The following is a 63358-nucleotide window of genomic DNA, read 5'->3' on the forward strand; positions in this document are numbered from 1 at the left end:
AGGTGTGCTAGCACACATAGCTCAAGTGACCACCTCCTCACTGAGTGCAAAGACACCTCTTCCAACTTTCTCCAGCAAAGCTCCTCCCCTCCCAAGTTAGACCAGGGCCTGGGCAATCACACCAGCTCCCTACAACTGCTTCTCCCCAGATTCCTTGGCTGACCCACTGCCCGTGCTCAGGGCACGAGACCCCAGTACAGAAACACAGCACCTGGCTGGCCTGAAGAAAACAGCAGGGTAGTGTGGCCTCCATGCAATCTGACACCAGGGTCTGTGCTGAGGGGAATTTAGGACCAGTTTCTTGCAAATGGAGCTAAGAGGAAGGACAGACAGCCAGTCAATTCCAGAAAGGAAAATTTTTATCTAAAAAGAAATAAAATGTTTTATCATACACACAAACACACACACTGAAGGCCACAATGGGAGAGTGTAAAACAATTCCAATCAGATTCATCTGTCTTCTAGGGTCCTTTGGACTTGGGTTTCTGGAGGAGTATCACCCAGGACCCCACAGTCGCGACTGCAGTTGCCACCACCTCCACTGATGAGATCCCAGAAGCTCCTCCTTAGAGACACAGGAAGCAGGTCTGCAGGAAAAAGCCTCAGGCCCAGCCTGGGGCTGGAGCGGGAGTCTGTGGCCTCAAGCCTTTGTGCTCGGCTGGGCCACGGGCACTGCCCATTGTTCCCCCTCCTCACCTTTCCGACCCCACTGTGGAGACTGAGGGAGGCAACAGGCTCTCCAGGGGGGATTCAGAGTCCTGAGGATGCAGTTCACAGTCTGGGTTTGCGGAGAAGAGAGGAACGAAGCAGGAATACAGCCAGTGGTCTTGTCCTCAGCTGGCAGGTGTGCGTTGGGGTGGCCCCACAGGCGTTCATGATGGGTTGACTGGCAGGCTTCCCTGCCTCTACACCCCAGTCTGCTCTTTGATCCAGTCCCGAAATACAGGTAGCCTCGTATACACGCCTGGCTTGTTTCTCTGGGCGCAGCCTTCACCCCAGCTCACCACACCTGCCTGGAAGATTCGTCCATCCTCCTCCACGCTGGACAAGGGGCCCCCGGAATCACCCTGAGTAGAGAAAGCCCTGTGCGTGAGGGCCTTGCCCCATCTCTCCCCAGGACTGGCCTCTCCCCAGGACCCGCCCACTGGCAGCCCACACACCTGGCAGGCATCCACGCCCCCAGAGAGGAAGCCCACACACATCATCCGAGGGGTGATCTGCTGCGGCATCAGGCCCTCACAGGTCGTCTGGTTGATGATGCGGATCTCACCCTTCTGCAGGATCAGCGCCCCGGAGCCTGTAGAGCGGGTAGGACAGGGCTGACTCAAACAGGGAGCTCTCCTACGAGCTGCATGGGGAAAAGGTCACTGGAGATGCTCCCCACAAGAGGCAGTTGACCAGCAAAGCTCTGTAAACAGCCCAGGTGTGGACAACTAACAAATGCGTAAGTAATTGATGGCACTTCTCAATGGAATACTACTCAACCAGAAAATAGGCAATATGCTGGAAATCTGTCAGATGATATGAAGTCAAATGTGCACCAAGGTAAGGGGTGTGAAGAAAGCAGGAGGACAGAAAGTGCCACCAGATGCCACAGTGGTTTTGCCAGGGCAGGGGAGCTACAAGTCAGGTTTTTATTCTTTACCTCTCTATATGCTACAAATTTTCAGCAACATGCTATATAAATATTACAGTGGATTTAAAATTTTTTTTACGTTTGCCAACAGACTGCCTCCTACAAGTGGGTGCAGAAGGAACAGGCCACTCATTTCCATGACAGGTAATATCACAGCACAGTTAATGGCCTTTCCAAGTGACAAAGGGCAGCCACACCCACATTCTCATATACATTAAGTACCACTTCTTTTTGCCCATGAAGAACCAAGGTCAGAGTTTAAGAAACTCACCCAAGTCACTCAGGTAGTTAAGTGGCAAAGCCAGGCCTTCAGTCCAGAGCCCAACCTGCAAATCCCATGCCCCTTTTACATTCTACCTTATACAGCCTCATCCTGCCAGGCAAAAAGAAATCAGGGAAATCCATTGGCTCAGAAGCCAGGCAGACAAGTTAGACACCAAAAAGGATGCAAATACAGAGGCAGGATAGCTGATAGCCACCTCCGAAGAAGGCCTGAGGCTCTCTGCAGGTCCCTGGGCCCAGCCTGAAGCTTACCTCCCTCCTGGGTGTGCCCCCAGCCTGTGACCCAGATGGCCTTGCCAACAGGGAAGACATGAGAAGTGTCAGGCAGGCAAATCGGCCGCACCACAGAACTGTACTCAGCAGGCTTCTTCAGCTCCAACAGTGCAATGTCATAGTCGAAGGTGAAGTCATTGAAGGAAGGGTGGGTGATGATACGCTTGAGCTGGTGCTCCTGCACCCCAGAGTCACTGCGCTTGCTCTGATCATGAAGGCCCAGGAAGGCAGTCCACAAAGTGGGGTCTGAATACCTGGGAGGTGTCAGAGGAGAAGTGGCCATGAGACTGCAATTGCAAGGCTGCGCCAGGACACATGTGAGTGTGTGTGCACACCAGTACTACACCAAGTTCCTGCTCACCATACATAAAGCCACCAGGACCTGCTAAGAAGCAGGTGACAGAGGAAAGTGGCCCTTACTTGGGCTTGATCCTAAACTGAAAACTCTATTAAGCACCCTGACACAGCACTGAACCTCTCTGGACATCTTTATTCCCTCTTTTAATACACTTTTAATCTGATTATCAAGAAATACGTGTCTTGGCTGAGTGCACTTGTAATCCCAGAGGCTGACGCAAGAGGATGGTAAGTCTGGGGCCAGCCCTATTTCAAAATAAAATTTAAAATGCTGGGGATGTAGCTCAGTGTAGAACACTTGCCTAGCATGGTCGAGATTCTGGGTTCAATCTCTAGTAATGCAAGAAAAAAAAAAAGTATCTTTTAATCTGATCTTTCAAGGAGGAATAACTCAAAAATCATCCAATTTTTTAACACAATGGTATATATATTCTGAGACCAAAGCGAATTGAAAAATATATTGAGTTTTAATGTGAGGTTAGTGATTGGCCGTGGAACAAGTTAGCAATTCTGAAGCCATATCAGACCATATCTGGAGGACAAGAGCAAAGAAGCGAGGACACAAATGTGGCTGAGAGCCAACTTCCAGTGTGGGGAAAAAAGAGATTTACAAAAATGAAAAGTCTCACTAAAACTTCATGATTTAAAAAATTTAGCCTCAAAGTAATGCCATTCCCAGGGGCACCCGAGACTTAGATTCCGTTTCTCCATTAAAAGGAACCAGGGCTCTTTGGAGAAGTGGCAATTTCAGATCTGGAGCAAAAAAAGTTATAGGCTGAAGTACTAAAGAAGTGTCCTAGCAGCTGCGCTTAAGTCAGAAATGGTTCCCCAAAACACAGGTACACATGCAAAGAGCAAAATAAAGTAAATGGGGTCAAGTGCAACAATTAGTGAACGTAGAGAGGGTCCGAGGTGCTCATTGCTCTAGTCCTTTTTTCCTTTCTTCCTTTCACCACTATACTTGCAACATTTTGTAGGACTGAACATTTTCCAAAATAAAAAATTGAAAAAAAAAATAGATCTTTAAAATAGAAAAATCTAAATTGCAGAGAAAAGCATGAAAACCTACTTCATTTTCTCTCTCAGGAAAGTCAAGAGGTAGCTGAGCTGTGTAGCCATAGCACCCCTCCTCATCCCTGCCCTGAGCTGGGCCTCCTCCCTGCTGAAGCCCTGCTGTTCCACAGGTCCCCTGACTCCCCTTGCATTGGTCACCTCCTTGTCATTTGTGCTGCCACACAGCCCGCTCACCAGAACCTCACACCCTGACTGAAGCATTACCCTCCAAACTGGGTCTCTACTCTCTAAAAAAGAACTTCCTAAAAACTGCTCTTGTGAGATCCTTTTCATTTTGTTAAGCAACATAAAGTGATTCCCAAGACGAATCAGGTCAGACCTCAACTTCCCACCACCACTCATTGGCCTTTCCCTTTCTTCTTTTTTCTTTTTCTTTTTTGGTATGGGGGATTGAATCCAGGGGTACTCTATTACTGAGCTACATCCCCAGCCATTTTTATTTTTATTTTGAGACAGGGTCTTGCTGAGTTGTTCGGGCTGGCCTTGAACTTGTGATCCTCCTGACTCAGCTTCCCAAGTAGCTGGGATTAGAGGTGTGCACTGCTGTGCCCAGCTAGTCTTCCCTTTTCTAATGTTTCTTCCCATTCATCCTTCATCCTGGCGATACAGGCATCCATCCATTTACTCATTCATTCATTCAGTAACTATTGGGCACCCATGATGTTCTAGGAATTACACTAAACTCAGTCCCTTTTTTTAAGTTGACAGTTTACTGGGGGAGAGAGACATGAAAATCATCGATCACAGCCCAACATGAAAAATGTCCCACAGAGGAAGGGATAGAAAGCTCTGGAAGAGTACAGGTTGGGTAGCAGTGAGAGGAAGGAAATAAATCAAGTCCTAAAGTCAAAAAGGATTGGATCAAAGTCTGCAGGTAGGGCAGAAAGCAGCATATTTAAAAAGAAAACGGTGAGTTTTTAGGAAGCAAAACTTGAATAACATAAAGGTATAAGACCAGAGGTGAGACTAAGGCTGGTCAGATTGGCAGAAGACAGATGACATGGCTGTCATTGGAAGGGGGTCATTGGAAAGGGGATTCTACTTTATCCTGCAAGCCAGGGCAAGCATTTAAGCAAGAGGTTGATGCAATAAGATTTTGGAAAGACTGTGCTGGCAATGTATTGTGCAGACCAGAGTGCTGGGAGGGAGCAAGGAGGTCTGTAGTCTAGGGCAAGCCAAAGGATGCTTCAGGAATGCTCAGTAGGCAAGATCTCAGAAGTAGAAAGGATGAGATAGGATGGAGGAGAGGGACAGTCAGCCTAGTCCCTTCCACCTCCATTCTGTGTTATCCCAGCACAGAAAGGCCCTTGTCAGGCTCCTTGCCTCACCTCCTCTCCCCGAAACTGGGCCCCATGCACCCAACAACCCCAAACCCTCTTTCGAGAAACCCTCTCTATTAATCCTGCACAGTGGTCTTTTTCCTACAGCCAACATTATTCACCCAGAAAAGCATTCAATTTCATCAGCAAGTTCAGTGCTATAGTTGAGATTTAGAGTGTCGCCTTAAAGGTCCATATGCTAAAGACTTGGTCCCTATGGTGGCACTTTTGGGAGGTGGTATAACCTTTTAGAGGTGGGGCCTACTGGGAGGTCTTTAGGTCACTGGGGCATGCTCTTGAAGGGGAGATTATGAGACCCCAGTCCCTTCCTCTTCTTCTCTTTTGCTTCCCAGCCACAAGGTAAACAATTTTTTGGTACTGGGGATTGAACCCAGGGGTGCTTAATCACTGAATCACATCCCCAGCCCTTTCTATTTTTAATTTGAAACAGGGTCTTGCTAAGTTTCTGAGACTGGCTTCAAACTTGTGATGCTCCTGCCTCAGCCTCCTGAGTGTCTGGGATTGCCAGGCATACACCACCATGCCCAGCAGGGAGAACAGTTTTGCTCTGTCCCTTGATCTCTGCCATGGCCATTCAACCAGAGGCTTTTAAAAGCAATGGGTCCACCTAATCATAGATTGGAACCTCTAAAACTGTGAGCAAAAAAAAAGTGACCCTTTTCTAAGCTGATTGTTTCAGGTATTTGTCACAGTGATGGAAAGCCAACTGACAGACTGCCAGTGTTTAAGGTCTGCACACCTACCAGGAACAGAGAGACCAGGAGGGCAGATGCAGTCATTGAAACTTCCCATAGTAATCACTAAGACAGCATTTACAAGAACCAAGCACCCTTCTCCAGGCTGACCAAACAGCCCTGCAATTTAAGATAAGGACTTGAGTAAAGAATCATTTGCTTAAGACACACAGTTAATAAGTGTGGGCCACCATTTAAATGTAGGCAGCTTGTGTACTTCATGGCATTAAAACACCTTTCAGGACAGGTGCAGTGGCGCATGCCTGTAATCCCAGTAGCTGGGGAGGCTGACCTACAAGTTCAAAGTCAGCCTCAGTAACTTAGCAAGGCACTAAACAACTCAGTGAGACCCTGTCTCTAAATAAAATACAAAATGGGGCTGAGGATGTGGTTCAGTGGTTGAGTGCCCCTGAGTTCAATCCCTGGTACCAAAAAGAAAAAGAAAAAGAAAAAAAAAAAAAAAAAAACCCACCTCTCCACAGTGCCTTAGGAGCACTAGATGACTCAGAAATGCACGCAGAGTAACTCGACCCCAGGTCCCCGCACACTTCACACGTCTGCCTCTGTGCACAACACTCCCTTTGTCTGGAAGGTCTGCACCACCTGGTCCTGCTGACAAAACCCCTCACATTCCAGCACTTGGTTTAGACACCTCTGCTCAATCGTCACCCTTCCCATCGCCTGGGGGGCCTGAGGTAGCCTGTACACAGTTCCGGCACAGCACTTACCACCTGTGTGCATGTGTGCATGAAGGTGTGAGCAACTGTAGTGTGTTATCCCTGACCTAGCAAGACTGTGAAGTACAGAAACTAAGGCTCGTTTCCCACATACTATTAACAACAATGGCTGTTATAAAAGGCACCATGAATTAGCAGAAGTAAGACAGATATTCAACAGAAGATGAGGAAAAAGAAATAAAAAATGAAATTTTGAAGCAAAGAAAGAGAAAGCAGTAAACACAGGCCCAATGCACGCACACGCGCGCGCGCACACACACACACACACACACACACACACACCCCTATCTCCTAGCTGGGCCCCCTGAAGGACCTAGAAATAGTGACTCTGCAAATAACAATGAGCACCCAGTTCTTGATTTCTAATACCATCCCCTGATGAAGTGCTCCTTGCAGAAGTGACTGGTTCTAAGGCTGGGGCAGAGAAGGTGTCAGATGAGTCTAGTGTTGCTAGAAAGCAAAGGAGTGACTCCGAAACACTGAAAGAATGGAACAAGTCAAAGGGACACAGAAGCGGCCCTCAAGGAGTTCCCAACCGGCAATTCTGGAACAATATGAGCAACAAAGTAAGTATCACGTTATTGGGTTACAACCCCCAAATACAAAATAGATACATGAGTCAACATGAATGCAAATAAATGAAAAAGGACAAACTTCCTTACAGTGCACCTATACTAGAATGGAAAATAACATTTGTTCTTTGCTTTCACTCTCATTTGTTGAGTATTTTTTATTTGCCAGGTAAACTATGCTGAATGTTTAATACTTTTCCTCATTTAATCTGTATACTAACTTTTACAAGTAGGTATTCTTCTGTTTCACCTATGAGGAAATTGTGTTTCTGAGAATTTGAGTCACATGTGAGACAACTCATTAGTAATTAGGGAAGTCAAAGTTTAAATTCAATCTTAGCTCCACAGCCAGCACTCTTAACCAATATTTCTTTTAAGTCAGCTAACCAATAAATAACTCAATATATTAGCACAAAAGGGATTTGAAAGTGGTTCAAATTAATCATGTTTAATTAAAGAGATCATGATTAGTGAACACAACATTCATCTTAACCGGAGCCAGGACAAGGGAATGTATTCTTCACTGAGTGACCAGTTCTGTCTTCTTCCTCTCTTACACCAGTATCCAAGTCACTTGAGAGAAATAGAAATCTATCATATAGTCTGGTACATTTATATCCCATTTCTTTAAATGTTATGGAGGACTTACATTTCTATCTTTTCATTTAAAGTCATCCAAGACTGCTTTATGTACTGTTCCTTAGGAACATTGTATCACATGCTTAATTTCTGCACAGTGAGTTCTATTCTTCTGGCACACAATTCCACTGCTGCCTCTTGTACACTCTTCAGACATGTATCCAAAGATAGAAAAGACAGCTTCAGACATGTATCCAAAGATAGAAAAGACAGCAGTGGAATGAAAAAGCCCTGTTTTCATAAACTTATTGTGTTTGGATATACCAGTCATCCGGAGTGTTATTTGCAGCAACAGCCATTTCTTTTCCAGGGGGACTACAAAAAAGATGAAGCTGTCAACTTACAGATATATATCTATCAAGTAAATCCAGAGTCTGCTGTGCATGTAGGGAAGTAATTTTTGAGACCCCAATCTACTAGACTTCTCAAAATTCTCATCACTCCTTTTTATTAGACAACAAAAGCAAGAATGGTCTTCACCTACTCTATACAAAACATGCTTTGATGCTACAGCTAATGTGACAGTTTTTGTCAGAGTAAGATAGAGTCACTTTGTGAACATCCAGATATGAAAAATTGTGTTCTATATGTGTAATATGAATTATAATGCATTCTGCTATCATATATAACAAAATTTTCAAAAAAAAGAAAAATTCTAAATAGACTCACATCCAAAGATCAGAGAAAATAATGACGTGGTAGTGGAGAAAGCTAGCAAGCACTACCTTAACCAAAGGATAATGAGCAACATCACCAGAGGCAGGTCATGCTCACACATGTGATGGTTTAGATCTGGACTGTCCTCCCAAAAGCTCGTGTTGAGAGCACGAACCTCATGCAGCAAGGTTCAGAGGTGGGGCTTGGGCAATGACTGGATCTTGAGGGCTCTCACTGGATGGACTTATCCACTGGTAGCTGAATGGGCTACTGGGAGTGGGACCTAGCTAGAGGTCACTGGCGGTGTGCCTGGGAAGAGTTTATCCTGTCCCCAGGCCCTCCCCCCCTGCCCCCCTCCCCGTGTGTGTGTGTGTGTGTGTGTGTGTGTATCTCTCTCTCTCTCTCTCTCTCTCTCTCTCTCTCTCTCTCTCTCTCCTTCCTGAAAGCCAGGAGCTGAGTAGCCTTCCTCTGCCACGCCCTTCAGCCATGAAATTTTTGCCTTGGAGCTAGTCAACCATGGACTGAATCCTCTGAGTTGTTGAGCCAAAATAAATCTTTCTTTTTCTAAGGTGTTCTCGTTGAGTATTTTAGTCACGGTGACAAAAAGCTGACTACCACATATCATTTATCTGCTGAAATGATGTGACATTCTTTCCAAATGTTCCTAACTCCAGTCCGGTCATGAGAAAAACATCAGACTAACTCACAGGAGGACTTTCCACACAGCACATGGCCTTGGCACTGGCAAGGACAGGACTGAGACACTCCCATTCTAGAGACAGGGCAAGGGGGACCGGGACACTCCCGTCCTAGAGACAGGGTAAGGAGACGCTCGCCTGCCTGGGCTGGCTCCTGAGCAGAAAGGACATTAGCATGAAACTTGGTTAGTGAAATCTGGAGTTTAATTACTTGGAACGGACCAGTGTTAGTTTCTGAGTATAAACACACATGCTAACGTGGAGGAGCCCTGGGTAAAGGGTACATGAGAAATCCATAACACTTTTACAATTTGAAATAAAAAGTTTATTTTTAAAAATTCTTAAATAAGTTCTTAAAACCCCACTAAGAAAAAAAATCCTTCCTGCCCAGGGTGGAGCTCAGTATGACAAAACAAGAAAGAAGAACTGGCTCAGGTTGGATGGGCCTGGATGAGGCTCGATGGCGACAATCTACAGAGGCCCAGGGGAAAATGAGCCAGCCCTGCTCCCTCCAGCCATTTGCTGCCTCCATCACCCACACCACACACACCTGTGCCTTTGGCTGCCTTCCTGCTGTGGGCCCCATCTCTCCTCTCCATAAAAGGTCAAGGCAGCCTGGGTTGCCTGTCCCCGAGCTGCCTACTGCAGAAGAGCTTGCAGTTGGCAGCAAGGTACAATCCCCTAGAAGGCCCACAGAGCAAGCTATCCCCTTAGACTCCTTCCTGTGGCCAATGGCCAGACAACCTGCACAGGCCAGGAGCAAGACCCCAATAACCCCAGCCCCATACCTAGTCAACTCCTGCAAATTCTCTAGCCTCCTAGACTCTGGTGCCTGCCCACCTAGCCTTGGAACACGAATGTGGCTCTTCTTCCAGGCCTTGAAAAACCAGCCTCTACCTCAGAGCAAAGCCTGTCCAAGGAAGGGATATCACCTTTGTCCTTGGAAAGACCCACAGAGCACTCCTAGGCATATTCCCACCCTGCTGAGTTGTTTATCTACAAATAACAGGAGAGATCTGCTGGCCAGGTGTCCCGGACTCAGTCAGGCTAGGTGAGGACCCATAGCAACCCCCTAGCAGCCACCAATCAGCATGAGACAGGGAAATACCTGGGATGCCAGATGACCCTCCCAGTAGTTTATGGTGGTTGATAACGTGTTGGGAAACCATGTAGTTCAGCACGAACACCACTCTTGGCTTAAACCAATCAGTTCAAATGAATCCCCCTCTTGTAGTAACCAATCACCCCTACCCAACTTGTTCCCGCCAGTGAATGTGCTGATCATGTTTTAGAGTTGTTATTTGATTTTCCGGTGGTGTGTGATGATTTGCTAAGAGATGCTATTATGTATGTGGGGGCCCCTGCCTTCTCCAAAGAATGTATAAAACTGCTGCAAACCCTGGGCTTGGGGCCTCTCAGCGTCACCAGTTGCTGTGTGTGCGCGGAGGACCAAGCTAGCTCGCAATAAACACCTCTTTGCTGCTTACATCGATCTTGGGTCTCTGGTGGTCTTTTGGGGATCCTGAATTCGAGCATAACAGCCTGCACCTACTATGTGACAGGCATAGCACTATGTACCAAGGACAATATAATATTTAATTCTCACAACTCTAAGAATGAGAACTAACAGCATCATATTATCCTTGAAGAACCCCAGGCCTAAGAAGTTTGAATAACTTGCCTAAGGTCACTTGCAAACCAGAGCAGGATTGAAAAACCAAGACTCTTCTTTAACCAATTCCAGGGAACCATGCAATACAGACATTAACCAAAAAGGCTTTGGAATCAACACTTGAGCTCAAGTTTGGTTTTGCCACATAGCTGTGCAACCTTGACCAAATGCCCTTACCTTTCTGAGTCTGTTTCTATAAAGTAGAGATATAAACAGATCGGCCCCACTAGGGGTGGCACAGAAAGTATTTGACTGAGAGAGTACCTAATAAAAGTGAGTTTCTATTAGCACTGTTACTAAGCTCTGTTGCTAGATAACTGCCACTCTCCACCACCCTATCCTAGTGACAGCCCACCCTGGCATGACTCATAGGCACAGGGGACCTCATCACCCACCCAGAGACCTACCTGAAATCTCTGTCATCCATAAAACAGTGGGCTGCAGAGACCAGCCAGTTCGGAGAGATGAGCGAAGCCCCGCACACGTGGCCTTGGCCCTGGCTGTGGAGGCTCACCTGCCAGGGCCACTCACCCTGGTCTGCATTTGTGCCCCCAACGACCCGAGCCTGTTTGCTGAATGACCGCAGCCCACAGTCTGGAGAGAGAACAGAGAACCAAAGATGGCGGGCCACCCAACCACAAGGGAACAGCCAGACTCCCCACTCCAAGGGGAATCACCTCTGGCTCTGGCCTACACAGCAGTGCTGGAGCACAGGTGGCATGAGGGACTCTCTAGAGCCGCCAGGGGACCACTTCCCATCTGGAGAGCTGGCCTGGGGCATGCCTGCTCCACTAGCTAAGGAAGCTGACCTCAGCACTCTGAGCTTCAGGCACCCTCTGTGGTCCACCTTCCCCTTCCTCTCACCCCCACGCTCCCAGCTCCTCTATCCTGCACAAATGCACTAAGGGTCTTGAGACACCTGCTGGTTTGCTTAGACTCAATTTGGATGTCATTTGCCTAAATATTCTTGTTGACTGCCGAGAGGGAAGAGCCGAGGCCTGACAGGAAGGCACAGAACTATAACTCTGCCCAAACTGAACCCCTGTTTCAGCAACACACAGGGGCTGCAAGTTAACATATGGGCCGGTGGGGGAAACCCTGTCTGGTACTCAGAGGAGCTAAGGACTCCTCTCCAAGCCACTCACCAGTGGCTCCATCTACAGAGCAGGCACCAGCCCCAGCACCTCTGCTAGCACCCCAGCTGTGCCACAGAGGTACCAATGTGCTGCCTGCCTGGGCCTTTCTCCAGAACCAGAGCTAGGCTATGGTACAGCATCTTTGCTCCAGTCAAATGCACCAGCTTTCTGGGCACAGACCTAGGTGAGCAAGGTGCTGGCAGGATTTCCACCTCTGGGTGCACCCTTTTGTGGGTACCTTGCACAGTGAACAGCCTGCCTAACCAGACACAGAAGCTCTGCTTACCACAGTCCTTTTCATCGGAGCCATCACTACAGTCCTTCTTTCCGTCACACTCAGGGCTGCCCTTGCTCAGGCAGAGCCCATTGTGGCAGCGATAAGTGTGTTCAGTGCAAGTGACGACGCTCGCTGTTCAAGGAGGACACAGATGGGAATCAGCTCCTCTGCAGCCCATAACTATAAGCCAGAAGCCCTCAGAAGCATCTCATGATCCATCTACCTTCCACCCCTCCCCCAGGCTGGCCCCAACCATCACACCCATGTTCTCTACCTTCTAAAAGATTCTCCCCCAACTGATGCTCTTTCTTATCATTCTTAACAGGTTTATCTACTAATCTCTGGGCACGCTGCACAGTAGTGTGCTCCTAGTGCAGATACACCAGGAAGAAATGTCCGCATCCCTGTAGGAAGGCAGAGCCAGGTCTCACCACTGTCACACGAGATCTCGTCAGATCCATCCCCACAGTTGTCCTTCCCGTTGCACCGCTGGCTCTGTGGGAGGCACTTCCCATTGGCACACTGGAAGGTCCCAGCGGAACAACCTGGGGAAGAACAACTCCTTAATGATGGCCTGACATGCCCTTCTGCCCAGGCCAAGCGGGCAGCTGCAGGGAAGCCCAGATGGCCACCTGCCCCAGGATACTTACTGCACCCCTGCTCATCGCTGTTGTCCCCACAGTCATTCACGCTGTCACAGACCCAGAACAAGGGCTTGCAGAAGTTGTTCTTGCAGGTAAATTGGTGGGTGGCGTTGCATGCTGGAGTGAGGCAAGAGGCAGAAATCAGCTGCAAGGTTTGGTTGTGATCCTGGTCTTCTTGGTGGCAGCCTCATCACTCACGACTTCCCCCAGGGAAGCCTGGACAATCAGAGCCGCCAGGGGACCACTTCCCATCTGGAGAGCTGGCCTGGGGCATGCCTGCTCCACCAGCTAAGGAGCTGACCTCAGCACTTTCAAAACACTCCATCGCCTGCTTCACCAGCAGCCAGGAGTTGCAGACAGCAGCGGGAGGGAAAGGGGCCAGATGTCTCTGCACCCAGAGGGAGGGAGGGCAGCAGAACATAAGTACAAATTCCCACCACCTCGGGCCTTCTTGCCACAAGGGGCAGCCAGCAGGAGCCATGGGGCACAATGAGGGCAGGAGGGGACATTCCAGTTTCCCAGCGTGACTCACTGCAGTGTAACTCGTCACTGTAGTCGGTGCAGTCAGCCCAGCCATCGCAGCGCATGTTCCTCTGAATGCACCTCCCAGTTTTGCACGTGAACATCCCAGGGCAAGCTGTAGGGAACAAAGCAGGTCCGAGGTCTGTGGTCCCAACCTCCCGCCCTCAACGCCAACCTCACAGCCACATGGAAGACCCAGACTGCAAACAGGGAAGTCAGGCAGGCACTCAGGGTCACCCAGGCCCACCAAACTATGGCGAAGGGGGTTCCTACAGCAGCAGCCGGTGCAGGGCAGGGCTGGCCAAGCTCCTCCTGACTACCAGTGACGAACGCTAGCAGCTCCAGGCAAAGTGGAAGGAGGGGGCTGCATTAGCAGTGCTGCTGTACCCTCATGCCTCTGAGCACCAGGCTCCCGCCTGCAACAGGGGCAGCGGAGGCTCAGTACATGGATGATGTGCATGTCCTCGCCCAAGGGTTAATGACATCACCTATTTCCTTCATGCTAGGGAACTGTTCATATTTCACTGTCTCTGAAACTGGGAGGTGTTTGACAATTGGGGTCATCAAGCAGAGGACAAAGATGTGAGGAGACTGTTGTCACTGGCCCTGCACACATATGCTTTGGTCACAAGTATGTCTTTGGATCAAAGGTACTTGGCTCATCTAATTACACTTTTGGTAAGTCATGCAGTTGAATTTTAACTTAAACGTGGGTTCCTTAGTAGAGCAAAGATGTCTCCTGAAAGGTTATTCTATGATGCAGTGTTGAAATTTAAAACTACAGGTCCAAAATCCAAAACTCAAAGTGCTCCAAAATTCCAAATTTTTGAGCTCCAACATAATGACACACCTGAACTTGTGTGACAGATTATAGTCAAAAAAATAGGTGTACCAAATACACTATGTGTACAAGGTATATGTAAAATATAAATGAAGTTAGTCTAAGCACTAAATTCACATACTCCCCAAGATATCTCATTGCACATATGCAAATATTCCAAAATCCAAAATCTGAAATCGAAAACACTCTGGTCCCAAGCATTTCAGACAATGGAGACTCAATCTGTATTGTGTGCATCAACCAATTGCTATTCACACAGTCAAGGGTTATTTTCTAATGTGCTTCAAAAATTTGATATTTATCCTAAAAGTGCTCAACAGCCATAAAGACAAGCATAGATAAGAAAAGTCACAGTGATGTTGAACCGAAGGGACAGATAGCCCCAGGAAGACAAGAGAGGAGAATCCTCAGGCTCCAGATACATCGTGCTGGGAAGCAACCCTGAAGGGCATGGTGTGAACCTACATTTGCTGTCAGTCTTTTATAATAACTGCATCTGAAATAAAATTCTTTCCTCAAAAAGCTACTAGAAAATCTGGAACAAGACAGGGATGCCCTCTCTCTCCACTTCTCTTCAACATAGTTCTCAAAACACTGGCCAGAGCAATTAGACAGACGAAAGAAATTAAAGGCATCAAAATAGGAAAAGAAGAACTTAAATTATCACTATTTGCAGATGATATGATTCTATACCTAGCAGACCCAAAAGGCTCTACAAAGAAACTATTAGAGCTAATAAATGAATTCAGCAAAGTGGCAGGATATAAAATCAACACGCATAAATCAAAGGCATTCCTGTATATCAGCGACAAATCCTCTGAAATGGAAATGAGGACAACCACTCCATTCAAAATATCTTCAAAAAAAATAAAATACTTGGGAATCAACCTAACAAAAGAGGTGAAAGACTTATACAATGAAAACTACAGAACCCTAAAGAGAGAAATAGAAGAAGATCTTAGAAGATGGAAAAATATACCCTGTTCATGGATAGGCAGAACTAACATCATCAAAATGGCGATATTACCAAAAGTTCTCTATAGGTTTAATGCAATGCCAATCAAAATCCCAACGGCATTTCTTGTAGAAATAGAGAAAGCAATCATGAAATTCATATGGAAAAATAAAAGACCCAGAATAGCAAAAACAATGCTAAGCAAGAAGTGTGAATCAGGCGGTATAGCGATACCAGACTTCAAACTATACTACAGAGCAATAGTAACAAAAACAGCATGGTACTGGTACCAAAACAGGCGGGTGGACCAATGGTACAGAATAGAGGACACAGAAACCAATCCACAAAACTACAACTATCTTTTATTTGATAAAGGGGCTAAAAGCATGCAATGGAGGAAAGATAGCATCTTCAACAAATGGTGCTGGGAAAACTGGAAATCCATATGCAACAAAATGAAACTGAATCCCTTTCTCTCACCATGCACAAAAGTTAATTCAAAATGGATCAAGGAGCTTGATATCAAATCAGAGACGCGCCGTCTGATAGAAGAAAAAGTTGGCTACGATCTACATTCGGTGGGGTCGGGCTCCAAATTCCTCAATAGGACACCCATAGCACAAAAGTTAATAACTAGAATCAACAAATGGGACTTACTCAAACTAAAAAGTTTTTTCTCAGCAAAAGAAACAATAAGAGAGGTAAATAGGGAGCCTACATCATGGGAACAAATCTTTACTCCTCACACTTCAGATAGAGCCCTAATATCCAGAGTATACAAAGAACTCAAAAAATTAGACAATAAGAGAACAAACAACCCAATCAACAAATGGGCCAAGGACCTGAACAGACACTTCTCAGAGGAGGACATACAGTCAATCAACAAGTACATGAAAAAATGCTCAACATCTCTAGCTGTCAGAGAAATGCAAATCAAAACCACCCTAAGATACCATCTCACTCCAGTAAGATTGGCAGCCATTAGGAAGTCAAACAACAACAAGTGCTGGCGAGGATGTGGGGAAAAGGGTACACTTGTACATTGCTGGTGGGACTGCAGATTGGTGCAGCCAATTTGGAAAGCAGTATGGAGATTTCTTGGAAAGCTGGGAATGGAGCCACCATTTGACCCAGCTATTCCCCTTCTGGGTCTATTCCCTAAAGACCTAAAAAGAGCATGCTACAGGGACACTGCTACATCGATGTTCATAGCAGCACAGTTCACAATAGCAAGACTGTGGAACCAACCTAGATGCCCTTCAATAGACGAATGGATAAAAAAAATGTGGCATTTATACACAATGGAGTATTACTCTGCATTAAAAAATGACAAAATCATAGAATTTACAGGGAAATGGATGGCATTAGAGCAGATTATGCTAAGTGAAGCTAGCCAATCCCTAAAAAACAAATGCCAAATGTCTTCTTTGATATAAAGAGAGTAACTAAGAACAGAGTAGGGACGAAGAGTAGGAGAAGAAGATTAACATTCAACAGGGATGAGAGGTGGGAGGGAAAGGGAGAGAGAAGGGAAATTGCATGGTAATGGAAGGAGACCCTCAGGGTTATACAGTGGAGGAGATAGAGAGAGAGGAGGGGAGGGGAGGGGAGAGGTGGGGAGGGGGGAGGGTGGAGGATGGGAAAGGCAGCGGAGCACAACAGACACTAGTATGGCAATTTGTAAATCAATGGATGTGTAACTGATGTGATTCTGCAATCTGTGTATGGGGTGAAGGTGGGAGTTCATAACCCACTTGAATCAAAGTGTGGAATATGATATGTCAAGAAATTTGTAATGTTTTGAACAACCCACAATAAAAAAAAAAAAAAAAAAGCTACTAGAGTGATATGCATCTTACATTTCTAGTTATCTTTGAATCAGGAAAAGCACAATGCTGATAATATATAGAACAAACAGTGCATCCTGTGTAAATCCCTCTAACCAACCAGGCCCCTGCTGCAGTAGAATTTACTCACGGTCACTGGAGTCATAGGAGAGGTATTCAGCTAGGAACCCCATGTCAGTGTAGGACTGATCCGAGTGGAAGCGAACTGTGATTTTGTTGCTATTGCTGCTAACGACAAACTGGGACCTCTCTCCACAGTACCTAGTAGAGAGGCATAAGTGTGAGGGAGAGACAGCTCAGCATGAAGCCAGGACACTGGGCATGCACAGGACCCCTGCCCCCTCCCCACCTCCAGTGCCAAGGCCTGGCGGTCCCAATCCCCAGGAGCTCACTTCTCCCCATTGATCTCCACGTAGTCCTTGGGGCAAGTGCCCAGCGGCAAGTTGGGTTCCACCAGGTAGAAGATTTTGAAGCGCACCTTTACATTCTTATTTTTGGGTACCTGGAGAGAGAATGCTTTGGACTCTGAGTTCTTTTCCTCTTCCCTGAACCCCAGGATGTCACATGGCTGGTGGGCAGGTGGGCATGGAACAGCATGAAGCAGGGACACACTACAGTAGTTCCCTTATCTACAGGGGACAAGTCCCAAGACTTCAGTGGATGCCTGACAACCGAGATAGTACCTATATACCATGGTTTTTCCAATACATACCTATTAGAGGTGCTTCTCTCTCTCTCTCTTTTTCCCCCCAATTTTTATTTTTTAGAGTTTTTTTAAAGCAGATACACAAAAATACTAAAATTGTACATATTAATGGGGAAAACCATATAATGTTTGATGTATGTATACACTAATATTTCAATCAGGTTAAACATATGTATCTCCTTGAACACTGATTATTTCTTTATGGTGAAAACTTTCAAAATTCTTTCTTCGCCGGGCATGGTGGTGCACACCTGTAATCCTGGCAGCTTGGGAGGCTGAGGCGGAAGGATCACGAGTTCAAAGGCAACCTCAGCAACAGTGAGGTGCTTAGAGACTCAGTGAGACCCTGTCTCTAAATAAAATACAAATAGCACTGGGAATGTAGCTCAGTGACCAAGTGCCTCTGAGTTCAATCCCTGGTACAAAAAAAAAAAAAAAAAAAATCCTTCCTTCTAGCTTTTTTGAAATGTACAGTACGTTATTCTGTAGTCACCATACTGTGCAACAGTATACCAGAGTTGCTTGCTCCTGTCTTTCCCTATTCCTCCCTCCCACTGCTCACCCCAGTCTTTGGTAACCACTATTCTATTCTCAACTTCTATGAAATTCAGTGACTGAACCCAGGGCATTTAATCACTGAGCCACATTCCCAGCCCTTTTTTTATTTTGAGACAGGGTCTTCCTAAGTTGCTTAAGCCCTCACTAAATTGCTAAGGCTGGCCTCAGACTTGCAATCCTCCTGCCTCAGCCTCCCAAGTTACTATGATTGCAGGAGTACACCACCAAACTCAGTTGAGATCAACTGTTTTAAAACCCCAAGTGAGTGAGCTCATGTGGTGCTTGTCTTTCTGTGCCTGACTTATTTCATTTAACATAATGGTCTCCAGTTGCATCTATGTTGCCAACAAGATTTCATTCTTTTTTATGGCTGACTAGTATTTCATTGTGTATATGTACCCGAATATTTTTTTGTTTGCGTATTTGTTTGTTTTTTGGTACTGAGGACTGAACCCAGCACTTTACCACTCTGCCACATACCCAGTGCTTTTTATTTTTTATTTTGAGACAGGATCTCACTAAGTTGCTTAGGGCCTTGCTAAATTGCTAAGGCTGGCCTTAACTTTTAATATTCCTGCCTCAGCCTCCTGATGATTACTAGGATTATAGGCGTGCCCAACCATGCCCAGCTGAGGTTTAATTTATAAATCAAACACAGTAAGAGATTAATAACAGTAACTAATAAAATAGAAAAATTACAATATAAATTCTTTTTCCTTCTTAATTTCACAGATAGAAGATTTTATTTTACTCAGCATCCTCAGTGTACAATATTATTTTTCTTATTAAATTAAAAACATTCACATTTTCACCTAAAGGAAGCACTTTAGGGTTTCTCTTTGGCAAATAAGAATTGCTTTCATCACTATTCTTATACTTTGGGGCCATTATTAAGTAAAATAAAGGTCCTTGAAGATAAGAGCTACCACAGCAGTCAATCTGAAAACCAAGAAGGCTACTAAGTACCTAATGCCCAGGTAGCGTACATGCTGAATAAAGGGACGATTCCTATCCCAGGAGGATGATTCAGGTCAGAATGAGATTTGATCATGCTAATCAGACCAACATGCAATTCCAACCTTATGAATTATTTATTTCTGGAATTTTATAATTAACATTTTCAGACTGTTGTAACTGAGACCTCAGAAAGCAAAACCACAAAGAAGAGGAGAATACCATCTTCTATTACTAAAGAAGGCTTTCCTATTACTAAAGAAGGTTTTTGGAGAAGGAAAAGGGATGGATGATGATCAGGATGATACAGTGAGTGTTATCAATGGGCAAAATGCTCTTATCTCACTACCACTTGATAAGGACTTTTTCTCTGTGTTTCATGCAGATTCCCAGAGACCATCCTGACAGCACCTCTAAGGCACAGAACTTCAACCCCCTTTCTTCCTAGAAGCAGGCCTAGCATGGGGGAGGAGCTGGGACCTGAGTCAGCTTGGTACAGCAGAGGAAGATCCCACCTAACCCATGAGTATGTGAACTCTTCTGTTGCTGAAGGTGCTCATCTTCTCTCTTCTCCTTTCACCATTTACACCCTGGGGCATCCCCCCCCCCCCCCCCCCCCCCCCCCCCCGTGACCTTCCCTTTCACATATAGCACCTACCTCAATGTTCCATGTGCAGTCTATGTTGGGCGGGTAGTGGCCAGGGTAGTAAGGGCTGCTAAATGTCCCCTGGGATTCACGTAAGGAGCCTCCACAGCCTGAAGAGAAAAGCATGAGGGTGGAGGGCCAGCTCCACCAGTTAGGCAGGCAGAGAGACCATGCCCCAAGGGCAGCACCTGAGGCCCTCAGCTGCCTGGGCACCTGGTTGCTTTCCAGCGAGGTGCTCACAAGTTGACTGTTTTAAAAATAGCTCCTGACCCAGGTGGTCAGCAAAGTGTCATTTTGGCTCAAGCTCCAAACCTCTGTAGCTGATGGGGCCCAGTTTATTAGCCACAAGGTTGAGCCTATGGCCTCCTGGGCTCAGCTCACCCCTAAGGCCGGCCCCTTCCTCTGCACCTGTGAGCATTTTCTGCCCTCCCCTGCCCTTCCTTACTGCTCATCTTTGGCAGCTGGAAGAAGGTGGCCTCAAAGCCAGGATGCCGCCGTTCAGTGCTGGTTATCAGCGTGACAAGCAAGACGTTCTGGGAGGAGAGGAAGGTCAGGTTGTACGAGGGAGGGTAGGTGCCACACAGCCTGTGGGGGCAGAGGGACAGGAAGTTAGGAGAGAATTCAGGCTTGTCACACACCCAGCTCAGTTCCACACAGAGGGGAGTCAAGGACCCCTTTCCTAACTCTGGACAGGTGCACAAAAGGCCAAGGGTGGGGTCCAAAAGACCCTCAATAAAGTCCCTCCCCAAAGAGTTGGACAATCCTCACACAAAGAACAATAAACACTGTGAGGACTTAGGGATAAGACTGCTCATCTTTATTTAAAATAGTAAAACCCAAGAAAAATGAAATGCCTAACAGAGGATTCATTAAGTAAATCGTGTTAAATTATAACATCAGTAGTCAAAACAACTAATACTAATTAAGAACACGCCAGGCATAGTTCTCAGTGCTGTCGTTGTTGATTTTACAGTGCTGGAGTTCAAACCCAGGACCTCACACATGCTGAGCAAATGCTCTGCCACTGGTCCCCAATCCCAGCCCCTTAGTGCTTTTATAACTACTAACTCACAAATCTAAGCAATACTATTATCCCCATGTCACAGATAATAGAAAGCACAGACAGGTTCAGTAACTTTCCCAAGATCCCACAGTCAATAAATGACAGGCTCAGTAGTAAAACCCTTGCCTAGCATCCACAAAGCCCTGGGTTCCATACCCGGTACCACAAAATAATAAATAAATAAATAAGCAGCAGGGCTGGAATTCAAACTCAAGGCATTCAGAGCCCACAGTGCCAATGACCATGTCATCCTGCCTCTAATACAACCATTAAAAATGACTTAGGGCTGGGCATGGTGGTGCGCACCTGTAATCCCAGCAACTCAGGAGGCTGAGGCAGGAGGAACACAAGTTCAAGGCCAGCCTCGGCAATTTAGTGAGACCCTAAGCAACACAGTGAAACCTTGTCTAAAAATAAAATATTAAAAAGGGCTGGGGGTATAGCTCAGTGGTAAAGCACTCCCGATACCAAGAAAAATAAATAAATAAATAAGATAAATGACCAGGTCAGATTGATTTGGAAAGAACAGGTAACAAAACCAATTGTACACTATTGTATTATTGTACACCATAATCCTATTTCTTTTATTCTTTTTTTTTTTCAGTACTAGAGATTGAACCCAGAGGTGCTCTGCCACTGAGCTACATCCCAACTTTTTATTTTTTTATTTTGAGAAAGGGTCTGACATGTTGCTGAGTCTGACCTGGAACTTGTGGTCCTCTTGCCTCAGTTTCTTAAGTAGCTGGGATTACAGGGTTGCACCACAATGGTCAGAAATATAATCCTATTTCTAAAGACTCATACACATACGTACGTAGCCAAACAGTCTAGGAGAATATACATCAAAAACTTAAGATGGGAAGGGAGGGGAGGGGGGATAGTTGAGGATAGGAAAGGTAGCAGAACACAAGGTAGCAGAATACAACAGTCACTAATATGGCATTATGTAAAAATGTGGATGTGTAACCGATGTGATTCTGCAATCTGTATTTGGGGTAAAAATGGGAGTTCATAACCCACTTGAATCTAATGTATGAAATACGATATGTCAAGAGCTTTGTAATGTTTTGAACAACCAATTAAAAAAAAAAAGAAAAATTATAAAAAAAAAAAACCTTAACAATGGGCGGGCACAATGGTGAACATCTGTAATTGTAGTGGCTCAGGAGGCTGAGGCAGAAGGATCACCAATTCAAAGCCAACCTCGCAAACTTAGCAAGGCTCTAAGCAACTCAGTGAGACCCTGTCTTTAAATAAAATACAAACAAGGGCTGGGGATGTGGCTTATAGTTAAGTGCCCCTGAGTTCAATCTCCAGTACAAACGCACGCACACACACATACACACACAAAACTTAACAATGGCTACTCTTAGGTAGTAAGGTAATAGGTGACTTTTACCCTCCTTGATTGATGATTTCTACTTTTACTCTCTTGAGGTTGTGTATTTCTTTGTCATAAATTAGTAAATTACAGAGGCAGGAAAAGATGTGTAGAAATCCTGACTGCTGAGCTGTGGCAAAAAATGGTTCTATCTTGGTTTTGGCCTGAATTTTAACCCATCATTAAATGAATTAATGATGGAATTTATTTCATCATTAATCAAGAAACACCTGCCCACTTCCAGAGATCAATGTCAGGTGAACCTGACCACCTTCACCCAGGTATGAGAAGTGGGCTCCATCCTGACATGGAGCCAGCTAGGGCAAGCACCTTGGTGCTTCCCTCAGCAGGTGTATTAATCATGCCCTTTTATTATCTGTAATTCTTTTTTCCCCCCAATAATGGGAATTAAACCCAGAGGTGCTCAACTACTGAACTACATCCTCCATCCCTTTTCATTGTTGAGATAGGGTCTTGCTAAGTTGCGTAGGTCAGCCACAAACTTGAGACCCTGCTGCCTGTGGGATTACAGGCCTGTGGCACTGCATCTGGCTATTTTCTATAATTCTGATGCTCTGACATCGGGGGTTTTACTAACCCTGGAAAGACTACCTTCCAAGAGCTGCCAATCTTAGAAATGGTAAAGGACTTGCTGGCTACGGCACTTTTCCTATGCAGACCCCACACGCTATCAAACTCCCACATCGTACTCAGGAGGCAGAGAAAGTAAAGAGGAACTGTGGGCGACAGCCTTTACTGACGGTTTACATGGGAAAGGAAGAGTGCAGAGCAAACATGTTTAGGATTGGCTAGTTTCAATCATTACAGTAAGTTCTGCAGCATAGGACTGTCCCTTGATGTCTGGTACCTGGCCCTGGGGTGATTAAGCCAAGGGTAGTTTGGAAGTCTCAAAGTTGGGCGCTAGGCCAAGTACCAGACAGCAAGGGACAGTCCTATGCTCCAGAGCCTGCTATAATGATTGAAACCAGCCAGTCCTAAGCCTGTTCACCCTGTACTCATCCTTTCCTGTGTAAACCATGATAAAGGCTCTCACCCACAGTTCATCCTCTCTCCCTCTGCTTCCTGGACAACCCTGGGGCTCCACTGTATGGCCCTGCGTGCTGGCCATGACGTACAGCAGCCCCCCCCTGTTGGGAACTATAATGAACTGTCCGCAATGGCGGTGGCCTCCTCATCTGTGGGTTTTACTATCCCTAATTAATAATAAGAACTACATTTTTCCAAGGCAGATTCACCTTCCTTTTGGCAGTTAGGAAGCACATCCTGCTGATGCTGGATTCAGCATCCAGGGGCCCGTGAGCCTTCCTCAACCTTGCCAAAGCTAAGGAATCACCTGAGATCCCCTCCCCAACTGGAGCCTGTGCTGAGAAGCACCCCACAACTATCCTCTGTTACCTGCAAGTTTGGCCTATGGCCAAAATCATAAACTGAATCCCAATGCCTCACTACAGTTGGTTCAGTGGCTGACCCCTGCAGCTGCCAGACTCCTGTGGCCCCACCCCAGTTCCCTAGGACACTCACCGCACTACAGCATGGGGCTCCACAGGGCTCAGGGTGTCATACACCATGACCAGGTCACTACCCCGCACGTCACAGGGTGCAACATCAAAGCTGCGGAAGGTGAGGCTCAGGACTGAGTCGGCATCCCCCCGCAGGGCCCACTGGCAGCGGGCACGGGCCGGGTAGGGGCTGTTGGGGAATCCAGGTGTGGTGAAACGCGTCAGCTCCTTGCCACGGGCATGCAGGGCAAAACTGCATTTGTCTGCAGTAGATAAGGAGGGCATGGGGTGGGGCCAGGGCTGCCCCTGGGGTGACCAACCCAGAGACCCAGCAGGGGTGTACCCCAGGCCTAGCCTCCCCACTCTGAGACTTCCAAGGCTGCCCTGGGCCTGGAGAGAGAGAAGGAAGGGGGCTTCTCAGAGGGGAATGGAAAAAGAGGAGGGATGTGCTGGCCATTGGCAATGACTTCTAGGGACCCCCTTAGCTCAAAGGACATCTCGCCATACCCCTCCTTCTCTCAGCTTTAGGGGTGAGAAGCATGATACTCACTGTCCCGGGGCCTCTGTATTGTTCTGGGGTCGGAGGCTAAAGAACAAGAAGGAGAATATTTACTCATAGCATCTATTTCCTTATTCCTGCTTCCTTATTATCATAAGGGAGGTGCCCAGCAAGAGTCCTCTTCAGTGCAATGGGCCCCAGGCACACAGGTCCCCCCAACTCCACTCCTCTGCAGGCTGGCCTTCATGTGCCCACTCCTAGACTGCCCCAGACTCACGGAAGGCCACCACCGAAGTCATCACAAAGGACTGTAGTGCCCGAGATCTGGGTGGTAAGGAGATCACTTGCTCCTTTGCCATGATGCGCTCCGTCTCCTCCTCCAGGTGCTGCGGGATGCTGAACTCTGACCAATAGTAGGCGATGACACTGCCCTCACTAGGGAGAGAAGGTCAAGCCTGAGACAAGGACTGAGACAAGGCCGGAGGAGGTTCTGAAGACCCATAATCTCCCAGAACACAGGGACCTCAGTGCATATAGAGGCCCTATCATCCCAACTTTCTGTAGTGTCCACCGCTACCTTCTTATCCTCCTCTCAAAACGAGACATATTCTGTGGTAAGCTCAAGTTTAGAAGGGAAGGGAAAAAAATTCTAGATTGGAGTTTGGCCCCTAACTTGGGCACACAAAATCACTTTTCTATTCTGGGAAAGGAGGTAAGACCGCCACTTGCCACCCAGCTGTCCTGAGGTTTCAACTGAACACACAAAACAAAAAGTACTTTGGGTGCTGAGCACAGTGGCACACACCTAAAGTCTCAGCTACTTGGGAAGCTGAGGCAGGAGGATCACTTGAGCCCAGGAGTTCAAGGTCAGCCTGCACAATACAGCAACACTCCATCTCCAAAAAAAAAAAAAATGCTGGGGATGCAGCTCACTGGTAAAGCACCTGCTTAGCCTACATAAGGCACATGGTTCAATCCCCAGCACTGAAAAAAAAAAAAAAAAAAAAACACTCTGGGAATAAAATCTACTTTTAAAAAGATATATTTGTATGGAAGCCTTCTCAGGCACTCAACTTCCGCAAAGCCAAGTTTAGAAAAATACTCACTGCCCTTCCTGATCGCAGCTCACTTGGCTGGCCCTAGGCAAAGCAATCCACAGGCATTTGTGCACTTCCTCCTACCAACACTGCTGTGGCCACCACTGCCTTGGAGATAGGAGAATCAAGTGTGCTAATCACGTGCACAAAGGGTAGAACAAGGAGTCGCCTTGGTCCTATAAGCCAAGGCTTTCAGCTTCATCATACCCTAGGGTCCCAGGCATTTTGCCCCACATAGAATATCACATTGATCCCACTCCCAGACAGACCAGGGTCCACCCCACTCAAACCATCCCCCGGCACCCACCTGAAGGCAGTCACAACAGACTTCTTATGGTAGGGACCCAGGATAGGGACTTCACTGTATAACAGCTTCAGCTGAGGGGGAGGGGACAACACTCACAATAGGCCAAAGAACAATAATAATCCCTTCCCCAAGCCCAGGCTGCTCCCTCCCCTCCTGGGACCTGAGCTCCCCTCTCCATTGGCCCCCAGCCCAGTGACCTTGGAGCAAAGATGAGAGTGTCCTTTCTACTTGGGGGAGTTAGGATGCCAGGACAGGCAGCAGTTGGCAGGGACCCTGCCCCGGGATTGGACTCACCGCTTCCTTCACCTTGCTGGCCAAGCTTTTAAACTCAGTGGAGTTGGAGTTCTCATAAGCATCCACAAAGTTCTCATTTGTGATCCTCAGGTAGCCATTGAAGACCTTCTGGATCTGAGCATTCCGGTCTGTGCCAGGCCAGGAGAGTGGTCATGCCTCCACCTGTCCCCTCACACCTACAGCTACCCTTAGCTCCTGGGGGAGGAGTGTGGGGAGGGGCCAGCTCTGACCAGCAACTCATCCCTCCCTATCATGGCTCAAAAAACAGCCGAGGGAGGTGGCACCTGAGAGCACTCCCTCCAATCCCTCTAGGCTTCCCCCATTCTCTTCCTCACGTCCACCACTGGTGGCCTCTGGCTCTGTGCACTGCGGGAAGAGGGAGAGCCACCCCATATCCCCCTCCCCCATAGCCAACCCCAGCTGTACTCACACTGGAAGTGCCACACCAGCAAGCCAACCACGAGGGAGAGCAAGAGGAAGCTGATCAACAAGGCCACCAGCACCACCCAGCGCCTAGGTCCCCGCTTCTCCACCTTCTTGGCGTTGTTCACCGGCAAAAACTCCACACCTTCTTCGAAGCCCTTCATGTTCTGAACAGAAAGATGCACTGGGACTCAGAAACTCTCAGCCTAAGAGTCTCCCAGCCATGCTGGGGAAGAACATTGACATTTTGTGAGGTCTGCCTTGGAGAAAAAGTCAGGGCTGGGCTGAACATAAGGACCATCCATGAACATAAAGACCACTGTGCCAAGACTGCCTGCTGCAAGATGTGAACCTACTGGAGGAAAGTGAGGGAAGCCCTCCCATCCACACATCCCAGGCATGAATCACTTAAAATTAAATTGAAATTAAGGGCTAGCTAAACCCAGTCACCGAGGGTCTCAATTTCCACGAATCATCTTTGATTCAGGTAGATGTAAGCTCAAAGCCGTGACTGGCACTGGGGAATCTCTGGGGTGACCTGTAAGGCCAGCCCTCATCTGCTCCAATGCCACCCTATTTAGATTCAGTCCCCATGGTCACCAGGGCCAGGAGCCTGCGGGTGGCATAGAAACTCCATGCCCTTGCCCAGCAGCCTTGTCCCTGCTGATGTTTAACCAGCCAAAAGGGAAAGGGCACTAAGCCTGGGCAGCTCTGCAGAGCTGCAGTGAAACAGACCACTATGCTTTTAACCCAGGACCCAAGTGGATATGGAAAGCCAGCCCTCTCCTGGAATCCACACCCTTTTGTAAAAGCAAACAAGCAAAATTTCTGACAAACAGATGGCAGCTTCTTTGGGTTCCTCCCTGCCAGGATGGGGGGACATGAATATGGACAGGAGCAGGAGGGGTGTCCCAGGGGCCCCTGGCAGATGAGCAAGATTTCTCCCCAGAGCATACACTGGTGCTTCATCCTGCAGAGAGGCCTGCTTTTTCAGTGTGGTGCTTTAAGTTCAACTACTTCATACCCCCTCCAAAGGAGCTTATGACCACAACAGCCCTACTCCAAATTCCACAAAGTGACACCATCACTTTCAACAGTTTTCTGATGCTACCTTATATGCTTAACTTGATATTTCTTGATTTGTCACCGCTTCATATCATCGATTAATGCACCACTATGAAAGATTCTCCCCACTCCTGCCACCTTGGAATATTTATATGTCTAATTTTAGCTTCCTAATTGCTTATGCTAATGACTCTACCTAATACCATACACAGAAGCACGCCCCAGAGATAGACACTTAAAACACATTCAAGCTGATTGTTCCCATATTATAAAGCATATACTAATACCACTGTCTTAATTCATCTGCTTAAAATATCATGAACTGATTTCCTATTTTGATAATGTGGATTTTAATATCCTTCCTTCTCTTTCTTTCCCCCATTCCTACCAAAAGTTCTAGGATCAAAGTTCTTAAAAATTTCATCCATTTTGTGTTTTTATTACTTTTGTTGTTAAACTGAAAATACTGTTCGCTATTAAGCTTTCTTTCCTGTATAATTTGTTTTTCTTGCTCAAATTTTCATTTACTTGGGTTTCTTTTTTAACGTATACCCAACTCTCTATGTATGATCTCTAAGGTCTCTGTAATAGTCTCCATCTCCGACATATAAAGTCTGTCACATGACTTGTCATTTCATTTCCTCCGACATATAAAGTCTGTCACATGACTTGTCATTTCATTTCCTTCCAGAGAGCCTTCCTCCTGGAGCCTTCTGTCCTTTCTGGAGATCTTCCTTCACCATCATCCTTGGGAACTTCCTTCATCTCTGTCTCCAATTGAAGCCCTATTTCCTAAAATTCCATATCCTAATGTCTAGGGGTTTGTTGCATTTTCATAAAAATACATACATTAGTACATTCCTGAGGAAATTTGGACACTTTCATGTTTCTGAAATTTTAACTCTAGAGTTGGGCAGGGTGGTGGATGCCTGTGATCCCAGAAGCTAGAGAGATTGAAGCAGAAGGATTTCAGATTCAAAATCAGCCTCAGTAACTTAGTGAGGCCCAAAGCAACTCAGTAAGATCTTGTCTCTGAATAAAAATATTTTTTAAAAGGGCTGGGGATGTGGCTCAGTGATTAAGCACCCCTGAATTCAATTCCTGGTACCAAAAAAAAAAAAAAAAATCTTAGCTGTATATTCACATTTGTTGAGAGTTCACTTAGGGGACTGGGGTTATATCTCAGTAGTAGAGCACTTGCCTAGCATGTGTGAAGCCCTGGGTTTGATCCCTAGCACCACATAAAATAAATAAACAAAATAAAGCATTGTGTCCATCTACAACTAAACAATATATTTTTTTTAATTTTTCACTTAGAATTTTGAAAGCTCCATTGTCTTTCAGCTTCTAATTTTGCTTTTGAGAACTATCAGAATATTATAAATCCATCATCTCATGTTTAATAACTTTATTGTCTTTCCCTTAAAGCCTCCAGGATATACATTTCATTATGCTAAATTCTCCACATATCCTTTCAATTTGGAATTTTCTCTGATCTACCTTTCTTCAATCATTATTATTATTATTATTATTATTTAGTTGTAGATGGACACAATACCTTCATTTTGCTTATTTATTTTTATATGGTGCTGACAATTGAACCCAGTGCCTCACATGTGTGAGGCAAGCGCTCTACCGTGAAGCCACAACCCCAGCCCCTAATTTTTATTATATTGATCCTCTACTTTATCCTTTCTCATTTTTTTTGTGGGGAGAGGGGGTATTGGGGATTGAACTCAGGGGCACTGAACCACATCCCCAGTCCTATTTTGTATTTTATTTAGAGACAGAGCATCTTATTATCTCTAACCTTACTATTAAGGTTTTTCGGATTTGCTGTCAAAATTTTAATAAACACAAGTTTTCTTGTTCTCTGAAATTTTCCTCTTTGATGGCATCTTGTACCTTTCATGTTGAAGGCTTTCCACAAATGCCTGAGGGTCCTTGCTTGTTCATTCATATTCAGGAATGAGGCCGTAAAGGCTGTTTGGAAGCTCAGCCAGATTACTTTACTGGGCATAACCAACGATTAGTCTGTGTGGATCTTTCCAAGGGACAGTTTAATTGCTCCAGAGAATTACAATTTTCTAATCTCCCGACTGGAGTGATTTAAACCTGACAACTAGCATTCAGGAATAGATAGGAGAGAAAAACTCATCCCCCTTTCCACTCCTCATATAGCTTTCCTCTAATCTGGTATCCTCAAGTCAAGATATTTGATTCCATTTCTCCAGATCCTTTCCTCTATTACAGGGATTTAGAGGGGTAGCTGTCTTTTTGCTTGGGCAGAGGTGGGGATTTGGGGATTTCTAACAATGATTTCCTTGTCTCACCCATATCTTCTATAATACCTGAGCCCAATGGCCAGGATGTGGTGCAGTGGTAGAATACTTACAGTAGAATACTTGCCCCTCAAGTTCAATCCTCAGCACTACAAAAATAAATAATACCTGAGCCCAATTCCTGGCAGAAAGAGGACAATTACCAAAAAAATACCCAAGGGGTATTTCTATAATCTGAAGAGATGCATAAATCTTCAGGTTCAAAGGGCTCAATGAATAGTAAAAAAAAGATAAATACAAAAGCATAAACAACTAAATATGTCATGATGAAATTTCAGAACAAGAAAGATAAAGAGTGGATACTGGGGCTGGCAGGGTGGGTGGCTGGGGTTGTGGCTCGGCGGTAGAGCACTTGTCTAGCACACGTGAGGCCCTGGGTTTGATCCTCAGCACCACATAAAAATAAATAAACAAAATAAAGATATTGTGTACAACTACAACTAAAAAATACGTGTATGTGTGTGTGTGTGTGTATAAAGAGTGGATACTCTACACATCTGTTCTTTTTTTTTCTCTCTCTCTCTCCCATATTTTATATCTCCTCATCATTTGGTTCTTTTCGGGGAATGCTTTTAAACTTGCTCCTGAAACTCTTTTATTTTTAATTTTTAAAATAGCTTCACTATATATACACAAAGTATACAGTTTGGGGCAAATACATCTGTTTTCCCACAAAACCATCAACACAATCAAAATAATCAACATAACCATCACCTTCCAAAGCTTCCTGTAGTTCCTCCCTGATTCCCTTTCCTGCCCCAAGCAACCAATAATCCAATTCCTGTCACTAAAGATTAATTTGCTTTTTCCATGACTTTGTGTAAGTGGAATAATGTAGTAGGCACTCTTTTCTGTCTGGCTTTTTTTTTTAAAGAGAGAGAGAGAATTTTTTAATATTTATTTTTTAGTTTTCAGCAGACACAACATCTTTATTTGTATGTGGTGCTGAGGATCAAACCTGGGCCACACGCATGCCAGGCGAGCGCGCTACCGCTTGAGCCACATCCCCAGCCCTGTCTGGCTTTTTTTTACTCAGTACAATTATTTTGAGATTCCTGCATGCATCAATACTACGTTCCTTTTTATTGTGAAGCACTATCCTATGCATGGATCCCTGTTATGGACACTTGGATTGTCTCCAGTTTGGAGCTACTACAAATACAGCCACTCTAAACACTCCTGTATGAGCTTTGTATTAGAAAATGCTCTTATTTCTCTTAGGTAATTACCTAGCAGTGGACTAGCAAGTTTGTATGATAGGTATATGTTTAACTTTTTAAAGAACCACCAAACTGTTTTACAAAGTGATTAGGCTTTTACATGGTCATCAGCAGTGTGTGAAAATTCTCATTGTTCCACGTCCCATCTAGTGCTCAGTATGGTCGTCTTTTTAATTTTAGCCATTCTACTAGACATACAGCAGTGTCCTGTGGTTTTCAGTGGTTTTTCTCTAATGACTCGCCATAGTGATCATCTTCTGTTGTGCTCAGTTGTCCTCAGTTTTTCATCTTTGGTGAAGTATTTTTCAAATCTTTTGCCGATATTTTCATTGGCTTGCTTGTTTTTCCATCAATGAGTTTTGAGAGGTCTTTACAGGCATTCTGAATACAAGTTGTTTATATATTTTGCAAAGATCTTCTCCTAGTCTGTGACTTGTGTTTTCATTCTCTTAATAACTCTTTTGAAGAGTGGAAGGTATTTTTATTTCGATGAAGTGCAATTTGTCACATTTGTCTTTTAAGATTTGTAGTTTAGGTGCTGTATCTAAGAAATCTTTGCCTATGCTGCAGACTTTCTCCTGTATTTTCTTCTAGCAATTTTATAGTTTTAGGTTTTACATTCAAGCTGATATATATATATATATATATATATATATATATATATATATATATATTTTTTTTTTTTTTTTTTTTTAAGATTATCTTTGGACTTTGCCTTAGCCTTCCTTTCTCTCTCAGGCTATAGTTGTCTTTAAATGTTGGATGGCCCTCAGTTCTACTCCTACTTAAGAATGATAAAAGAAAGGCTTCAGCTGGACTCTGAACAGATGGTTTGTGTGTGTGTGTGTGTGTGTGTGTGTAAGAAATATAACAAGCCAGGCACTATGGCATGCACCTGTTATGCCGGCTACTTGGGAGGGAGACTAAGGTGAGAGGATCATTTGAGTCCAGGAATTTGAGACTAATCTGGGCAACATAGTGAGACCCTGCCTCAAAAACAAACAACAAAAAAGAAAGATAAGAAAGTAGTAAGTTGTTATGTTTAGATGTATTTTCAATTTACAAAGTAATTTCCCTTCCTGACCCTCACTTTAATCCTGCCAGTCATTCAAAACTGGCACTATTGGTCTCAACTATAAGTATGTATGTCTAAAGCATACATGCACATATAAGAATATATATCAAAATGTTAACAAGTTAGATCAGATGCCAGATAATTTTCTATGAGCTTATATTTATTTTCCTCATTTTATTTATCAGGCATATGAAGCCTGATAAAAAAAAACTTGAGGGCTGGGTATATGGCTCAGTTGGTTGAGTGCTTACCTAAGCATGTACACTAAGTCCCTGGGTTCAATTCCCAGCATCACCAAAAAAAAAGAAAAAAAAAATTGATTTATACATATATATATATATAGTTTTCAATGAATCTTTTATTTTATTTATTTATATGTGGTGTTGGTGCTGATGGTCGAACCCAAGGCCTCACACATGCCAGGCAAGTGCTCTACCACTGAGCCACAACTCCAGCCCTTGAAGATTATTTTATCAGGAATTAATAAATTTTTTGTGCTCTTCTAGGTACTTAATCATGAAATACATAGGAAGAAAAAAAAAAAAAGACTATCACTTTCTGACTTACAGGAAAGGCAGGGAGAAATGACGCTTCTGCAAACTCACAGAGCACTCAGTGGCAGATCCAGAATTTGATCCTGGTTTTCTGCCTCCCTGGGTGGTCAACCTCCAGAAGCAAGTATGAATTCTGAGGCTCTACTCAGCCCAGAAACAACTGTTTAATCAGTAACTAGCCTGCCTCCTTTTATAGTCCTAACTCTCAACTCCATTTTCAGGAGTAATAACGATGTCATCTTGCATAATCCCTTGGTGGTTTTTATTTTTTTTTGATAAGGAAACTGAGGTGGAGCAAGAGGGAGTGACCTCCAAGGTCACAAAGATAGTAATCAGTATACTGTGTGTGTGGGGGGGGGGGGGTACAGGGGATTGAACCCAGGGCCTTGTGCATGCGAGGCAGGCATTCTACCAACTGAGCTATATCCCAGCCCCAAGATAGTAATCAGTAAGCAGCAAAGCTGGAACAGGAACCAAGCTCTTCAATTCTTAGGCAGGGCTTCAGACACAGGCCCCTAAGCCAGTGCTGGGCAGATGTGGAGGGAGGAGGAAGAGGTCTTAGGGAGCTCCCATCCATCCTGGCTTAATTGCACACATAATCCATGTGGCCATAGAGCCAAACGAAGAGAAAGTGTACCTGTACCTGCTTTGCCTCTTTTTTTTCTTAAAGGTAAACATCCACAGGTGCACATGCACAACATAATGCTATGAAGCCAGGTGCTGGCTTACCACAAACATAGATAGGGCCACATAACCACAGGGGCCTCTTCCTACCACCAACTCTAGTTGGCCCCTGGCCAGGGTCCCCAGAAACACAAGCTAGTTCTAGGCCACTGTGACAAAAGAACAAGGAATGACTTCCAGGAAGATGGATGGGAATAAAGTGTTTGAAGTGTTTGTTGAGTAAAGGACTTGGGACAGATGATGGAGAATCAAGGCAGCAGGTGGGAGGATGTGATTCAATAGTGCCATTACCAATCAACTTCCTGGACAGTCCCAGAAACCCAGGAAGGGATATCATAGCAACCCTGTAGATTTTAGCACAGTAGTGCAAGTGGTATGTTCCTCAAGGTCAATGCTTGTCAAAAAATAATAACATAACTGCTTTATAGAAGACCCAAAAAAAGTATATTTTATTTACTAATATAGGAAAAAGGCTTGTGGTCACCCTACTCCCATTAAATAAGAAACTAACCTGGGCTGAAAGCCAAAAGCAGAACAAACAAAACTCTGTTCAAATCAACAACAGGATCCGCCCACTGAGAGAAACCCTCTCCTAGTTCCTAGCACTCACTACTACACCCATCACTGGGACACAAACTCACTATAGCCCATGACCCCTCCCTCCAGCTCTGGGACAAGCAAATCCAAAGCAAGAATTTGCCAATGATAGCTCATAATGTGCTCATTAGAGAAAAGCAACTGGTGATTATATTTATAAACAGCAAAAATACTACTAACAATCCAAAATTCACATGAAATACCAACCAAAACAGGTGAGGGACAAAATAAATCTTCATGCCAGACTTTGTTTTTTTTTAAAGATTGTTCCTCATTTAACTAAGGTGGGTGTGATCTGCTGGGAAGGCAGCGGATGATCCTGGAAACCTGAGAGGTTACTTAGACTTCAGGGAGGGACCATTAAGGGCAATCACAAGACAAATGGTAGCCTGCTTCTGCTGCTGGAGATCAAGGTCAAGGGGCAGATGTGATTTCACTGTCTGGGGACACAGGTGGCTCAGACCTGAGATCAGGACAAGGGTGGATAGATTCATGTGCCACTGCCAACTGTCCCTGATGTGTGGCAGACGCTCTTCACTTGCATGTTCAGTGACTCAGTGCATCCACCTAACCAGATGGGACACATCTCAATCCCATGACATCATCACCACCATTGGGGGCAGTCAAGTCCCTGTGATCATTCAAGCAAGAAAGGACAGTAGGGACTGAGCACCAGGAATGTTTCTCCAGGTTGAGAAGTATTCTGCAACACGTCAAAGATGTTCCCCCTGCTCAATGGGAAGACCAAGCCATCATGACTCTTGTGGCCATCTCTAAATGCCCACTGAATGGCTAGTGGCCATCTCAGATGACTGCACAAGGAATGATCTCCAAATTCGAACTGTCATATTTGTCATCTGGACAATGCCAAGCCCAGACGTGGGCAGCACTGAGAGAGATACCAGAGGTAAAGTCAGAGAAAGGCCTCTTCATTCATTTGCTAATGGTGGCCTTACCTCGTTTTATTATATCTCATTTTACTGCGCTTCACGGATATTGTGACACTTCCAAATTGAAGGTGTGGCAACTCTGCATACAACAAGTCTATGAGTAACATTTTTTCAACAGTTCAATGACTGTTACCATTTTTTAACAATAAGGGTTTTTTTTTAATATTTTTTAGATGTTGATGGACCTTTATTTTATTTATTTATATGCAGTGCTGAGAATCGAACCCGGTACCTCACACATGCTAGGCAAGCACTCTACCATTGAGCTACAACCCCAGCCCCACAAAAAAGGTGTTTTTAATTAAGTATATAAACTGTGTTCTTAAATAGAATGCTACTGCACACTCAGTAGACTAAAGTATAGGATAAACATAACTTTATATGTACTAGGAAACCCAAATATTTCATGTGAATTTCTATGAGGATATTCTGAAATTGAACCCACAACACCCCAGAGGCACACCTGTATTAAAAGGGTGGTCTCAGCTAAGAGAGGCCCCGCACAGATGGGGTCTCTCCAGTTAAACCAGCAGCCTCAGGTGGACTTGAGCAGCTGTGTACAGGGAGCAGCCAGTCACCTGCAAGCTCCTAAGGGCAGGGACCCCACCCACTCTACCACCATCAAAATCTAGTGCCCAGTACAACTTCTAATCCAGAGAGCCCAGGGATGACTGAAGGACAAATGAGAAGGGAACAAAAAGAAGACCCCCATTAGAATACTCCCACCTATTCACTGACCTCGGACAAATGATCTCTCAAGAAGACAGATTCTGAAGAAGCACACAGAGGCTACAGTTCTCTATGCTCATACCACCCAGCATTCCCCAGACTTGTCCAGTTGTGGAAAATTATAATAAAAAATACACTAGCTGGGTGCAGTGGTACACACCTATAATCCCAGCAACTGGGAGGCTGAGGCAGGAGGATTACAAGTTTAAGGACAGGCTCGGCAACTTAGTGAGACCCTGCCTCAAAATAAAAAATAAAAAGGGCTGGGGATATAATTCAATGGCAGAGCACCCCTGGATTAGATCCCCAGTATCACAAAAAAAAAAAAAAGAATGAATAAATAAACTAAAACAAACAAAGGGCTTGCTTAGCTTCCAGATTCCCAAACTCCTTCCTGGAGATGTTGATATTTTGGTCAGGGGCAGGGCCTGGGATCTGATAATTTTAACAAGTGCACCAGATCATTCTTAGGAACCTGAGAGTTTGAGAAATTCCACCTACCATTTCCAGCTTGCAGGAGGCTGCCTGCCTGGCTCACCCAATTCCCATCACCAGTGAGAGGAGGCTTCCAGATTCATCAGTCAGGCTGGTCTATTTTAAGCAACCACCTAAGGTGCAAGGTACCTGCTGTGTGGGGTTGGGTTTTACTTCCTTGCCCTGGGGATCCTCCCACCATAGGTTATAGCATCATCCCAAAAGTCCCTGGGGCTGTCACCAATTTCCACAGACACATACTCCCAGTCCCAGCTTCCAGGAGAACACTGAGCTCTCCAAACATTTTTGCCATTTTGCCACTGAGCCCTCTCATCCTTGCCCTCTGACCACCACTTTCCTCAGCTGCCCAACCAGACAGAGAACAACTGAGAAACAAATGGGAGCATGAGGCTCCCAAGGAGGATCCAGAATTTGCTATACATGTATAAGTCCAACCCATCAGGGGAACAGAAAGCTGATCCTCTGGCCAGCTGGTAGCTCTGACTTAAGGAAATAAACCAAGTTTCCACACCTAGCCAGATCATGAAGGAAAGTCCCCCAGGGACCTGGCTTTGTCTACTGAGGACACTCTGCCAACACAGAAACACTGTGGTTCTCTGTCAGGGAGCAGCTAGATCCTGCAGGTTTCATACCTCCCAGAACTGCCAGGGCCCTCCCTGCCGGCACACCTTCCAGATGGGAGCCACACACCCCTGCAACAAGGCCCGGACAGAGACTCATTTTGCGGGGAGTAGGATGGGTGTGACCTAGATAAGGGGTCAGAGCTGAGATCCCTGAGCCACTGGGGCAAATACTTCTCATGGCACCTGTTTCCCCCTTAAAAGTGGGTTAATGATTCCTTATGCCCCTCCAAGTAAACCAACTGTAGAATATAATTAAGCTGATTTCTGCTAATGACAGGGGCCTAACCTAGTACCTCCCTTTGATTTTTATTTCTCCACCCACCACCCATCCACCTGCCCAAGGCCATGCAGTCCCACTTCTCCCTCTGGTCTGGTGGGAACAGCTGGAGTACAAACACTGAAACAAAACAAAAACTTTTACAGCACCAGTTTACGGTGTGTGGGCCGATTTAAAGACCTGGCAGATCTTCCTGAAGCCCAGGCATGGGGATGGGGGGTTGTGTCAAGGTCTGCCCAACCAGCCAGCCTGACCCGAGCCAGGAGAGCCTCCTCTCTTGCCCCCTTCCCCTCCATCCCTTCCACCCCCAATCTTGCCCAGAGTTAGCACTTGATTGTTTTGCAGTGCTGGGGATGGAGCCCAGGGCATGTAAATCTGTTGATTGATGACTGGTTCGTAGATTGATTGAAGGACTTCTCCCACCATGTTTAGATCTAGGTAGCCTCCCAGGGCAGGTTGGAATTATCCTGGAGGTTCCAGGCACCAGGACAGTTTCCAAGCCTGTGTCCCAAAGTACTCTCCTTATCCTGGAAAAAGGTAGAATGTTCTATCCCCACTGAGGAGCTCTGCTGACAGCCCCCCTCCAGGGCTCTCTGGTATCAGAAGCGGCTGGGCCACCATTCCACTCTGGACTCTGCCTGGTCTCTTCCTCTCCTGTCCCTGCCTCTGCAATACACACACATATGCACACAACCACCACCACCAGGACACATCCTCTTTTGGAAATTCCAACCAAAGAATTCTATCTCAGGCTCTCAGAAGAGCCTATACCAAGTTCGCACAAGTCTCCTTATTTGCAGAAGCCCTTCCCAGCCCAGCCACCTTCCTCCTGCACAGCTTCAGCCAGACACCAGATCCTCTGGACACTAAACAAGAGGAGTGAGGGTGTGGCCAGTAGCATGTTACTTCCTTTCTTTTCACTGAACCCACAATCTGATTCCATGGCTCAGTGCATTCTTCACTGTTGAAACTTTTATCAAGATAATCATAGATTACCTTAAAGTTGTAAGAAATAATACGAGAGCTCCTCTGTACATTCTACCCAGTTTTCCCCAATGGTAACACCTCATAAAACCATATGATCATACCACAACATTGATATAACCTAGGATAATATTCAGACAGCTTGTCTTACTTACATTTGCTCTTATGTGTGTAATGAGTTCCACAGAATTTAATCACTTGTACAAGCTCCTATAGCCACTATCACAGTCAAGCTTGTGAGCAGGTCCAGCACCAGGTTCCCCCTGTTGCCTTTTGCAACTATATTCACCTCCCTCCCATCTCCCATCCCCCTCAGACCCCCAAACCACTAATCCATCCTCTCACTCATTTAAAAAATTTCATATAAATAAATCAGCATATAGGATTTAAGGACTATTGCCTTTTTTCACTGTAAAAAGCTGTAAAAAGTTCCCTGGTGACTCATTTAAGCTATGACATCTATCAGTAGATTAGACAATGTTCTTTTTCATGGTTGAGGAGTATTCTGTGACGTGCAGGTACCCAATTTGTTTCTGCTTTGGGAGACCCAGGGATCTGCAGAAGTTAGTGGAAAAGTCCTAATCTACGTGTAGTCTCTGAGAATTGACTGGATTCTGAAATACCTATTGCTCCCAGTCCCCTAATTGAGCTATATAAGATGTTGGAGTGAAATGATGGAATAGGCAAATAAGAAAACCCCTGACCCCAGGAGAGAACTGGGGAGACCCTTGGGTCCATAATTGCAAAGCAGAATTTCTGGTGGTAAATTTCTGGAAGTAAAAAGAGAGGAGCAAGGCGAAAACTTCAAGGCTCTTGGAACCCAATGCTTAGAGCAGGACAGATTTTAGAGAGCAGCTCACCTCTCATCTTCCTGGGGCCATCCTTCATAGGGGAAATAGTAGTTTCACTGAGCATCAATATTAGCAAGTTCTGCTTCCCCGGAGTGTGGCATTGCAATGACCGCGGCACTAGTCAGCATTGCAACAGAACCAGTCTAATTTCTCCATCTCAGGGCAGCAGCAGAAATACTCCACATTAGTGCTAAAGCTCTCTCTTGATCTGGTTAACCATGATCAATTCCTCTGATTATTTATACAAAATGTTTTCTAAACTTTTGGCTATCTGGTTTAACCTCACTGTTAGTCATATTTCCATGAGCACAACTACCTTAGTCCCTGGAATTCAACAGCATAACTCCACGAAGTCTGACCCACATGACTTCCAAAGTATCTGTTCATCAGTAACCCACCTCATCCAGACAAGTAGCACGTGCAGCAATAAAATGAAAATAAGAACAAATGATATATCCACTTGATAAAAGCTTATGCAGCAAAGATGGTTTTCTTTTTTCTTTCTTTTTTTTTAGCTGTAGTTATGTGGTGCTGAGGATCAAACCCAGGGCCCCGTACTTGCTAGGCAAGCATGCTACCGCTGAGCCATAACCCCAGCCCTCAAAGATGGTTTTCAAAGAGTAGGTAGTTAACATGAAAGTACTAAGATAGACTGAAAAAATCCAAAAAGTACAGTTGTCCATCATATCCACTGGAAGACTATTTCCAGGACCCCATAAGATGCCAAAATCTACAGATGCTCAAGTCCCTTATATAAAATGATATAGTACTGCATATAACCTATACACATTCTCCCTTATACTATAAATCATCTCAGAATACTAATAATGTGAATACTATGTAAATAGTTGGTATACTGTATTGCTCAGGAAATAAATACAGGAAAAAAAATCTGTATGTGTTCAATATAAACACATCTCTTTTCCAAACATTTCCAATAGGTGGTTGGTTGAATTCATAAATGCAGTATGCAGATATTGAGCGCCAACTTTATATGGCTACTTCCCACCATTCAGTTTATGGGGTATCTCTTCTTAGATGAGGAAGGGGAAGAGAAAGACTTGTGTCTTTGCTCAATAATCCCAGCATGGATTAAGATATATTTTTTAATATTTATGTTTTAGTTGTAGATGGACACAATACCTCTATTTTGTTTATTTATTTTTATGTGATGCTGAGGATCGAACCCAGGACCCTGCATGTGTGGCAAGCGCTCTTCCACTGAGCCACAACCCCAGCCCAGATTAAGATATTTAATATATGATTGATGAATCAATTAGTCAGAATCATGTCTTACCTACAGAATGGTATTATACTATGATTTCATTTGGAAAAGAATGTATGTATGTGTGTGTGTGTGTGTGTGTGTGTGTGTATATATATATATATATATATATATAGAAGACTTGTGGGAAAGTATCAGTGAAACTATTTGCATGAGTCAGCTTTCTGTTACTGTAACACAATACCTAAGATAATCAACTTATAAAAAGGAAAAGTTTATTTTGGCTCACAGTTTTGTAGGTTGCAGTGCATGACCAATCAGCATGCTTGTTTTGGGCCTGTGTTGGCACATCATGATGGATATGAGTGACAGAGCAAAGCCATTCACCTCATGGTGGGGACATGAAAAAGCAAGAAAGACTGGGGTCCCAAAATCCCCTTTAAGGGCATGTCCCCAGTGACCCAAAAACCTCCCACTAGGCTGCACCTCTTTAAGTTTCCACCATCTCCAATGGGCCTTTGGGACACTTAAGATCCAAACTACAGCTCTGTTTACAGGGATTAAAATCTAGAAAGAATTCGGAAGAATTTTGCTTTCTAGCTATACAATTCTACATTGTTTGATTAAAAAAATCTTAATTTTTCTAATGAAAAATAAACAAACATTTTTTAGGAAACAGGCATAGGCAACAGAAAACTGTCACAATGCCTATGCATGGGCACTGTCCTCCATTTCTAAAATTCTTACTACTTGCCTTCATTGGCCAGATATTCTTTGACTATATATGTGTGTATTCAATAAATTATAGTATATTAGCCTTTTAATAATATTACAGGTATGACCAAATAAAACTGTAGGGGAAAAAAACTTAGTTTAGATTTTGGGCAGCCACATTACAAGCGTGGCCTTTCCTGTGATTACTGTCAACTCTAAATTCTGGATCTCATGTGCTGGAGTCAACCATTTCCTCAAGGGTGACCACAGGAGGGAGGTGTTTCTGTTCCTGGCACTGAAGGTGGTGTGGTATGTGCAGCTCTTACTCCTAACCCAGAAGGACATGTTCTGCTCGTGGCAGCCTCTCATTCCGACTGTCCAGCTCTTTTCTGACTCATAATTAAATCATCCAGGTATCGACCTTTCCCTCCCAGCTGGGTGTCATCCATAACAGCTAATAGGCAAGAGCCCCAAGACCTCATCTGAGTTGTCACTAAAAAGGAAATGTCCCAGAACCCAGGTGGGAGACCACACCCAGAGGGACCTTCTTAAATGCAACTGCACGATCAGACATAATACTACCAGATCTCAGGATTCCCCAGTCCTCCAGCATGTCTAACAGACAGAAGACTGACAGGCCATCCCCAGAACACAGAGGGTATGTGCACAACTACAACACACTAGACAAAGCACACACACCTATGTAGAACAAGGAACAAGAGATGGGAACCTGACCACATGTTGGCTTGGGTAGGTGAATTATTTTATCAGTTTAAATTTTTAATGATATTTAATCATGTGCGTGATAGTCAAAGCTATGTGTTATTTAAAGCATTGTTGGAATCATACCTCCAGCTTAGTGAGCTCCTGGTCTACCAGCTAAGTAACCTCATCAAAAGGGAAACTAGACAAGTTTGAAGTGAGAAGATTTGGTGCACTTGTGTTGGCGCCTGGTGATCACTACTTCTTTTTTTATGTGCTCACAACTCGCTAATGATGTGTTCTGGGGCTTTGCTAGGGATGTGCGTCAATCACCAACATCTTTGGGATACAATTTTATGATAGCATTTGTGGTTAAGATCATAGGCTTTGAAGTTGCACAGATCAGGTTTAAATTCTTGCTCTAATTCTTACTGTCTTTGGGACACTTACACAAGCCCTTTGATTCTCAGTATCTGTGAACTAGGCATTTTCCTTCTTATAGCTGCTACAAGGAGCAAGTGAGAACTGAAGTGCACATATTTAGTGAAGGGTAGAAATGACTGTCATATTTTTCTTCACCTTCTTCCCACCACCATCATCATTACCACCAACAGCATCTCAGAATTATCCATGTGGGCCAAAAGAGATGAAGGACCCAAGCTTTACAACAGTTAGTCAACTATCATAAGGATTCTGGGGAAAACCCAATATAGCACTAAGCCCAGACAAAATGGGCAAATACGGAAAGAATGAGCACCCAAGACAGAATTTTTAGTTGGGCCCTGCTTCTAGAAAAGTTCTTAATATAAAAAAAGATTGCAATAAAGAATTACTATCCACAGACTCTAAGCCATAAGCAAACACCCTTTTCACCACTGCCAACTAGTGTGGAAACTCTCTTGAAAAGCCAAGAAGTTTTTATTCTCATTTCCACACTATCAAACAGCTTTCATAACTTAGCCCCAGGCATCTCAGAAACATCCCCAAAAAAGAATTCTAGTTTCTTAACCATTTCAAATGAACTCTTATCCTTAGTAATCCATCCCTTCTTGTGCCTATTGGGCTGACAGACATGTTTTGTATGTTAAAGTCCAAGTACAATAGAGCAGAGGCAGACAAGCTGGGTCCCAACCTAGACCCCACTTCTGTTTTGCTCTGTGACCTTGTGCAAGTTAATTAGACTCCATTTTCCTCACCTGTAAAAAGATGATAATGATAATAATAATAATAATAATAATAATAATAATAATAATAATAGCAGTCAACATGCCATATCCCCTGGTACTCATTAGAGCATTCAACCAATTGAGAACCAAAAATATTTTTTAAATTGCATCAGAACTGAACAGGTGCAGATTTTTCTTATCATTTACTCCCTAAACAATATAATGCAACAACTATTTACATTGCATCAGGGATTATAAGTGACCTAAAGATGATTTAAAGCATACTGGAGGATGTGCACAGAATTTTTGCACATAGAATCATGTGTGATTAACATTTCAGTCAACAACAGACCACAGATTCAACTGTATACGCCATCTAGCCTAGGTATGTGGTAGTTACACTATGGGGGTTTGTGTATGAACACTCTATGGTGTTTGCACACATCAATCACCTACCCACAAAGTTCTCAGAATATATCCCTCATAAGCAATGCATGACTGTCTATGTTACATTATATAATGGCACTTCAGATTTTGGTGTCCACCAGGGATTCTGGCACCAATCCCCCTCAGATAGTGAGAGACAATAGTACTACTTCTAAGGGGCATAGCTAACACATCCATGCTCATAAATGCTAGTGTCATTACAAGTACTTCAGATGCTCCAGTAGCCGTGTGCACAGTATCAGGAAAAATATCTCATCTTTGGAACTTAGGCTACCTGGGGACCCTGTCACATTCTCCCTCCCCTTCTAAGAACAGACTTCCTGTCTTAGGAGAGAACCACGCCAACAGCCTGGGAAGAACCACAGAGAGAAGCCAGGGGAACTCCAGGACCACAGCATTCTGAGGGACAGAGGCCACTGGCCACAGAGGCTAGGAGTGAGGGAGCCTCAGTTGTTTCTCCTTCTACAGCCTGTGATGACATGACACCCAAGCCGCTGCTTTGGCTCTGAGCAGAACCACCATTTGATGAGGTCCACTGGTAGCAAACAACTTGGGTATCTTACCCAAAGAAGCTTGCTATCAAACTAGGATGGTCTCTTATGCTTCAGTTTTCCAGACTCTTAAATGAGGGCTATGAATTTCCAGACATTCCCAGGACCATGGTAGAGGGAAGCACTCTGGAAAGGACAGGTTTCCCCTCCAAGGCTAGGATCTATGAATCCCTCCCTACAAGCACTTCCAGATTCCCTCTGCTCACTGCCTCCACTACAGTTCCCCTCACTCTCCACCCCACCCCAGCCTCAGCAACTTGGCAAGGCCCTCAGCAACTTAGCAAGACCCTGTCTCAAAATTTAAAATACTAAAATTAAAAAAGGCTGGGGATGTGGCTCAGTGGTTAAGCATCCCTGGGTTCAAACACCAGTATCAAAAAAAAAAAAAAAAAAAAAAAACCTGGGATTCTCAGCCTCCTGACTTGCATCCCACTATTATATCAACTTCCTGTTCATCCCTCAGCTTTCCAACTCCAAAACTCAAACTATATGATTTGAATACTGTGCAAAAACTTACACACAACTTTCATGTAAAGTATCCCTTTGAATACTTGCAACCTGCATATATGAATCATTCCATTTTATAGCCACAAGAAACTGAGACTTAGAGAAATTAAGTAACATTTCTGAGATCATATGGCTAGGCAGGGCCCCGGCTCCATGTAGCACTCTACTGCCACCAGATCACAAACACTTCCAGCTTGGGTTACACAGATGCTCTCTTGATGCTCCTAAGGGCTTGTCCAGAATCTAGTACTCATGACACTGAATATAACTCCATTACCCCATACCACACAAGGGGGCCCTGAAGGCAGGCACTGTGTGACTGGCAGGGACTGTGTCACTTCTATTTCCCAGTGCATGCTCAGATAGTGGGTACCTAACTAATAAATAAGTGTCTCTTATGTCAATGAAAGACTTAATGAATGGGTGAATGTTTGACCAATTGATAAACAGATGACCCTAAAAAGCCAAGGCTGTACAGACTAGCCCCCCACCCCAAACACCTGATTTTGACCTCACAGAATCCGATTCCCCAAAGCCAGTCTCCCATATGGCTAGGGGACACTGAATCTTGCTTATGAAAATTAAGACCTGATTGTATATGAATATGTCCAAACAGCTTCATAGTCACCACCAAATATTCAACAGGGACCTACCAACTCAGTGAGGCGGGCTTCTCAGTTCTCCTTAATATTGCCTTAACAACTGGCACCTGCACACCTGCTCCCACACAGGCAGGGCTCACACAATCCCCAGACACAGTACAGGCAACAGGGCCTTAGAGCCACAGAGAATATTACAATGCCACATAGCACAGCAGGGCCACTTCCCACTTGATGGGAGCAGCGGGGGTGGGGCGGGGGCCTTAGGTCATCAGCCTTAGGAAGAAGGCAGCCAAGATCCAAGTATACTACCAACCAGGATCCAGAAATGGAAGTAGCTCAGGAATGTGAAACCCAAAAGCAACAGTGCTCCTGGGACCCAGCATGACCTGATGACACAAAGAACAAACCCAGGGGAGAGCAGCCCCACTTCCTGGTCAGATAATGTGCCAAGGCAGACCCCAGCCACAAACAATTCCAGGTGATCCCAGGGAGTGAGATTTCGGGTGAGGCTTGGGGTGGGAAGAATATAAGAAAACTTTCAGAAGAAATGAAAACAAGCTTTGGCTACTTCCTTCCAGAAACACTGCCCCCATCTAACCTTCTGCACATGTCTCTTAGCATTGCTCCCCCAGGCTGTAAGTTCCTTCCACGAACAACCACACAGTATTGGTCTTTGAGAGCCAGCCCCTCAGCAGTACTTGGCCTAGAACTACGTACAGAGTTGGTTGAGTGGAGCTCTGCAAAAGGAAGACAAAGAGTGAGTCACAGGAAGGAAACAGCAGAATCATAAGTGGAAGGAGCAACCCAATGGCATGGAGAATGGATAAGCCTCACAGGAGAAAATGAGCAGGAACCAAAGGAAAAGAAAATGAGGTGACCAGACAAGTCCAGCAACCCAGGGAAGAGTGGGAAGTTAGACCCAGTTTGGTCCCCATCAGGGGAAGATGCTGTGCCCTCCAGGAAATGGCCCAGGGAGTAAGTTGGACTCAGACTCCAGGAAGATCCACTTTCCCAGTGTCAGCAGGAAAGTCGCAGAAAGGGAAGACAGAAAGGGTAAACATGGAAGGAGGGGAAAAAAAACAGCCCTGAAATAATAAACACCAAATAGTAGGCTCTCTGCTGAGGCAGGAGTCTAGAGCCTCAAGTAGGTAATTATTAAGGATTCACAAACACCCCAATTACAGAAAGGAAGAGAAGGCAGGAACAGGTCAATCTGCTCCACAGCAGGGCAGAGGCACAACCAGAAGCTCCAGTCTTTGGGGGCGAAAAGTGGAGAGAACAACATTGCCCAGCCTCAGTTGGTATGTGTGGTGGGGGCACCCACAACAGCCCAGGAATCTTGTGTTCTGCAAGCTCCCTAAGTCAGGATGCTGCTTGAAGAAAAGGAATCAATTTGAGATGGCTCCAAAATCTGGCCTCAGTGGTAGGGTGCTGGCCTGGCATGCCTGAGGCACTGGGTTCGATCCTCAGCACCACATAAAAATTTTTAAAAAGGCATGTGTCCACCTTCAACTGAAAAAAAAAAAAAAATACATATAAAAAAAAAATCTGGCCTGTCATAGAAGCCAGGAACAATGGGGCTGGGGACAAAGGAATAAATCTCTCTCACAAAACAAACCTACCTCTCAGTACCCATTCAGGGCCTTCCAAGAAATGTGAGGTCCTGCTGGGGTCCTCTCTTCGGAGAGGGAGTTCTGGCTGCTAGTCCTGCCTAGGCACTGCCACCTAGGTGTGTCCTTCAATAAAGTGACTAACACCCCCTTCCCGGACTCTGTATATTAAATGTAATGTTTTTGAGATCTTTCAAAAGATCTGGCTTCTGTTCTTCCTGTCAAAGAAAAGCTTCCTGATTCAGTATCTTCCAAAAGATTCAAGCACGTGCTCCCACATCCCTACCCAGTCACCTTCCCAAAGGGCTCCATTCCTTTTTGGAGAAGCCCAGGCAAAACTAACACTGGAGACCCGCGCTCCACCCTCTATATCACGGAAAGCTCTAGGTCTCCCAATTACTCTCAGCAAAGGTCCCAAAGTGCTTTTGATCAAGGGGGAAAAAAAATCCTGCAAAGGCCAAAGATAGTCAAATCTCCAAGTCCCCCGAAACCTCCTTTCCTTCGCCCAAATCATCTTACTCCCTGCGTCCGCGCCCTGGCTCCCCACAGATGTATATTAATAATCCAAAGGTAATGGAGGGACGGATACGGAGCTCCTCTTTTCAAGTCAGGGAAAGGACCGAGAGGGAAGTAAGACGGAGGGGGTGATTCAGTGCTTCCAGGCCCTCCACGGTGGCCAGCTCACCGCAGCTCTGGTACCAAAGGTACGGTCAGCCCCGCCCGGCCGCCGGCGGACAGGTACCCGCCGAACAGGAAATTCCACCTGTGCGCCCAGCGACCGGGCCACCAACGGGCAATGGAGAGGAGCTTGGCCGAGACTAAGCGCCGTGCGCAGGACACTGGGGCTCGTGGGGCCGAATCCTCAGCGCCCAGCCCACCCAGGACCCCGGTCCTCGCCCACCTCCTGCCGCGAGTTGTACTTGAATCCCATGCTGAAGTCCTTTGGATCCCCTCCGGCCTTGTGGGTTCGATCGCTCTTCATGGTCTCGGTGGCGGGCCTGGGTCTCAGAGACGTGATCCCTGCAGGCAGCCGACTCCCATGGCCCGCGGGCCGCGGGGGAGACGGGGAGCTGAGGGCGCAGGTAAGGCCAAGTTCCGGGGCAGGCCCAGCGCGCCCGGCCGGCGGCGGCGGCGGCTCTCACTCTCGCTCTCGCTCTCATTCTTCCTGGCCCGCGCAGGTAGTTTCAGGGTGTGGCTTTCAGGGTCTGCCCCGCCCCGCCAGCCCGCGCACCTGTCTCCTGCCCGCCGCCGCGTCTTCGGGCTCCGCCTCTGGTCACGCCTTCCAAGGAAAGCTCCTCCCCTCTGTAAAGGCGGAGAGGAGTTAAGGGTTAACCCTCCTCCAGTTAAGGGAGAGGGGATGTCCAGACTAGATCAGAGATCAGTAAGGACCTAACAACAACCAAGTTCATTCAATCTCTCTTCCTGTACTACAAAAGTGCACTTTCTATGGAACGGAGAGCTTCTTTAGCTATGTTCTTTTTTTTTGTTTGTTTGTTTGATTGGTTGGTTGGTTGGTTTTGGTTTTGGTTTGGTTTGGTTTTTTTCCCTCTTTATTTTCTTTTTATGTAATTATTTAATTTTTTTTTATTTTTGGTACTGGGCGCTCTAGCACTGTGCTACATCCCCAGCACTTTATATTTTTTTTTTATTTTGAGGCACAGTCTTACTAAGTGCTGAGGCTGACCTCCAAGTTGTGATCCTCCTGCCTCTGCCTTCCAAGTGGCTGGAATTACAAGTGTGCACCTCTGTGCTGGGTGCACACAATCTGGCTCTTTGATGCCAACCATCGTTTCTCTACTGCCATCATGCAACTTCAGTCTCCATGGGATCTTTTACTTTAGTTGCTGTGACCTGCCAGCCATTAATTCAGAAAGCTGTCAAGGGCAATGAGGGATGGAGAAAAGACGAACAGACACACACACAAAGAGGAAAAGTTAGGGCCCAGTGGTTCTTCATCCCCTGATGAGGATGAAAGACCCAAACTAGCTCGGCACGTTTATTATATAGATTTTAACATCAAAAGGATTTTTTGTGAGAAACTTTCTTCAAAGCATGCAGGATGGAGGACAAATTCTGGGCAGCCCAATTATAATCATCAACTTGTGCTCATAATTATTTAACCCTGGCAGCTGGTGTCTGAACTCAGGGTCAAGAATGATAGTCTTGTGGCCTACCCAGAACCTCCTTTGAACAGGGCGTCACCGCAGCAACCGGGCAGTCTCAACTCCTGCCTTTGCACAAGGAGTTTCCAGCGCAGGTGCACTCCTGTCGCCAGAGACACTTAGTCACCTTGCTACAACACGGTGTCTCAGTTACATCTTCAAAACCAAAAATCATATCCACTGTGTGACCCAGCCTCCCTTCCATGCCACTAACTTTTTTTTTCTTCCTGGTGGTCAGTAGCAACCTCTTTTTTGAGGTTGGGAGGCACTTGACGGGTTCTGTGCCCATCTCCTTCTGTATATGTTATCCATTTGCTGCATTGGATACGGACTATCCTTTCTTCAAATGTTTGCCTTTCCTGGATTCTTGTCTTATCTTTTAGCCCCTAGATGTCAGGGTTTCCAAAATTCTCTCTTCAGCCTCCTCCCTTTTTTCTCTCTTGGCAATTCATCTAATCTCCTGGCTTCAGAGAGGGAAACCTGCCTTCCTAGAAGAGACATCACCAAGGAGTTGTCACTTTGCCTTAGCAATCACCAGGGAATTTCTCCACCAGTGTTCTACATGAGTAATAGAGTTGACCACTGTTACACAGTCAATCAATATTATTGAGCACATACACTGTCCTAGGTACTAGGCAACAAGAGTGAACAAAATAAAGGCCCCTGGTTTGAAATTAACAAGCCCAAAAGGGACTTCCCCAAATTGTCCATCTTTCACTGTTTTCTCTAATCATAATACAATCATTCTTCCTGGGCTCAAAATTCTAAAATTATCTTTGACTCTCCACTTACCTTACATCTCATATCCAGTTAGTTCTAAATCTGGCCAAGGCTTTCTTTAATATGTATGTATACATAGTCCTTCTTTTGTCTCCATTTAATCAATCTATTCAAGCCCTCACCACTCTTTGCCTGGTTTCCTGTAAGAGGCAAAGGGATTTTTCTGCCTCCGGTGTGCCACCATGGGATCTCTCCTACACAAAGCAGTCAGGCTAACTTTCTAAAACCACAGCTTCTTTAAAACCTGGGGTGTCTTTTGGACCAAAGCCAATCTCCTAGCCTAGCTTCCATGCTCTGATCCATCCTCCTTTGCAACCATGCCTGCCAGCATTGTTATTTGGACCTATTATAGTTTGAATATGAGACATCCCCAAACACCTCCTGTATTAATTCAGGAATATTTGGAGGTGAATTGATTAGATTATGGGAGCTGTAACCTAATCAGTCCATCCTAGTTTGAATGGACTGACTGGGTGGTAACGGTAGACAGGTGGGGTGTGGTTGGAAGAGGTGGCCACTGGCAGGGGGATGCCCTGGAAATGTTCACTGTCCCTGTATCTCCTCCACTTCCTCTCTCCGCCTTCTGACAGCCATGAATGGAGCAGCACTCTTCCACCATGCCCTCCCACCATGATGTTCTGCCTCACCTTGGACCCAGAGCAATGAATTCAGCTGAATATGGAAACAAAGTTCCCCTCGTCTAAGTTGTTCTTGTCTAGTATTTTGGTCATGGTGAAGGAAAGCTCACTACACAGGACCATTTCTTTTCAGCCACATTTTCTGACCTTTGCACCTTTCCCAAAACTTCTCATCCAGTAGAAAGCGCCTCTTTACTCCTCTATATCTTAAGTCCAAAGTCACCAATGGGAGTTACTAGCACTGTTCACTAAGTGTTTTTACCCCTCTGCCTTCTGAGCAGAGGCCAGAGCTATACGCCCTCCCTTTTGATGGTAAGTTTGGCCATATGGGTAGCTGAAACCAAAAAAAAAAAGTGAATTAAAAGAAACGGTACCCATCACTTTCACATAGGAACACAGGAGACAGTACTCAGCCCTTATGCTCTTTTCTGAGACAAAATCTCTGTCATCACCTTAAGGCAATGATAAATGTTTAAGAAGGTAGATATGTTTAACGTGATTTAAGCATTACACAATGTATACATGTATCAGTTGGGGGCTGGGGTTGTGGCTCAGTGGTAGAGCACTTGCATGGTATGTGCAAGGCACTGGGTTTGATTCTTAGCACCATAAATAAATAAAAATAAAGGTTCATCCACAACTAAAAAAAATTAATTAAAAAAAACACCATGTGGTTCCCCATAAATATGTATAATCTTTATGTTTTATGTAGTTTAAAAATAAATTTTGAAGTAATTTAAATGAAATATAATTTTAAAATAAAATTACATTTAAAAAACAATACAACCTTTATCAGCTTGTGATCCCAAGTGGTCACAATGTACAGAGATCCTGCCAGGTATACTGGCTATGTGGCATGAGTGATAATGGCTTTGGGACATTAAACCCTGGGAGTTGATGGTTGTTTGTTACAGCTACAAACATAGCCTATCCTGAGTGATTTACAAACCTCCACCAAGAGATTTCTTCCTTCCTTCCTTCTAAACCAGGACTAGGTGTGTTTGTACCTCTATTATGGCATTATCACCTCTTCATTACATTTCTGTTTCTTATTGACCTTTGAGTCCTCAGAGTCTAGCACAATAAATTGTGTCCATTGAATAAATAGGAAAATATATCTGTAAACTTCCATCATATAAAGCTCTCCAAAGTCAAAATAGAAGATATCAAAAAATAGTTTCCTACTTTGGATTACCAAAGGTACAACACTGACAATTAGTGCATGACTGGAAGTAAGCCATAGATGGGATGGCACTCATGGCTCTCAGACCTGCTATTCTGCTTTAAAAAGAGTGATTCATATTGTATCCCAGGGTTTCTGGAGTTTCATGTTTATCTAGAGCTAAACAAATGTCTGGCCCATAGAAGGCATTCATGCATTCATTTGAAAGCAATGCACCTGTGATGTGTTTGCTGCAAATGTAGATGAAGAGAGAGGAGCCCAGAAGACCCTTCCCTAGAATCGTTATGTCATGGCAATTTATCTTATTACATTAAACCCACTTTTTAAAAATTCTCATTATCTTATCTCAGTGCTTTTGTTCCTAAATTTTCCATGAAGGAGCCTAAGAACAGTCTTGCATCCTCAGCAATTTAGCAAAACCCTGTCTCAAAAAAAAAAAAAAGCTAAAAAGGGCTAGTTATGTGGCTCAGTGGTAAAGCATCCCTGGGTTCAATCCCTAGTACCTAAATAAATAAATAAATAAATAAATAAAACATCATATCTGTGATCATATTCCTAGACATAATAAATCTCTTCTTTCCAAAATTGCTACATATCTTATAAAATAGTGGATTTTTATTTTCCTGCTACACATAAGGGCTTTCAAAATGTCGTTGCACAATAAGTGACAATAATTCATGAAGCTGAGTATGGGAATGTTAAGCCCCTGCGCAGGCTGTGTGCTGTTGGGTTTCTTCACTAACAATATAGAAACAAAAGCATATTGTAATTTTATGAGAATTGAACTAAATGAGTTTCACATATTAACAAATGGCCACACTGCTTTCTCTGTCATGTGCACAGGTGCGCTCGGTAAGTTGACATAACACAGGGATGCTAGGGAAGGGTCTTGATGGACCTCTCTCTCTATTCTCTGGATTTGCTAGTAGAGGCATTGCATATGCATTGCTTTCAGATGATTGCATGAGTGCCTTCTATGTGCAAGACATTTCTTTAGCCCTAGATAAAACTAAGCTCTAGGAACCTGGGACACAACATGAGTCACTCCTTTTAGAACAGAATAGCAGCTTTGAGATCCTGAAGTGTCATCTCCTTTATATTATTTTGGATTTGGTCATCTCAATAAACGGGCTTCATCACCCATTCAATTAACTAATTCTAGGACACATCACTGGCTCTTTTCCTTATTCCACCCAACCATAAATAACAAACACACAAACAAATCACCAATCTATCAGTTCTAACTCCACATTATGTTTGAAATCTATCTACTTTTTCTCTTGCCTTCATTCCTCTATTCCAGAACACCATCATCTCCTCCCTGGACCACACATAGCCTCTGGAAGCTCTCATTCACCCAGTTTGCTCCACTCCAATTCATTTGTTTGTTTTGAGGTGCTGGGGATAAAAACCCAGGACCTCTTGGATGCTAGGCAAGAACTCTACCACTGAGCTACACTGCCAGCCCAACTGTAATCTGTTGGGATTGCAGTGAATGACCAAGTGTGCCCCGTCACTCTGCTCTCAAAACCACAATTCCCAAAGGCAGGAATTCAAACCTGTTAGTTTCCCCAGAACTCGCTTGATAAGTCTTCGCAAAATTATTAAAAACTCAAATGAATAAGTAAAATGTAAGTAAATATTTTCTACTGATAATTATTATTTAAAATGTAGTGCAAATATGAAGAAAGCATAAGATAACTATTGTATACAACCTACTGGATTATTATATGGCAACACTTTTCTTATGGCCAACTGTAAGAGGAAATATAGGTTGAGTTTCCTTTATAGGAAATATTTGAGATCAGAAGTAATTTGGATTTCAGATTTTCTCCTATTTTGGAATGTTTGCATATACATAATGAGAATATTGGAATGGGACTCAAGTCTAAACATCTAATTTATTTTTGTTTCATGTATACATTATACACATAGCCAAAGTTAATTTCATACACTATTTTTGTGTGCTTGCATTTTGACTGTGATCTATCACTGGTGTGGAATTTTCCACTTGTGGCATCATGTTGGTACTCAAAATGTTTCCTATTTTGGAATTTCAAATTAGGGATGTTCAAACTGTAGAACCTTGTCAACCCTCTCTCACCCTAAACCTCCCCATGACTGTCCCCAAAGCAATCATTACCTCCCCAGTAAGAGAAACCACTATGGTAAATACTTATTTGTTTTTCTTTATACAGTTTTATCATCCAGGTCTGGCTCTCTGCCCATTAAAATTTACCTTTGACCTGTTTTGTTTTTCTGCAGTGCTGGGGATCAAGCACAGGGGCTCATACACATAAGGCAAGTATTCTACCACTGAATTACACTCCCAATCCTAGCATGATTTTTGTTTCTTTCATTCTATCTTAAATGGTTTTTAGTTCTCTTAATCTTTTTGACCCTCCCTTTACAGTGTATTTTCTGAACACTCCAGGTCATTTGTTCTATAGACTTTGCCATAGTCAGAATTTTGCTGATTGTATTCTCATGGAGGAGTCTATCTGTGGGCTCCCTGGCTCTTTGTATTCCCTGAAAACTATTGTATCTGGAGTTTTCGTTGAATAAAAGTTTGCTTTCTTTTTGGAGAAAATTTACTTCAAAGTGGGTAATGTCTTCAACAGGAGACACATGTCTAACTATCCCTTAGTTTGTATTGCAAGCTGTCTGCCTGAATTCTAAATTCATTAGGAAATGGGAAGTCTAATAGTTTCTCATTTTCTGTTTATTTACTTGCTGGAATACTTCCAGAAAGTGAGATATCTTATTAACTATTTGGTTACACAATGTTAATATTAGTGAAGGAAAGGAAGGATAAATATCTGAATCTTTCCCTTCATTTAGCTAGTTTACAATAATTAATTCCCTAACATCTTCCAAAGGTATTGGTCAGCTTTCCATTTCTGTAACAAGGTACCAGAGATAATCAATTTAAAAAGAAGGAAGATCTATTTTGACTCATAGTTTCAGGGATTTCAGTCCATGGTTAGTTGGTCATGTTGCTTTTGGGCTTGTGGAGAGAGAGCACATCATGAAGAGGAACACCGGTAACCCACGGTAGAGCAAAGTTACTCAACTCATGGTCAGAAATGAAAGAGGAAGAGACAGGGATCCCACAATCCCCTTAAAGGGCATGCCTTCAATAACTGGAAGATCTCCCACTAGGCTCACCTCTTAGAGTTTCCACCATGTCCCAATAGCGCCCAGCGAGAGATCACGCCTTCAACATATGGGCCTTTGGGGTCACTTAAGATACCAGCAATAAGAACTCATAAATAAATTCAGCAAAGTAGCAGGACATAAAATTAACACCCCTAAATCAACTGTGCTCCTATACATCAGTGATGAATCAACTGAAAGAGAAATTAGGAAAACTATCCCATTCACAATAGCCTCAAAGAAAATAAAATATTTGGAAATCAATCTAACAAAAGAGGTAAAAGAACTCTACACAGAAAACTACAGAACACTAAACAAAGAAATTGAAGAAAACCTTAGAAGATGGATAGTTCTTGTTCATGGATGTTCATCCATGTTCTTGGATAGGCAGAATTAATATTGTCAAATTGGCCAAACTACCAAAAGAGCTATACAGATTTAATGCAATTCCTATTAAAATTCCAATGACATTCTTCATAGAAAAAGCATTCATGAAATTCATTTGAAAACATAAGAGGTCTAGAATAGCCAAAGCAATCCTTAGCAAGAAAAGTGAAGCAGGAGATATTACAGAACCAGATCTTAAATTATATTATAGAACTACAGTAACAAAACAGCAATGGTATGGGCACCAAAACAGACATGAAGACCAATGGTACAGAATAGAAAACACAGAGACAAACCCACATACATATAATTATCTCAGACTAGACAAAGGTGTCATAAACATACATTAGAGAAAACAAATGATGATGGGAAAACTGGAAATCCATATGTAGCAAAATGAAATTAGACACCTATCTGTCACTCTGCACAAAATTCAACTCAAAATGGATCAAGGATCTAGACATTAGATTAGAGACCTGGCACTTACTAGAAGGAAAAAGCAGGCCCAAATCTCCATAATGTTGGCTTAGGAACTAAATTCCTCAACAAGACTTCTTACACAGAAGTAAAATCAAGAATCAATAAATGGGATGGTATAAAACTAAAAAGCTTCTTCACAGCAAAGGAAATAATCAAGAACGTGAAGAGAGAGACCCTACAGAATGGGAGAAAATCTTTGCCACCTGTACCTCAGAGTATTAATCTCTAGGATACAAAGAACTCAAAAAATTTAACACCAAAAAACCAAATAACCCAGTCAATAAATGGGCAAAGGAACTGAACAGACACTTCACAGAAGAAGAAATATGATCAGTCAACAAATGTGTGAAAAAACTGTTCAACCTCTTTAGCAATCAGAGAAATACAAATTAAAACTACACTGAGATTTCATCTCACTCCAGTCAGAATGGCAATTATCAAGAATACAAGTAACAATAAATGTTGGTGAGAATGTGGGGCAAAGGTACACTCATACGTTGCTGGTGGGACTGCAAATTGGTGCAGCCACTAAGGAAAGCAGTATGAAAGTTCCTCAGAAAACTTGAAATGGAACCACCATTTGACCCAGTTATCCCACTCCTCAGCATGTACCAAAGGACTTAAAATCAGCAAAATAGCCAGGTACGGTGGGACACCTATAATCCCAGTGGCTCAGGAGGCTGAGGCAGGAGGATTCAGAGTTCAAAGTCAGCCTCAGCAACTTAGCGAGGCACTTAGCAACTCAGCAAGACCCTGTCTTTATTTTTTTAAATATTTTTTTAGTTGTCAATAGACCTTTATTTTATTTATTTATATGCGGTGCTGAGAATTGAATCCAGTGCCTCACATATGCTAGGCAAGCGCTCTGCCACTGAGCCACAACCCCAGCCTCAATACCCTCTCTTTAAATAGAATATTTAAAAAGGGATGGGGATGTGGCTCAGTGGCTAAACACCCTGGGCTCAATTCCCGGTACAAAAAAAAAAAAAAATCAGCATACTATAGTGACACAGTCATATCAATTTTATAGCTGCTCAATTCACAATGGCTAAACTATGGAACCAACAACAGAGGAGCAATAAAAAAAGAATGTGGTACATATAAACGATGGAATACTTCTCAGCCATAAAGAAGAATGAAATAATGGCATTTGCTGGTAAATGGATGGAACTGGAGACTATCATGCTAATTGAGATAAGCCAATCTCCCCCAAAAAACGAAGGCCGAATATTCTCTCTGATAAATGGATGCTAACTCACAATAAGTGGGGACGGGGGAAGGGAAGGATAGAAGTTCACTGGATTTGACAAAAGGGAATGAAGGGAAGGCAGAGTGGGAATAGGAAAGACAGTACAATAAATTGGACATAACTTTCCTATGTTTTTATATGAATACAGTGTAACTCTACATCATGTACAATTGCAAAAATCAGATATTATACTCCATGTATGTATGATATGTCAAAATACATTCTACTGTCATGTATAACTAAAAAGAACAAGTAAAAGATTTTTAAGAAGATTCAAGCTATAAATAGCACAGTGGCATGTGCCTGTGTCCCAGATACTCAGGGGATAAGATAGGAGAATCACCGGAGCCCAGAAGTTCAAGGTTAGCCTGGAGAACATAACAAGACCCCATCTCAAAAACTTAAAAACAAAAACCCCAAAGTATAACAGACCAGCTTTCTGTTTGCTTGCTTTTTGGGTTTAGACATATTTGATGTGTTTGATTTATTGCCATTTTAATGTTGATTGATTTTTAACGCATCCCCTCTTTGTCCAGTGGAAGCCTATTTAAGTCAGCTCTGAGCTCTTTGACCCAGTCCTAGTCATCTATGATTGTTTTAATTCTCCTTGTATAATGTCCCAGATTCATTTTCTACCTTGCTTACACATACAGTCATTTCTTCAAGACATACTAATGTCATTTTTTTAACAAATGATATTGAAGTATTAAATCATAATCTGGGCACAGGGAATGTTCATTATTATTTGGTCATTGTTTCTGGGGCTTTTGGTGAAGAAAGTTAGGAATATTTATTCATTTGTTTGTTTGTTTATTTATTTTGGTGCTGGGAATCGAACCCAGAGCCTCACAAATGCTAGACAAGTGCTGTGCCACTGAGCAGCACACCCAAGCCCAGAAAGCTAGGAGTTTCTGAAAGAGGTAAGGATACCCATCACGTTCATAATGATACCTCCAATTCTATTTTAGGACCACATGGTACTGACTTAACTTATCTTGTGTCTGTATTTTCTTTTTCCACAAGAGAATCCTGTTCTGGCATTACCTTTTAAAAAGAGAAAAACTCTATCTCCTTTAATTTTTATTAGCGCTTTATAGTTACACGTTCATCCTGACAAACGCATACATGCATGGAATTCAGTTTCAGTTCATGATCCGCCCTTCTCCCCCACTATCTCCTTTATTAAATAAAGGCAACAGGTACAATTGTCATAGTAGAGTTCAGTTAATTCATCCTTAATGGAATTTTGTCAACCTGCCAGCTAACAAACAACTGAATACTCTAATTTGAGGGAGGGGACTATTGGAAGATGTTTAGAGACTGTGGAAGGGCCAGAGAGGCATGAGGGGAGGAAAGAGAGCCAGCGACAAGCTCCAGCCACAGGACAAGGCTGCATGGAAAACTCCGCTGATCTTGCCCATGGACAGCACAACCGCTCGTCTCACTGAGACTAGACACCAACCTCGACACCTGTCACACTGCCACTGCTGCCCCCCAAACTGACACCTCTTACTTTTCCCTGATAGAAAGTGGGTCCCCAAGCGCTGTGTTCTTTGTTTTCTCCTGACTAAGCCTCTTGAGAGTGCATCTCATTAGATCTTAACTTGAGCCCTACCTGCCAGCGAGCTGAGAAGGTGAAGTGTGGTTTCTGCCTTACCTAGCCAGGACTCGTGCGATGGGATTCTTCAACATGGGAGGGTTGCTCCAAAGACACTCAGTGTCCATAAACTTGGTAAATGCAGACACACTAGCACTATAGTTTGGGTCTGGAGTGTCCCCAAAGGCCTGCATGTTGAAGACTTGGTGGTCAGCCTGTGGTGCAGTAGGGAGGTGGGAGAATGTTTAGGAGGTATGGCCTAATAAAGGAAGTGAGGTCTCTGGGGACATGTTCTTGAAGGGGATTTTGGGACCTTGGCCCCTTCCTGTCTTTCTAGACTTCCTCTACCACATGCTCCTGCCATGATACACTGTGATGCCACAGGTCCAAAGCAACATGACCTCAAACCTCAAAAACCATTAACCAAAATCATCTTTCTTCCTTTTAAGTTACTATCTAAGGTATTTGTCACATCAATGGAGATCTAACTAACGAAATTAAAATGCTAGTATGAAAGTGTGTTCTCTGAGCCTTTCTGGAAATGCATTTCACCCTGGGCTACTTATTTGATACTCTGTCATTCCCAGACTTCACCTGCTCTGTCCACATCATCAGTACTCCAAATTCACCCTTCCTTCTTTCTAATATAAGTAGCTATGGCCCAGCCTACTCCCTGACTTATGGTGCCACACGAGGTCTACATGTTCATTTGTTTTCCTGCTGCTGGAGACTGAACCCAGGGGTGAATTTATATACCCAGCCCTTTTTATTTTTTGAGACAGGGTCTTGCTAAGTTGCCCAGACTGTACTTGAACTTGGGATCCTCATGAATCCCTGGGATTACAGGTGTGCACCACCACACCAAGCTCTGGATTGTTTTTTAATATCAAAGTCCACTGACTCACTTGCTTCATGCTGAGCTCATGCTCAGGTGACAACAGGTATTATCTGATAAGAAGTTGACCAAAAAAAAAAGTTGAAATTATCAAAACCGTGGATTTATATTTACAGTACAGTTTCACTTTCCAAAGTTTTAATTACTCTTGATTAACCATAGTCCAAAATTAAATGGAAAATTCCAGAAATAAACAATTCTTAAATTGTATGTCTTTTGGAGTAGCATGATGAAATGACAAGTCATTCTGTTCCATCACAACCAGGACAAGAATCATCCCTTTATCCAGCGTATCCACATTGTGTATGCTACCTACCCAGTAGTCACTTAGTAGCTGTCTTAGTTATCAGAACAATTTTCACAGTATCATAGTGCTTATGTTCAAGTAACAACCATACAATATGCTAACATAGCACCATTCACCTCACTTCCTCTTATCACCTAGGCATTATTTCATCTCACATCGTCATGAGAAGGGAAATTACAGTACATATAATACATGAGACCACACTCATACATTATTATTGTTCTATTTTATTAGTAGTCATTATTGTTAATCTCTTACTATCAGCTTTCCATTATCAGAACAAATACTTGAGATAATCATCCTACAAAGAGTAAAAATTTATTTTGGCTCACAGTTTTGGAGGTTCCAATCCATGATTGTTTGGCCACATTGCTCTTGGGTCTGTGGCAAGGGAACACATCATAGAGGGGAGTGAATGGTAAAGCAAAACTGCTTATCTCACAGTGAGCCATGGAGCAAAAAAGAGAAAGAGAGCTGAGCAAGATGGTCCATGCCTGTAATCCCAGCTACTTGGGAGACGGAGGCAGGAAGATTGGAAGTTTGAGGCCAGCCTGGTCAACTTAATGAGATCCTATTTTGAAATAAAAAATTAAAAGAGCTGGGTTTAACCCACTGGGTTCAATCCCCAGTGGAAAGAGAGGGAGAGGGAAGAGGGAGGAGGGGACTACAGACCCACAATTCCCTTTGAGGGCAAGCACTCAATGACCTAGCTTTCTTCCAATAGGACCCATCTCTTAAAGGTTCCACTACCTCCCAATAGTGCCAAGGCTGGAGACTAAGGCTTTAACACACAGACATTTGGGGAACATTAGCATCCAAACTTCAGCAGTAAGTATGCATGTATACAAAAAACATAAGATACACAGGGTTTGAAGTTTCAGGCATCCACTGGGTGTCTTGGAACTTGTTCTCCACAAATAAGAGAAGCTACGGTACTATTAACAATGACATTTTTCACTCTAAAGAGTCTGTTAAATCTTAAGGTATTAACACATATTATGAGGTCAGTGTGATTAATGAGATATAAAAATTAAATGACCAGTACACAAAGACAAGCCACTATAATTTTTCAGTGCTTTAAGTCATTCAATATTCAATTAGTAATTTACAAAATTTCATTGAAAATGATAAATGTACAGCTTGAGGTCTCTTAATTAAAAGACAAAGACAAACAGCCATAAACCATCACAGAATCATGTTTTCTTTCCACAGGAAAAAGGACTGAAATTATACACAGAAACAATAGGGCAAGTCTGGTGCGGTGACAGCTCGGGAGTCTGAGACAGGAGGATTTCGAGTTCAAAGCCAGCCTCAGCAACAATGAGGTGCAAAGCAACTTAGTGAGATCTTGTCTCTAAATAAAATACAAAATAGGGCTGGGGATGTGGCTTAATGGTTGAGTGCCCCTGAGTTCAATCCCTGGTACCCAAAGTAAGAAAGAAAGAAAGAATAGGGCAAAAACTATAATTCATTATTCTGTCAGGAAGCACTGTTGGAAGATGCATAGAATGGAAGAAACAAGAAAAAAAAAACAAAGGTAGAGAAGATATTAATGAAGGCACAGATGTTTCTACTATAGCCAAGCTCATGGATATTTGCTAATTATTTGATCATGAAATACAATATACTATTTTTTTAGTGAGCCCTGTGTATTATAAAATATATGTCCTCAGTCATTTGCGCCTATGATCCCAGCTGTTTATGAGGCTAAGGCAGAAGGATCACTTGAGCCCAGGGGTTTGAGGCCAGCCTAAGCAACATGGCAAAACCTTATCTCAAATAATGATAATAATACCCAGTATTCACTGAGCACCTAGTCTGTCCTGGGTACCAGGCTAGGTTTAGGAGCTTTATGTATGATAACTCACTCTTTTTTCTTTTTGATACCCAAGAACGCTCTACCACTGAGACACATTCCCAGCCCTTTTTTATATTTTATCTAGAGATAGGGTCTTGCTGAGTTGCTTAAAGCTTCGCTAAATTGCTGAGGCTCGCTTTGAACTTGAGATGCTCCTGCCTCAGCCTCCCAAGCCTCTGGGATTACAGGAAGGTGCCACTGTGCCTGGCAGTAAAGTTACTCTCAAACCAATGAGGTAAGTAGCATCACTAACCCCATTTTTCAGATGGAAAAACTAGGGCACTGAGCAGTTAGATAACTTACTCAAGGTCACTCAGTCAGTAAGGGGACATGTTAGGAAAAGAACAGGCAGTTTAACCTCAGAATTTCAGCTTTTAATATGAACACTCTTAAATTTTACTTATACTCTGTGGGGAAGAATGTATTTTAAAAATCAAGGCCAAGATAATGCTGATGTCGAAGCATTATTAGGTAGGGTTCCGGTGCTATCCTACATTGGAATGTTAAATGCATAATAAGCTACGAAATGTCTTCATGTAGTTAACTTTAAAACCTGGTAGAATCTGTGTGTGGGGTTTTTTGTTGTTGTTTGGTGTTCTCTTTGTGCTGTATTTTTAAATAAGATTGAAAGGGGCCAAGAAAACATTTTAAATTACACAGAGATTTTTCACTTTGTGGAAAAGAGTTTTTGAACTTGAAGATGTCACATGGTTTTGTTTTTCGTTTCTTGCAGTGCTGGAGATGGAACTAAGGTCTCGCAAAATGCTAGTTAGCACTCTCAACTGAGGTTGGAGGAAAAAACCTCCCAACCTTGTTTTTTTTTTTTTTCTTTTTGACACCCATTCCAATTTGCTGAACTTTTCCCAAGGAAACTCATGCTATAGAGAAATTTCAAAACAGATGTGTGGAAAGTTCCATAACCAAGTAATCTCACTGTCAAAAGTGATGTCTCACCTGGAAGATCTATTTGTACATTTGGAAATAGAATCAATAGGATTAAAAATTTAGTATGATTTTATCATAAGCACAGCCAATGAATGAAGCATCTTTCTTCTTCCAGTCTATTTTTGCGAGGCACATTTTCTGGATTAAAAATATAGTTTTAATGATATATAACTGGTATGTAATAAATATACATAAGTATCCAATCTGTTTGTTTTTTAAAAAATATTTTTGTTAGTTGTTAATGAACCTTTATTTAATTTATTTATATGAGGTACTGAGGATCAAACCCAGTGCCTCACATATACAAGGTAAGCACTCTACCACTGAGCCACAACCCCAGCCCTCCAATCTAAGTTTTGACATACATGTACACCTGTGAAACCATCACCACAATCTATTACTCTCAGCTTTGATAACTGTCATGTAAAGTATTGCAACCAACTGGCCTTAGAAACAGACTTTCTAGTCACTCTATTTCCAAGTGTCAAAATACAATAAAACAAAAATAAGGGGGGGAGAGTGGATAAACCTGACAAACATGCCTGAGTCAGGGGCTCAAGGTCAACGTTGACATTGGTGAGTCCTGTTGACAATATGTACTCCCCCCCCCAGAATAAATTAAAGGAGTTAATATTATCACACTTTAAAAATAGTCGTTTGTAACATGCTGCTGTAATTAGAACAACCAGTTTGGGGGTTACTGATACAAGGAATTTCAGCAGCAAACTTAGAGCTTCCTTAAAACATAAAAAATGAGATAGTGAATTGATGCAAACCTATACGTCTGAGAAAAATAATCTTGTGAACATTAATACTCAGCTAAATATGATCACTGGCATTGTGACTTGAGCCAGGCTTTAAATTTGAATTAGGCCAAGGGTAGGAAGGCTCCCAATGGAGGAAGGAATGGGACTCAAAGTTGGAATAACTTGAAATGCCAGGGACAATGCGGAGACCTGTTTTGGGGGAGCAGAATTACATATGAGAACAACAGGAAAATAATTATGTTTCAAAGCATATGCATCAACACCTCATGATGAGCTGAATCTTCAACAAAGCCCAGTCTAAAAAAATGCATCTAAATGAGAATTTAGAGAGCCAAGACGCACCTACGTCTTGCCATACACTGAGTGCAAGGGTATGGCTTTGCACTTCCTTCAGGGTCACTACTAAATTATAGGGACTTCAAAAATAATAGTCTCTTTCTAAAAAGATGTTGTTTATTTATAATAAACTATTTTAGTTAAAATATTTGACCAGGTAAAAGCTCATGAGCATCACGCTGACTTCCAGGTTTTACCTCTCAAATATTCCTGAGAAAACAGCAAGGTAAAAGCAGCTTTCCCCCCTTTCTAAAAACTCTTTTCCAGAGGTTGTTCAGACTTTTCTAGATGAAATGCACAGGCGATA

The 63358-nt window shown here is 43.8% G+C and overlaps 1 protein-coding gene across 1 annotated transcript; it reads right to left on the reverse strand.

The window, feature by feature from the left end:
• Positions 1-341: 341 nt before the first annotated feature.
• Positions 342-47478, reverse strand: St14 (ST14 transmembrane serine protease matriptase). Its single transcript, XM_046432615.2, has 19 exons — positions 47213-47478; positions 26349-26508; positions 25919-26046; positions 25625-25695; positions 24498-24655; positions 24272-24307; positions 23744-23984; positions 20203-20342; positions 19770-19867; positions 17286-17395; positions 17024-17154; positions 13261-13365; positions 12735-12845; positions 12516-12629; positions 12094-12216; positions 11079-11265; positions 2171-2445; positions 1161-1297; positions 342-1067 (listed from the first exon to the last, which is right to left on the reverse strand). The coding sequence occupies exons 1-19, from the start codon at positions 47291-47293 to the stop codon at positions 906-908; spliced, it is 2568 nt and encodes an 855-aa protein (XP_046288571.1). The 5' UTR covers positions 47294-47478; the 3' UTR covers positions 342-905.
• Positions 47479-63358: the final 15880 nt, after the last annotated feature.

This window comes from Marmota monax, unplaced genomic scaffold, assembly GCF_021218885.2.
Source record: "Marmota monax isolate L192 unplaced genomic scaffold, Marmota_monax_Labrador192_F-V1.1 WCK01_AAM20220418_F8-fsc00062, whole genome shotgun sequence".
Lineage (NCBI taxonomy): Eukaryota > Metazoa > Chordata > Mammalia > Rodentia > Sciuridae > Marmota > Marmota monax.

Coding starts and splice junctions, on each gene's coding strand:
- St14 (XM_046432615.2), bottom strand. CDS start 47,293: ATGAAGAGCGATCGAACCCACAAGGCCGGAGGGGATCCAAAGGACTTC. Junction 19,868..20,202: donor CCAGCTGCCAAAGATGAGCA/GTAAGGAAGGGC, acceptor TTTTCTCTTCAG/GCTGTGGAGGCTCCTTACGT. Junction 2,446..11,078: donor ATGGATGACAGAGATTTCAG/GTAGGTCTCTGG, acceptor GACACCTCCCAG/GTATTCAGACCCCACTTTGT.